Raw genomic sequence first — 72,089 nt, 5'->3', positions numbered from 1 at the left:
GTTTTCAAAATTATCCTAGCTCCTCTTAACATCATACTTACATGAATTTTCAATACATTTGATGTATGTTGAAATTATATTATGCGACGCCTGAGTGGCTCAGTCGGTTAAGCATCCAACTTCGGCTCAGGTCATGGTCTCACAGTTTGTGAGTTCGAGCTCCATGTCAGGCTCTGCGCAGACAGCTCAGAGCCTGGAGCCTGCTTCAGATTGTGTCTCCCTCTCTCTGCCCTTCCCTTGCTTGTGCTCTCTCTCTCTCTCTTAAAAATAAATAAACACTTAAAAAATTTAAAAAAAAGAAATTATATTAAATATCTGGTATAGCATCAACATTTTAAAAACACCCAGTCCTCTAACATAAGAGCAACAAAGTATCTTGTTCCATTTTCCAAGACTTCTCAAATATCTCTAAATAAATGTGAGTGTAGCTTATTCATTGTTCCCATTAATTTTTGTTAAAGTTAAATTTTATATTTTGTTACTTGGTATAAACTTTTACTTCAAAGGGATTTCACCTTTATACTTTTTCTCTAATTATTTTGATATTTTATAGAGAAACTACTGATTTTTTATATTTTCATTTAGGCAAATTACTCCACTAGCATATTTCTGTTGATTCTCTTCAGTCCTAAGCAATCATTTATACTAATGAAAATTTTGCCTCTTTCCTCTCAGTTTCCATAGCTATTATTTTTCTTTCAGGTGTTTGATTGGCTAAAAGAATGATAAACCATAAAAGCACTCCAACCAATTTTAAGGGTTAACCTGCTTCAAGCTTACTCCACTCCTTGCTTACTGACCTGAGTCCCTTGGTCTAGCAGAACTAACCTACTTTCCTTGAGATTTACAGACCACGGGCCCTGAAGAGTGAAGGACCAAACTTTTCCAGAAGATAAGGCCTAGCTACATTTGAAAACACCTACTGCTGATGCAGCAGGTCTGTTCAGGATCACAACTCCTTGGGCACCTGCATCTTCTGCAGGTAGCTGACTACCTCTCCCACGCCCCCACCCCGCCTTCCCACACCTACCCCTTTAAAACGCTCCACTTCCATCTGGACGGAGAAGATGGTCTTTGGGACATTAGTCCACCATCTTCCCAGGTTGCCTGCTTCTTGAATAAAGCGAACTTTCCAATCCCATTGTGACCTGTCTCTCAAATATGGAATTTCCAATGGCGTGCAGCTGAACATGAGTTCAGAACTGGTTCTCTGTCCAGTAACATAATCATCTTAATCATTAGAAGAGTTCTCTTTTAAACCATTTTTAATTGTCTTAAAAATAAAACTTTAAGATTTATAGATACCAGATCATTATAATATGTATTGAATAGGACCATTGTCCAAACTATGAAGAATAGTCTTTTTTTAACTTTAATCTTTTTTTAATGTTTATTTACTTTTGAGAGAGAGAGAGAAAGAGCACAAGTGGGGGAGGGGCAGAGAGTAATGGAGGCACAGAATCCGAAGTAAGCGCAAGGCTCTGAGCTGTCAGCACAGAGCCTGATGCGGGGCTTGAACCCACAAACCATAGGATCACGACCTGAGCTGATGTTGGACGCTCAACAGACTGAGCCACCCAGGCACCCCATAATCTTTTTCCTCAGAGACTTAATTATGCTATTTATTCAGGCCTCACTGATTATTTTTGCTAAATATATTAATTTTACAGTAACTTGAGCAACATTTATAAATTTAAAAAATTAAAGACAAATTAAAAGATGTTGCTAATTGCTATCCTCTTTCTTGTAAGCAGAATCCCAATTTGGGGGAATGGCAGTACACATGATTATAGACACTGACCTCCCCAGACACACTTGCAACTATGAATTTCCACTACTTTATTGACATGTATTTTGTCCTGTTGCTCATGCCTCCATTTTTCAAAATGTAAAACACGGATGTAGCGGTCAGGGCTTCAGTAGATATTTTGTTATAAGCATAACAGGTGCAGAGATGGGGAGTAAGAGAAAGGTGATCAAAAGGTACAAACTTTGTGGGGTGCCTGGGTGGCTCAATTGGTTAAATGACCTACATCAGCTCAGGTCATGACCTCCGGTTCATTAGTTCAAACCCCAGCTGGGGCTCTGTGCTGACAGCTCAGAGCCTGGAGCCTGCTTCAAATCTGTGTCTCCCTTGCTCTCTGCCCCTTCCCTGCTCATGCTCTGTCTCTTGCTCTCTCAAAAATAAGTAAGCATTAACAATTTTTTTTAAGAAAGGTACACACTTTCAGTTATAAGATAAATAAGTACTAGGGATGTAATATACAATATGTCAACTACAGTTGTCCCTGCTATATGATATACAAGAAAGATGTTAAAAGAGTAAATTCTAAGAGTTCTAGTCTCAAGGAGAATTGTTTTATTTCTTTTCTTCTTTCTTTTCATTTTATTGTCTCAATATTAGATGATGGATGTTAGCTGAACTCATTGTGGTAATCATTTCACAATATATGTAAATCAAACAATCATACAATATGCCTTAGAGTTACACACTGATATATGCCAACTATTTCTCAATAAAACTGGAAAACATAGGTCTACAGCATTAAGAATGTTAGAATACCAGAAAGATGGAAAATGTCTAGCTCTTTCAGTACCAGAAGCACAGTTTCAGCTGATTTCAGATACTTTTTATTACCATAAAATTGGTTACTTGTTCACATCAGTCCGGTTAAGTTCACGTCACATAGACTCAACTGCAATACTGAACATGTCTAAATAACTTAAAAGAATAGATTCATATAATAAAATTAGACAGCATACAAAATGTCTTTTATAGGTTTGTTTTTATATTAATTCATAATTCATACCTTTTTTTTAAGCAGCTGGATAGCTGGTTCTCGAATATTTGGCTTTTGGCATCAGGAACTCAATTATTTACCATTTAGACCAACCATATTCTTCGGTTTCAGCTATAGGCGTTATTGGTACTAGAAAAAAAGGGAGGGAAAGACTATTCTTAGAATTATCCTGCATTCCGCCTTCTGCCTCTATACAAATGAAGAGGGTTCTTTATTTTTATTAAGAGTGCAAAATGTCTTCATATTTCTTTCTTCCTTTATTTTCTAACTCATTCAGAAGGAAGTAATGAACTTCTTCTGATTAGAAAATTAAGAGAAGACTTCTATTTTATCATAAAGTTTATTATTTTATATATTGCCAAAGTATATTGCCATATTAACTCAATGTATCTGAGACACCTCAGCAACTCCAGCCACACCTTGCATTAGTAACTTCAGTGAAAACCATTTTAGATGAGAAGATCCATATCCTCTTTCACAGAATCTAGTGTTTGAAAGTGGAGTATTGCTGAATTCCTCAAATGATATCCCTTTGACTTTTTGCTCTCCAACTGAAATGAAAATAACAGAAAAATTGTCCTTTGGGTGTTTCTAGTGTCTCCAGTGAGTAAAATCTGAAATGTCTTGTGAGCCATAAGAAATAAATTCTTTTTAACTTGAAATGATGCTTGAATTTCTTTTCTTACTTGAATTAATAAATGATTTTTTAAAATCTTAAAATATGCAACATAAAGGACAAAATGTAGACAAATACCTATTTTTCCAATAAACTAAAATGAAAGATTAAAAAAATCAATTAGCTATTAAAAGGTTTAAAAATACCCTAATCAGTGTAATAAAAAGCAGAGCTCATTAATTTATATTGCTGAACATCTGTTCCTAGTTATAATAAATTTGGAGTGGTTGCAGAGTGTATTTTCACGTTTAGATTATCTAAAATCAGGTGCTTCAAAAAATTTCAAGCATATTAAACTTTATGATAGACACCAGTCTGGGAAAAAATTACATCTTGTATTATTTGTACTATCAAAATTAGATGTTACTTAAAGATGATATCATTATTTAGAAAATTTGAAATAAAATTGGCATATACTAAGACATGTGATAGTAGGGTCCATGAACTATTTTGCAATATTGTATCTACTTGTATATGAGCTTTCTAAGTTTGCAAGTTTTGTTTCCCATGTACTGTATACTAGCCGAGTTTGGCACACAGGCATTTGCATAATCCTCCAAGGTACTGTGGAATGCAAATCTAAGTATATGTTTTAATCTGTTAAGTACATGTAAAATATTTTTACATTTAAATAAATTTCTTTAAATCACATTAAAGAAGAAAGGCATCCACCCAAACAACATGGGGTTATTGAATGCCAGTGGTATGCTAGCATTGTTCTAGGTAGGTGCTCAGGATTCAGCAGTGAGCAAAACTTGACTCGTATTAGTATGCATTCTAATAACCAAATTGTATTCTAAACTAAAGAGCCAAACGACAAATTTGATTTGAGCACACTGTATCCAGCTGTACACGTCTGTTGCTTTTGCTCATCCTATTCTATTTACATTTAACTCATTTTTTCCTCATTTTTCCATCTAGTGGAACCTACTTGACCTTTAAATCTTAGCTCAAATTTCACTTCTTTGCAGCTTTCTTTTACACTACTTCCATCATATCACCTCTGTGGAAAATTAATTACTTCTGAGTTCATACATACACACACATATACACATACACACACATATAAGTGTATATATGTGTATATATATGTATACATGTATACGTATATATACACACATATATTTATACATATAGACACACATATATACATAATTAACTATATATTACATACATAATGCTTTATTGTTAATCACATACTTGAGTGTGAGATTAAAAATATTTTTTAATGTTTATTTATTTTTGAGAGAGACTGACAGAGTGAAAGTGGGGAAAAGGCAGAGAGAGAGAGGGAGACACAGAATCCGAAGCAGGCTCCAGGCTTTGAGCTGTCAGCACAGAGCCCTACACAGGGCTCGAACTCACAGACTGTGAGATCATAACCTGAGCCAAAATCAGACGCTTAACCCATTGAGCCACCCAGGTGCTCCTTGAATGGGAGATTTTTAAGAGGAGCCATACCTTATTTGTTTAAATAGCTTCTACACTTAACATATTGCTGGCTGTATACAGTTATTTTTTTAAAAATATTATATGAAAAAATAAATGAATAAACAAATGAGCGGAACAATTCTGGGACGTCTTCATAGATACCATATTAAAAGGACAAAATGATTCAATGAGAAACTAATACTTGATTAGTTTCATATTGCTGCCATGACAAATTACCACAAACTTTGTGGTTTAAAACACTGCAAATCTATAATTTTATAGCTCTGTAGGCTAGCAATCTGACATGAGTATCACTGGCCTAAAACTAAGACAAGACTGCATTCGATTGTCTATATTTTTTTTCATGTTTATTTTTTTTACTAAGGGAGAGAGAGAGACAGAGCATGAGAGGGGGAGGGGCAGAGAGAGGGAGACACAATCTGAAGCAGGCTCCAGGCTCTGAAGTGTCAGCACAGAGCCTGATGTGGATCTCAAACTCACAAACTGTAAGATCATGACCTGAGTCAAAGTTGGACACCTAACTGACTGAGCTAACCGGGCGCCCCTGCATTCCTTCTCTAAAGTCTAGAGGAAAATCTATTCCCTGGCCTTTCCCAGTGTCTAGAGGCTGCCGCATTCCTTGACTTGTGGTCCTCTTCCTCCTTCTTCAAAGCTAGCAAGGCCTAATCACTCTGATGTTTCTCTCTCTGACCATAGCCAAGAAAAATGTTCTGCTTTTAAGAATTTGTGTGATTCGATTGGACACACTGAGACAACCCAGAATAATCTTCCCATTTCAAGTTCAGCCTTAATTGTATTTATAAAATCCCTTTTGCTATGGAAGGTAAAATAATCATAGGTTCCTGGGATTAAAATGTAGATCACTTTGGTGGGGGAGGGAAAGCATTATTCTGCCTACCACAAATAAAAGCATACCAATAGTTTGGTTCATATGTTGTAGTGACTGCTCATAATATGTAAAAATAAAAATGGCCAATAATAGAGCAAGTTGTAACCATCAAGTTGAGACACTATAGGAATGCACCTAGTGAAGATATTTTCTTCATAGTCGGTGAAGAATTGAGTAAGTAAATAAATAATTGAATAAATGGAGTCAAGGAAAGTTACATTAAGGAATGTTTGAAAAGCATACAAACATTTGGAAGCCTAAATACAAGCCTACAAGACATCAAAGCCAAAACCAAGTTTTTTCCATAGAAAGTGAGCTTCAGAATTATGACTCTCTTTCAGTTGAGAAGCTGCAGTATGAAGGGGTGTTCCTACGTCTATTTTCACCATCTCAACTTCAGTTGCCAGATATCTCATAAGTTTTGAATGTTCTAAAAAAATAGATCTTTTGCAATTTCCCCAAAGAGGTCAAAGCACTGTTAGGGCATTTGTCCTGAGATGCAGGCTGTGATTTCACTGGCTCAGTTTGTCCTGTCACTTCTGCTTACATCCCATGAGTCACCCACACTAATTTCTTACCATCTTGATAAACACATCCGTCAAATACTACTACTTGTCAATGACATCAATTTAATTTTATTGGAGATAGGGTCAGAAGCACATATCTAATAGACTACCATCCTCTAAATCAGATCTAAAAATACCCACTTTTGTTGCTGTCACCACCATTTCTTTGAAGGTAAGAGAGGAGGAAAAAAAGAAAATCGACCCTTGTAAATGTCAGCAAGGAACAAAAAAATGGATAAAAGGAGAGTGATGAATGTGCAATGACTGTTTGATTTAAAAAGAAGTATTAAGCAACTTTGAATTTCTCGTCTTATTTAAGCTGATAGATGTTCTTATGGTTCTGGTTTTAGTATAGTCGTTTAAGTTTTCAACATCATATACAACTGCCATTCAGACAATATGTTTCATTTGTGTCAAATGCAGTTACAAACCTGTATTTTGTTATAGGAGCAAAGTTATGTTGCTCTTGAAATATTAGCAGACAATTTCAAGGCAAGATTGTGTTTTAGAAATTATCTCATTTAAGCACACAGTTTAAAGATGAGCAACTTGGATGGGATTTAGTGATTTGCCCAAGGTCACATAGCTAATTGGTGGCAAAATTGGAGGTTAAACTCGATTTAAATGTCACTATTCTTCCTCACAACCAAGCTTCCCTTCAGAGTTTCTCCTTTCTAGCAACATCAATGTTTGCATTCATGGTATTCTGTAATATATGTGTATTCTCCCACCTAATTATTGGAAATGGGCCAGAATGCTATTGTCAGATAACATCTCCCATGATGCTAGTTGCATTGTTAAGAGATCAGTCTGATTTGGGGGGGCAAAGGCAGGGATTCCAGGAGGGAAAAACAGTGCACATAGGATGAACCATTAAGAATATATTGCAGTTAGAGGAAAGAGATGAAATAAAATTGGTCTAGGGGAGTGTCAATGTCGAAACAAGGAAGATGATTCTAAATTCGTTAAAATTAGTAGGACATGGTGAAGGAGTAAGTACGGAGGAAGAAGGAGAAGGAGGTAACAAAGATAATTTTCAAATATCTGGATTACTCAATGAGGATGTTATTTACTGAGATAGGAAATATTAGAGAAGTACCAAAGTATTAATTAGCTTTTCGTAGGTTTTGAAGCAATAACACATAATTTCCCAATTTTAGTAAGAATAAATATTTAGCTTTTTGTTCATGATTAGTAATGCAGAAATACCTATACTGAAATGTTATATAAATAATTTCAAACTGGACCTGATGCGAAGCAAACCCCAATAAATGTTAGCTAATATCATTACTATTGCCCTTTTCCCAATAAAGAGGAAATTGAATTGTAAGAAGCTCAAATAACTTGTCCAAGATCACACAGATAGTTATAGATAGAAACAGAATTTGAGGCCAATTTTATTGAATGCAGATTCAATTTTTAACCATATATTAAAATTTCTCTGCTTTTTTTCCACCTAATCAATTCATGTGGACCAAGTGGCTCTCAAGTAATGACATTCTACAACCAGCCTATTGTTGGTGATAGGCATGGAAGTCCTGCTTATAGCATAAACATTTTATATATGACAGACCAAAATTGCTTATCAGTGGAGAAGGGAAAGAAATTTTAATGAGTACCCTGTACTATTAAATTTGTACTAGAAAAATAAAATAAATTTGGACCACTACCACTAATCAAGTACAAAAATCTATTTCAAATAATTCAATGACTTCATGAACTCAGATTAGAAAAGAACTATTTGTTTATTTATTTAATTATTCCAGTTTAATTGAGATATAATTGGCACATAACGAATTTAAGATTCAATGTGATGATTTGATACGTGCATATGTTGCAAAATGTTTACCACAATAAGATTGATTAAAACGTTCTGTTCTTCTCTCACATAATTATTACTTTGTTGTTGTTATTATGGTAAGCACATTTAAAAATCTCAGTGTAGTCACCATGTTCTTATTTATTAGATCCCTGGAACTTCTTTTTCTTACAACTGAGTTTGTACCCGTTGATAAATCCTTCTCCATTTCCTCCACTCCCTGACCCCTTACTCTCTGTTTCTATGAGTCTGACATTTTATTTTAAAAGTTTTGTTTATTTATCTATTTTGAGAGAAAGAGAGAGAGAGAACACAAGCGAGGCCTGGCCATAGAGAAGGAAAGACAGAATCCCAATCTGCACCAACGGAGCAGAGCCCAATGCAGGGATTGAACTCATGAACTGTGGGATCCTGACCTGAGCCGAGATCAAGACATAGATGCTTCACCGACTGTGCCACCCAGGTGCTCCAGAGTCTGACATTTCAGATTCTACAAGTAAGTGATAGAGTATAATATTTGTCTTCTTTTTGCTTGATGGATTTCACTTAGCATAATGCCCTCAAGTTTCATCCATATTGTCTCTAATGGCAAGGTTTCCTTCTCTTATGGTTAAATAATATTCCATTGTAAATATATACATATATACCACACACACAGGCACACCCCCCCCCCACATTTTCTTTATCCATACACCCATCAATGGACATTTAGGCTGTTTTCATATATTGGCTACTGTGAATTGTGAATAATGCCAAGATCCAGATTTCATTTCCTTTGGATATATACCCGGAAATGAGATTCCTGTATTATATGGCAATTTTATTTTTAATTTTTGGAGGAACTTCAATACTGTTCTCCATAGTAGCGGCACCAATTTATGTTGCCACCGGGCTCCCTTTTCTACATATCCTTGCTAGCACTTGTTATTTCTTCTTTTTTTGATGGGAATTCAGATCTTTCTCAAGATTGCTTTGGCTATCAAGGTCTTTTGTTTCGACAGGAACGTTAAGATTGTTTTTTCTATTTCTGTGAAGAATACTTTTGGAATTTTGGTAGGGAATGCATTGTACCTATAGGTGTCTTTGGGTAGTATGGATATTTTAATAATATTAACTTCTAGTCATGAACACTGGATACCTTTCCATTTATTGGTGCCTTCTTTGATTTATTTGATCAATGGCCTCTACTTTTCTGTGTATAGATTTTGTACAACCTTGGTTAAACTTATTCCTAAGTACTTTATTGGTTTTGATGCTATTGTGAATGAAGTTGCTTTGTTTATTTTTCAGAGATTTTATTGTTAGTGTATTGAAAAGCAATGGATTTTTGTATGTTGATTTTGAATTCTGAAATTTTGCTGAATTTTTAAATTAGTTATAATAGTTTTTATGTGGAGTCTGTAGGATTTTCTATATACAATATGAAGTCTTCAGAAAACAGAGAAATTATACTTCTTCCTTTCCACTTTTGATGCCTTTTTATCTTTCTACCTGAGTGTTCTGGCTAGGACTTCCACCATGGTGTTGAATGGTAGTTATAAGAGTGGACACCTTTGTCTTGTTCCTGATTTTAGATGATCAGCTTTCAACATTCCACCATTAAGTATGACGATAGCAGCAAATCTATCATATATGACCTTTATTATGTGGACACACATTCTTTCTCTACACAATTTATTGAAAGGTTTTAGCATGAAAGGATGTTGATATTTGTCAAATGCTTTTCTGCATCTACTGAGATGATCATGTGATTTTTGTCTTTCCTTCTATTTATGTGTATCATGTTTATAGATTTCCGTATATTGAAAGATCCTTGTATCTCAGAGATAAATCCTCTTTAATCATAGTGAATGATCCTTTTCATGTACTGCTTAATTCAGTCTGCTAGCATTCTCTTGTGAATACTTTCATTTATACTCACCAGGTGTATTGGTCTCTAGCTTTTCTTGTAGAGTCTGTATCTGGCTTGGGTCTCAGGGTAATGCTGGCCTCGTAAAATGAGTTTTGGAGTGTTCCTCTTCTGCAACTTTTTGAAAGAGTTTGAGGATTGGTATTGATTCTCTTTTAATTATTTGGTGGAATTCACCTGTGTAGCCATCTAGTCCTGGCTTTTTCTTTGTCAGGAGGTTTTGATTACAGATTCAATTTTCTTTCTAGTAATTGTTCTGTTAACATTTTCTATTTCTTCATATTTTAGTCTTGGTAGATTGTGAATTTCTAGGAATGTATCCATTTATCTGATGTTGTCTATTTTTTGGAGTAGAATTCTTCATAGTTTTGTGAAATTATGTAATATACTCTTTTTCACTTATAATTTCATGTATTTAAGTCCTCTTTATTCTTTTCTTTGGTAAGTCTAGGTAAAGGTATGTCAATTTTGTTTATCTTTTCAAACATTCTGTTCTTAATTTCATTGATCTTTCATAGCTTCTCAGTTTCTATTTCATTTATTTCTGTTCTGTTATTTTTTATCTCCTTCCTTCTAACTTTATACTTTGTTTTTATTTTCCTAGTCTCTTGGGGTATAAAGTTAGGTTGTTTAGTTGAGATCTTTCTCACTATAAAACTCCGTCTTAGCACTCCTTTTGCTTCATTCCACAAGTTCTGATCATTCTTTTTCCATTTTCCTTTATTTCAAGGTATTTAAAAATTTTTTCCTTTTGGTTTCATCTTTGATTCATTGGTTGTTCAACAACATGCTGTTTTATTTCCACATATTTGAGAATTTTCCAGTTTTCCTCCTGCTACTGATTTCTAGTTTCATACCACTGTAGTGATGAAAGACTCTTGGTATGATTTCAGTCCTTCTAAATTTTCTTTTTTTTAAAAAAAAATTTTTTTTAATGTTTTATTTATTTCTAGGAGAGAGAAACAGCGTGAGCAGGGGAGGGTCAGAGAGAGAGGGAGGCACAGAATCTGAAACAGGCTCCAGGCTCTGAGCTGGCAGTCAGCACACAGCCCGACGCGGGGCTTGAACCCACGAACCGCGAGATCATGACCTAAGCGAAAGTCGGACGCTTAACCAACTAAGCCACCCAGGCGCCCCCTTCTAAATTTTCTAAAAATTATTTTATTAGCGAACATATGCCCTATCCTGGAGAATGCTTCAAGTACATTTTAGAAGAATGTCTATTCTGCTGCTGTCAGATGGAATGTTTTGTGTATGTCTATCAGGTTCATCTAGTCTAAAGTATAGTTCGGGTTTAGTGTTACTGATTATTTTTCTGTCTGAATGATCTATACATTGTTGAAAGTGAGATAGTGAAATCCCTTACTATTATTGTGTTGTTGTCTATTACTCCCTTCAGCATGGTTAGCATTTGCTTAATAAATGTAGGTGTTCTGATGATGTATGCAGATATATTTACACTCATTATATTCTTTTTTAAAAATTAAGTAGGCTCCATGCCCAACATGGGGCTTGAACTCATGACCCTGAGCTCAAGAGACACATGGGGCGCCTGGGTGGCTTAGTCGGTTGAGCGTCCGACTTTCGCTTAGGTCATGATCTCGCGGTTCGTGGGTTCGAGCCCCGCGTCGGGCTCTGTGCTGACTGCCAGCTCAGAGCCTGGAGCCTCTTTCGGTCTGTGACTCCTTCTCTCTCTGACCCTCCCCTGCTCACGCTGTCTCTCTCTCTCCTATAAATAAATAAAACATAAAAAAAAAATTAAAAAAAAAAAAAAGAGACACATGCCTTACTGTCTGAGCCAGCCAGTTACTACAGTTGTTATATAGTTTTTGATGAATTGATTGTTTTGTCGTTATATAATGACCTTCTTTGTCACTTGTTATCATCTTTTACTTAAAGTCTATTTTGTGTGGTATAAGTATAGCTACCCTTGCTCTCTTTTGGTTTCCATCCATTCACTTTTTTTGTTGTTGTTGTTCACTTGTTTGTTTTTAGTTTCAGGTGTAGAATATTATGATTCAACAATTCTTAAATTCCACATATGAGTGAAATCATATTCCATCCCTTCATTTTTAACTTTGTGTAGTTTCTTGTTGGTAGTATATAGTTGTATCTCCTTCTTTAAATCTATTCAGTCACACTTCTCTGTCTTTTGATTGCAGAATTTCACCCATTTATATTTGTAGTAATTATTGATAAGTAAGAACTTACTATTGCTATCTTGCTAATTATTTTCTGGCTGTGTTATAGCTCCTTTTCTCCTTTCTTCCTCTTTTGCCTTCTCCCTTGTTGAAGTGATGATTTTCTGTCATGGTATCTTTTGATTCTTTTCTCTTTATCTTGCATGTAACTATTGTAAGTTTTGTTTTACGATTATCCTGAGGCTTACTTGAAACATCTTATAGATATAGTAGTCTATTTTAAACTAACAACAACTTAACTTGATTTTAATATGAAAATTTCACCCTTTACTCCTCTGTTACACATTTTGTGCTTTGATGTCACAATTTTCCACATATAATTATATATTTTTGTAGTATGTATCCATTAACAAATTATTATACCCATAGGTTACATTATGATGCATATATGGCTTTTAATATGGTTATTATTTAATCTTTATAGTACAGTTAAGTGGTTAACACATCATATCATAACATTAGAATATTATGAATATACAATATAGAACATTATAAATATGACTATTACCTGATTTGCGGTATGATGTCTTCACAACACAGACTACTGGTCCTACAACATTGACAACTCTGTGGTGGCCCAGTAGCTTCAAGGGTTGTTGGAGTCCTCAGTAGCACCTCCAGGACTATCAGCTAGGGATCAGGGCAGTCACCAGTGATGGCTGGAGGCAGTGGTAGGATTACACTCAACTCTGTGCTGACAGCTCAGAGCCTTGAGCCCAGTTTGGATTCTGTGTCTCCCTCTCTCTGTCCCTCCGCCACTTGTGCTTGGTCCCTCTCTCTCTCTCTCTCTCTCTCTCTCTCTTTCTCTCTCAAAAATAAACATTAAAATATATATTATAAAGATATATAATATAAATTAAATATACAGGGATGACTGGGTGCCTCAGTTGGGTAAGCCTCTGACTTCAGCTCAGGTCATGATCTCACGTTCGTGGGTTCAAGCCCCGCATCAAGCTCTGTGCTGACAGCTGAGAGCCTGGAACCTACTTCAGATTCAGTATTCTCCTGTCGCTCTGCCCCTCTCCCTCTCATACTCTGTCTCTCTCTGTCTCAAAAATAAATAAAACATGTTAAAAATTTAAATTAAATATATGTATACAAATAGTATAAATGTAAATGTATATTTATAAATATACACATTTTATTTATAAATATACATAGACACACACAAACACACACACACATATGTACACACACATACACATATGTGTACCCCAAACTAAATAATAAATAGATCTATAAATCTAACTGAAGTAAAACTGTTCCTTGTAAAACTGAATTGAGGGGATGGGCAAAGTGGGTAAAGAAGATTTATTGATGGTGATGGATGGTAACTAGACTTTTGATGGTAATCACTTTGCTGTGTACACAGATGTCAAATTATAATGGTGTGTACACCTGAAGCTTACATAATGTTATAAAGCAATTTTACCTCAACTAAAAAAAGAAGAAAATAGTAAAAGGAATGCATTGAATAAAAGAATATATTTTCAACACAAACTGGCATAATAATGTTTTTTTCTGGAAACTATTAAAAAATTTACAGATCAATTCAGAGGAAGCTCACTAGAAATATGGGTAAAATAATTTCACAGACTCTTCACAAATGAGGCTGACAAAATGGCCAAATAATATATGAAAAGCTGTTTAACACTCTCATTAGTAATTAGGAAAATGAAAATTATGATAAATACATATTGCTATTATAAATGGGCAAAACTAGCAAAGATGATAAAGTTTAACAATACCGAGCAATAACGTGGAGGAACTGGAAATTTTTATATTATGATAGTGCTTTATGACTTCGTAAAACACCATGTCAGTTGATAGTAAAAGGCAAGTACCCTATGACTATTTCCATTTCTAGTAGTATACATCATATAAAATTTCTAGAGCATGCGTCTTGAAATGAATGTATATGAATGTCTACAACAGTATTGCTTGTAAAGCCCAAAAGTGATTTGACCTTATCAAATGAATGAATTAATTAATGTACTGTGACGTATTCTTACAATGAGATATACATGGCATGCATATCCACAATGCTTTAAACAAAATATAATTAACTCAAAAACTTTTAGATAAACTTACAACTGAGGTAAGTAGAATAAATATGATGAAACACTGACATATCCTATATACAAATATAAAAAGTTAGGATTTCTGATCATACTTTAAAACCTTTACAGCTTATTACCAAAGAGTATTTTAGTCTGATTCCTGAATTCACACAGACTTCTTACTAAAGAAAGTAATATTTACTGAAGTATTCAAACATATTATTTCTAAGTGCCCCTTCAACTATTCCCATGATTCTCTTACTGATCATGTAAAACAGCCTATCAAAAAAGACAAAAAATGATTCTTACTGAAGCAAATGGGACTTTATGACATCACACTCTGAAGAGCCAACAAATCTGTAATCTTATCTAGTTTGACACTTATAAAAGGCATTTCAAAAATTGATTGTATCTACTATGAGTTTAAGAAGGTTAGCATACAACTAGGGAAACAAATCTTAAAACCCTTTCTCTAGGGAATGTGCTCTAAAAGATTTTATTCTTAATTCACAAATACTGTCATCCTTCCTTTAGATTTGATACAGATTATTATAAAATATTCCATTTTCTTTCATTCTAAAATGAAGTAGCTCATGTTATATGTATAGAGTTAGCTATTCTTTACTATATTATATGAAATAAACATTACTTCTAATTTCCAAAGTTTCAATACCTTTGTGTTTCCAGTGTGCTATACAAATTTAAACACTGTAAATTTTCATGTTTTTTAGTTATAAGTAATAATGTTCAGGTATAAGATTTCAATGAGAATTCAGTTTTATTGATATTTCTTGGTTAAGGGAATTGACTCCTATTTATGTAAAAAGTATATTTACTTTAGTCATATATCCTTTGTTTTGCTTACTCTGAACCTATTTATCATAGTCCAACTTTCCAACTCCCAAAAATACAGTTTATGTAATAAAAATACTTTTGAACCTGAAAATGATTTTATTTTACTGCTGGCATTTCTGTTTTTAATAGTAGAAACACTGATCTTTTGCAAATGAAATCAGGCATTGGTGACTTCAGCATCCTATAGAGAAGAAATATCACTTTTAAGTTAACTCAGTAGATTTATAACTGGTCTTAAATCTTCTGATTGTATCTTGGGGTAAAAAAAAAATTGTTTTCTGGTATTGATTTATGGAATATTGACTTTTGGTAATTACTTTCAGTAACTGATTCACTTTTGATAATTTGTTGCTTTCCCAGTTTGTGACTTGCGCTTTCAGTATCTTAACCGTGTCTTTGCATAGCAAAAGCATTGGCTTTAATAAAGTGAAACCGATCATGCTTTTGGTATTGTACATAAAATTTTATCACCATATCTGGGGCACCTGGGTGGCTCAGTCAGTTAAGCCTCCAATTTTGGCTCAAGTCATGGTCTCACAGTTTGTGAGTTTGAACCCTATATCGGGTTCTGTGCTGACAGTATAGAGCCTGAAGCCTGTTTTGGATTCTGTGTCTTCTCTCTCTGCCCCTCCCCTCCTCATGCTCTGTCTCTGTCTCTCAAAAATAAATAAACATTTTTTTAAATAAAAAAAATCTATCACTAAATCTAAGGTCACATAGATTTTTTCCTAAGTATTTGCTTCTAGAAGTTTTGTTGCTTTTCATTTTATATTAGGTCTATTTTGAGTTATGTATTTGGGGAAGCATATGAATTATGAATTGTATCTAAGTTCAATTTTTTAGCAGATAGCTGTCCAACCTTTCCAGCATCATTTGTTCAAAATAATATCCTTATTCCATTGAATTGTCTTTGAATTTCTGTCAAGGATACATTTAGAATTTTTGTTTAGGTTTATTTGGGGCTAATTTCATTGATCCACAAATGTATGCTTTCACCAATACCATGCTATCTTGATTACGATAGCTTTAAAATAAATCTGCAAATCAGTTAATGTGAGTCCTCCAATGTTGTTCTTTTTAATCAGTATTTTATTAGCTATTCTAGGTCTTTTTGCCTTTCCATATAAATTTATTTATTTATTTATTTACTTACTTATTTATTTATTTATTTACTTATTTACTTATTTATTTATTTATTTATTTAAAGTCTATTTATTTATATTTGAGACAGACAGAGACAGTGTGAGTGTTGAACGGTCAGAGAGAGAGAATCCAAAGTCGGTTCTGTGCTGTCAGCACAGAGCCCCATATGGGACTCAAACTCATGAAACCCCGAGATCATGACCTGAGCTGAAACCAAAAGTGGGACACCTAACTGACTGAGCCACCCAGGTGCTCACCATATAAATTTTAGAGTCAGGTTTTCATTACCTAGTGAATACCTCCTGGAATTTAGATTGGAATTCTGTCAAAGATAGTTCTAGTTGGGAAGAATTCACATCTTAACTATATTGTATTATACAATCTACGAATATAAAATTTGTCTTCATTTATTTAAGCCTTTGATATCCTTTTTAAAAAATGTTTATTTATTTTTGACAGAGAGACAGAGCACAAGCAGGGAAGAGGCAGATAGAGAGGGAGACACAGAACCTGAAGCAGCATCCAGTTTCTGAGATGTCCGCACAGAGCCCAACGAGGGACTGAAACTCAGAAACCGCTAGATCATAACCTGACCTGAGTCAGCTGCTTAACTCACTGAGCCACACACCCAGGCTCCCCTTAAGTCTTTGATTTCTTTCTTAAGTTCTGTATAGTATCTACCTACACATGTTGTATATATATTGCTCTACTTAATCTTATGTATTGGGAGGGAGTTATTATAAATGACATTTTTAAAAATTACAAATTCCAATTGTTCCTTTCTGATAGAGAAGAGTCATTGCCTTGTATCTATCGACCTTGTATCTTGCCACCTTGCTATGGTTACTTAATTATTCCAGAAGATTTCTGAAGATTCTTTGAGTTTCTACATAGAAAATCGTGTCAGCTGTGAATAAAGACATTTCAAATTTTTCTTCTCCAATTTTTTTGGAGGATGAGAGATCTTTTGTAAACGTTTTTTCAAAATTACCTTATTGTACTAACTAAAGTTCCTAGTATGGTGTTGATATGGATTTTTCTATATATTTCTCTATTTCATTGATTTTTTGCCATTTAAAAAATTATTTCTTTTCTCTACCCATTTGGTATTTAATTCATTTTTCTTTTAGCTTCTTAGAGTGAAAGCATAGATCTTGGATTTTAGGGGATTTTTTGTTTTTGTTTTTATTTAGAAGCACTTAATGCAACATATTTCTATCTAGGGACTATTTTAACCACAAGCTTTGATATGTTGTATTTTCCTCTTTTCATTCAGTTCAAAATGTTTTCTAATTTCTCTGTGAATTTTTTTGCTTTATTCCATTAGTTATTTTAGATATTTAAAGTTTTTTAAATATTTGATGATTCTTTATGATATCTTTTTAAAAATGATTTACAGTTAATATTGTTTGGCCAAAGAACACGCTTTGAAGATTTCAGTCTTTTTAAATTTATGAAGACCTTTCTTATGACTTAGAATATTGTTAGTAACATATTGTTAGTAAATGAGTAATGTATACTTTAAAAAATATATATATTCTGTTAGAAGAGCAGAATGGTTAATGGCAAAATTTCTGGAGGTAGGTGCTGGTACATCTGCACTTTATGGCTTTCTTTCTTTTTAATTTTTTAAAATATATATTTATTTTTGAGAGACAGAGAGAGAGACACACACAGAGTGTGAGTGGGGAGGGGCAGAGAGACAGAGACAGAATCTGAAGCAGGCTCCAGGCTCTGAGCTGTCAGCACAGAGCCCAGTGTGGGGCTTGAACCCACAAACTGTGAGATCATGACCTGAGCTGAAGTCAGAGGCCTAACCGACTGATCCACCCAGATGCCCCTGCACTTAACTGTTTTCTAATGTGTAATCATAAAAAAAAATACTTAACCTCACTGTGATGTAGTTGTTTTTGTCTGTGAAATGGAAATAAACTGAAGATACCTACCCTATTAGTGTGGTTATAAAGATTAATTTTTTTCATTCATATAAACCTTTGATCACTTTTTACATGCCATATATGTTACCTGCCATCATTTGTATTATGATTATCATGACATTTGTCTTTTTCAGTATCATCTGCAGCAGCAACAATTGTATCAAATAAATTTGAAAAACATTGATGGGGCTCCTGCGTGACTCAGTTAAGCATTTGACTTTATTTTAGCTCAGGTCCTGATATCATGGTTAATGAGATAGAGCCCCACATTGGGGGGATCTGTGCTAACAGTGTGGAGCCTGCTTGGGATTCTCTCTCTCTCTCTCTCTCTCTCTCTGTCTCTGCTCATCCCCCACTTATGTGCACTCTCTCTCTCAAAACATATAAATAAACATTTAAAAAAAAAAGAAAAACATATTGAGAGGCAATAGGTAATATGTAGACAGAAAGTGAGAAGTTTATAACAGAAGGAGTCTATCATAAACAGAAGAAGTGGATGAATGGATAGGACATATGACATCAAGACATCATTTCAAAGGTAATCTCTTTTCATGCTATACTTCCTCTATAGCCAATCTCCTCCACATAAATTTATGTAGAACTTCATGCACCATATATACATTTGCTTATGATTCCCAAATGCATAACTTTGAGCCAAATCTCGTTGAACTTCAGCTGTCTTTAGCTACTGTTTGCTAAAAACTGTTGCTTAGATCTCTAAAAGTGTCTTCAAGATCAACACATCTATGCTTAATTTCATAACTTTTGCCCTGAAATTGTTTTCCTCCAAAGTTTGTGACAGTATTGAACCATTCACCTTCTTGCAAAGGCCAAGATTTCTGATTTTAAATGTATCAGGAAGTCCCATTAACTTTCCCTTTTAAATAGTGTTAAATTTAAGTATTGTTACATTTGTACATTACTCTCTTTCCTTAGCATCATCACTTTAGATCAAGAAAGCATTTATCGTGTGGCCAATTATGGACTCTTAACCAATCTGTCATTCATCTCCTTACTTCCAATTCCATACCTATATTTTAGCCAAAGTGGTCATTACAAAATGCAAATGTGATCATATTACCCCAACACAACCATCTCCATTATTTAAAAAGTATTTGGCTTTCAATTTCTTTTAAAGATCTTGGTCCATTTCCCATTCATATTTGTTATCACGCTTTCTCCTTTTCTCCACATCTCAGTCACACCAGCTTTCTGGCACTCAGTCAATGTTTTCCACTCCTTCTAGCCAAAGTACCTTCGCATACTATATCCTGTGCCTAGGCTCTGTCTTACTTTTCTTCAAATCAGACTTCAGCTCAAATGGTCCACCGTCAGGGAGACTTTCCTGACCATGATTCGATGTCTGTGTTCCCATTGTTTCTATTAGATAGGTATATTTATGCATGTGATTTGTGATTAATGCCCTATACTTTAAGTGCAAATGAGTAGGGACAATGTTATTGTTTACTACCATATCACCAGTAACCTGCAAATGGCTGATTGCCATAATAGCCATAAAATCATATTTTTAATGTCTAAAAAGAATATAAAGGAATAAGATTCCAGTTGAGAGTAGCATAACTGAGAAGAATCAAGCATTACTTAAAAAGAAAATTAGCAAACTATTAGCATTGCAAGACTACTTGTAAGAAGAGCAAGGTTCTTATCATATAATTTTATCTTTGAATTAACATTTTTTATTATGAACACAAATCTCTTTTCCTTAAAAAAAAAACACTACATTATAGTGAAAAGAAGTCTAGACAAGAAAAGAGAATAGAAAAATCAGGCTCTGGTCCTGACTTTTGACAAAGGAATCATACAGTAGAGTTGCACACAACTCTCATAAACTGAAAAGAGGCACTTCTGGAATGTATCTCCTATCTCAGTACCAGTTTCCTATTAACCTGTAACAAATTACTTCAAATAATTAAGTATATTTTTTTGTTTGTGTTCCACTTGTAGAAAATCCAGAAATAAAATTTTAATAATAAAATCATTTGGGAGATGGAACCACAGAACATCTGAGAGAAAATGTGGAGGTAAGGTAGAGGGAATCTGCAAGTCAGTGCTGATTGTGTACTTCAAAATGATGTTTCCCACAGATTAAGGCACCCGGGGTATTTGTACAAGTTCTGTCAGTCATTGGTGGACTGTTATTCCTGGGGTGGATGTTAATTCCTAGTAATTCTTTTCTGCCTGGCAAGTGGACACTGTGGAGTCCAATCATAAGGAATCTTGAGTAATTAATTGGAAGATAAACCAGAGTGTATTGCCCTGGAAGCTCAAAAGGATATAGATAGAGTATAAAAACTATCAGCTATTGTGTACTCCTTGCACTGTAAAGGCTCACTCGTGTCCCATGAAAATACATTCTTATAGCTCCCAGACCACCCATTCAACATGCACTTCATCCATGGCCAACACGTCCCTTGCCCTAAGTTTATTGCCCAGTGGAGTAACTCAGACCTTAATTTCTAAGAGGAACAACCACTGGTTATGATGTCCTTTCAAGCCACTGTTGCTAAAATTGCCCATTATGGGGCATGGACAAAGAAGCCACAGTGAATTCTCTGATTTCCAGATATACTCTTACTGGTCCTCACTATGTAACATCAACTCTATCTCTTATGATAATACAATTTTCCCTATCAGTATAGTATTCCAGGAGAGTACTATATTCTTTGTCTCCCTGTCTCCTATGAAACACTTGCTGTATCTCTTGATAGATGCTCATGTGTGTGTCTCTGTAAGGGCCCAGCTGTATGCCAGAAGCTGGGCTCTGAATGATAAGTAGATCCTGGCTTCAGAGAACATGGTTTTGAAGCAGTAACCTAAGTGTCTTTGCTGCTAGATTCTTAAACTTTTCTGTGGGACTTGTCAGAAATGAAACTTGGTATTCTCATTATATCGCATGTCATTCATTCCAAAGCCTGAATCTGTGCAGAGCTCTCTCTTGCTCTCTTTTCTACTCTCTACTAGTGGTCTTCTGAGTCATTAAATGTGTTACTGATGTCCCCAATATCCCAAGAGGCCCACCTAGCACTGTGTATCTTCCTTAGAGATGGGAATTACAAGACGCCATGATTTGCTCTTTATCTTCAGTGGGATATGCTAGATCATTGTATTCCTACAATATTCACTAATAAGGTAGTCCCCTGTATCTCTGCAGGCTTTATTTTATAACCTCTGGTACTCATGTCTCCTACTTTCCCATAGTTCTTTCCATTCCTTGCTTCCCGAATATGATTAAAATAAACTCCTCAATATAAGAGAACAAAGTGAGGTTTACTAGAATATCCAGATGATCAAGTTTACATTGGACTATATAGTGACAAAGGGCAAGAACACAATTCAAGTTAAGGCATAACACAATGAAGATGTATTGTTGTCCATTTCAAGAGAATACAAATTGTTCTCTCCCTCTTCCTTTATAGGGATGAAAACAACACATTCACCAAATCAATAGCTACATAAAAGTGCCAGAGGCTTGTTGATTTGTCCTAGTACCAAATCCATATTCAGCATATCAGCTGGGAGTGGGGCTATCACTTGTTTACCTTAATACAGTCTTCTATTATTTGCACATCTTAAGGATTTTTGGTGAAATAAACAGTAGTATGATAAGACTACCACACCTAAGTCTTCTTCGAGAGTAGCACTAATCGCTACCATTCAACTTGAGATACTGTATTGCTTCTGATTTACTATGTGGGTCAAGGATGTATGTAGTTTCAAAGAATTCCACCTGGCCTCCCTACAGTAAAATCTTGGTTCTTACTCCACAGCTACCTAATGTGAAGGTTCTGTAAGTTGCTAAATGTGTTCATCATAATTACAAACCCATGACTAGAAAAATGACCAGTGTTTGGTACTCATACCCTTTGGATTCACTATGAAGCAAACTTAGGGAAAGAATGCATTTATCATCTGACCTGTGTGTTCCCTGCCTCTAATGGAGGGCCATAATGGTGTTTTATGTTCCTCAGTAGTGCTTAACTTCCTAATATATCTATTAGCCCTTGGAAGATATATTGCAAGTCAGGGAACTGGATTATGATTTTCTACTGTGGTAACTGACATCAGCATTCTGCTCACCAACTGTTTATTCTTTCTGATATTTAGTCAAATAATAACCTCATTGGCTAACCATCTTCTTATCCTTAATAACATACTGGTTTATTCACCCTCATCACATATTCCTGTGTGTCGATAGCCTCCTGCTGGCCATTCGAATCATGCTACTCATTACAGTAATTGCATACACCTTGCTCTTGACAATTATGTGCTGCTATCTGGCTTCTGCTATTCTTGAATCCAGTCATCTCCATTGATGCTATAGTTCAAATTGCTGTATCTGCCTGGAATGACCTCTTTTGAACCCTGTTCTTTTCTTCCCACAAAGCCATCCTAAGCACATAACCTTCTATGTCCACATTAAAATCTCATCTTTGTCATAAAGGTTCCTCAGATTCCCCCAGCCAGAATTTGTTACTTCTATATTTTTCTCATTTTTAGTTTATGTATTAGAGGACTGTGTATTTCACTCGAGTATAGGATCCTTTAGAACAGAAACTTTGTCTAGTTTATCATTATGTACCTTGAAGTACTCTTCCCTGATTTGAGAAAATATGAAATGTATATATAGTATAAAGATTATGATTGTTTATATATTTCAATAATTAATCTTTAAAAATTTGTTAACACTAGAAATGGAGCATTAAGAACAATTCAGGGTTGTGATTTTTTAATCACCTATGGAAGGCAGGTGAATAAGATATATTCTATAAAAATGTATTTATTATATATGAGAATCTCATCCCTAAAGAATGACAGGTAAGATAGGAATTTATTCATTTTAATGAGAATTGATATGTATTACACCAAAACCATTCTACATCTAGTATATTATATTTTCCAGTGACTGATTTAAATAAAGTAACATGGATGAAGTATTTGTAATGATACATGTGTATATATATAGATCTATGAATCTACCTATATTTCTTGAAATGATTAGGGGAAGAAACATAACAATAGTGATTTCTTTATGTTAGCAATTCTGTGCTAGTTTACTTTATCTAAAGATCTCAAAGGCTTTACAAAGATTAACATCTCCCTCTTATCCAGTGAGATAAGTATCATTATCCAAGTTTTATAGTGAAGTGATGGAGGCACAAAGAGATTAAGTGATTTCCTCAAGGTTACTGCCAGTTATGACAAAGAAAAGGATAGAAGTTAGATTTATGAATCTCAGTTTTCTGCTTTAACTATCTTTGGGCTCTGTGTATTTGTCACCAAAGACATCCAGATTAAAAAAAAAAATTGAGAACACAGTAAACAAAGACCATATAGGTACAAAATAAATATTTGGATATTCGACAACAAATTGATTAAATAGTTAAAAGCATTAAATACAAATCTGGAAAGGTAACTTTATTAAAAAGAAGGAGGTCATAGTTTATAATTAAATGAGACTGGAAGAGATTGTATTGCTTTACATGTCAGTCAATTGGTATATAAAATTATACCATTGTGTTTTGAGAAAAGTCTAAAAATATATGTTTCTAGTTTACGTCATCTGAAACTTATTAACATGGCCAGTGGCAACTTATAGACCTAATAACTACATTTGGGTAACATGTTTTCTTTGCTCTTTGTTTTTAACAATGTGTCCTGTCAGATTATAAAGGTTAAATTATTTTTCTAAGTGACCTCTATGTGAAATAAGAACTGCATTGTGAAAGCAAAACAGAATTTGTTCTTTTATTCTGGTAAGTCAGGCAAAAGAATTATCATTGTACAGTTTGTTTAAGTATTCATAAATCTACACCTGCAGTATGTATTTATTTATCTACTGATTGTTTAAGAGAAATCACAGTGATGTCAGGTAACTACTACAAAATTCTGGGCATTCTTTTTTGTTGAAACTGTGTTTCTGAGTCTTTTGAAGACCATCTGGTGGTATTAGTAGAAAATGAAGTCAAGTCATCTGACATTACTTCACTCTGAGCCAAAGTCCACTTTTGTTAATGGAGGGTGTCTGCAGGTTCCTTGATATTTAAAGTTAGGAATTCCATATCTTCAAATTGATTTTCTTTTCACTCATATGCCAATAACCTCATCTATTCATAGTCAAGTGTGAAAGGATAATAAAAGGAAGAAAGGTCATTTGCACCATGGATCATGGATTACCCAATTTCTCACAGACTGTTTTCCTTCAATCCCTTTGACCCATATCCCTCTGCCAGTGACATATAATGAACTGCACATATTTGAGGTGTATATTTTGATAAATTTTGGCATATGTAAACACCCTTGAAATCACTGCCACTGTCAAAATAGTGAAACTGTCCACTGTGCCCAAAGCTGCTCTGCTGTGATTCTCCCATTCTCCCCTCCGACTCTGCCCTAGCCCCACCTTCTACCCCCACCCCCAAGCAATCACAGATCTGCCTTCTCTCACTGCAGCCTAGTTTTCATTTTCTGGAATTTTGCATAAATGGGACCATACAACATGTACTCTTTTTCATGATTTATTTTAGTCCACATAATTATTTTGTTATTCACCTATGAAGTATATATAAAAGGATCTTTTTTTTTGTATTACTGGATAATAGTTCATTGCATAAGTATACTACATTTTAAAAAATTCATTCAACTTTTGATAACCATTTGAGTTAATTTCAGTTACAAATAAACCTCCCTTGAACATTTGAAGTATTTGCATGTACATACATTGTCATTTCTCTAGGTAAATACCTGGCGATGAAAAGTCCACATCATATACTAGGTGTATGTTTAAGGTTTTCTTTTTTCTTAATTTTTTAAAGATATTTTTCATTTATTTTGAGAGAGAGAAAGACAGAGTGCAAGCAGGCGGTGGGGAAGGCAGAGAGAGAGGGAGACAGAATCTGAAGAGGCTCCAGGCTCTGAGTTGTTAGCACAGAGCTCGATGCAGGGCTCATACCCATGAACCATGAAATCATGACCTAAGCCAAAGTTGGACACTCGACCGACTGAGCCACCCAAGTGCCCCAAGTGTAAGTTTAACATTTTAAAAGACTATCAAATTGTTTTCAAAAGTAGTTGCACTTGGGGACCTTCCATCGACCATGTTCAAGAGTTCCAGTTTCTCTACATGTTTGCCAATTTTTCATATGACAATTATTAATTTTGGGCATTATAATACATGTGTAGTGATATCTCATTGTGACTATAATTTGCACTCTCTTAATAACTGATGACATTCAGCATCTTTTCATGTGCTTATTGCTATCCATCTATCTTTAGTGAAATGTCTGGTCAAAATTTTTGCCCATTAATTTGATTTAATTAACATCTACTCTAAGCAAATCTGAAAGATACTATAACTAAAATCTGCCTGAATGGTGTCAGTCCAGATTTTTGAAACATGATGTGCTTACACAATACTTTTACACTATCTAATGACTTTGCAATCATGAGAACAAACAGTTGTTTGGGAATCGTATAAACAAATGAATGGCTCTCCATATTTTTATTGAAGCCATTAGCTGGTTAACTTGGTCTTATAGAAAAACATACTACAATCTCTATAGTATTGTTTGCTTCTTTAATGCAATAACCATCAGCTCTGTATATTTGTTATTCCAGCAATGAATAGAAAAGCTGGCATTATTTTTTTAAATAAGAAAATAGCTTATTTTCATGTAATTAAAAAAGTAATTGACTAAATAAATTTTAAGACATCTTTTATGATTGTCTAGTATTCCTAAGGTATTTTTTATGTTATGATAAAAACTGGAAATAAATGCTTGTTATCTGGATATAGATGCAAATCACAAAAGCCAGATAACCAAAATATGTATGCATCAAAAGTAGTTCTTCTAACTTTTCTTATGTTTTCAAAATGTTGCATTTGTGCCAATTCATGCCCAAAGCTTTAGTGCATTATTTTTGGAAAGCCATTATTTAAAGTTATTTATTTATTTAATTTTAGAGAGAGAGCATGCAGAGGAGGGGCAAGACAGAGGGAGAAAGAGAATCCCAAACAAGCTCTGCTGTACCAGCACAGAGCCAGACTTGGGGCTTGAACCCACAAAACTATGAGATCATGACCTGAGCCAATACCAACAGTCGGATGCTCAACTGTCTGAGCCACCCAGGTGCACCAAGTTTTGTTTTAATATGCAAGAATCTGAGTGTGTATGTGTTTCTCTGTGCACACATGCTTGTGATATGTGTATATATACAATTATACATATACGTGTATAATTTCTTTCCCTCTCTATGTATACATATATATACACACACATATATATACATCATACATATATACTATATATAGTATACATACATATATATACGTCATACATATATATACACATAGTATATATAATATAATAATATAATATTATAATATAATATAATATAATAATATAATATAATATATAGTGTATGTATATGTATATATGTATGTATACTATATATAGTGTATGTATATATAGTATGTATAGTATATGTAGTGTAGTATATATATATACACACATATATATAATTTCCCTCTCTATATACACATATATATACATCATACATACATATATACTATGTATACTATACATACATATATATACATCAGACATGTATAAATATATATACTATGTATACATATATACATAGTATATATAATATAATATATATTATATATGGTGTATGTATAATATATAGTATCTATAATATATAGCATATAATATAAAATAATATATGTGTATATTACATATATAAAGTTGTATCTATTCCCTGAAACTCTTCTCTTTGAACTCTCAAGAAAGGAAATGTAGTATATTTGAAATTCACAAGTTCCAATTCAAAATTCACAAGTTTTTGTGAATTGATAATTTCTCTTTTTCAAATTTTGACAAATTGTTTTTTAAACAAATTTCTCTAGGGAGCAGGGATGATATTATTATTCAATAATCTTCAGAAACTTGACAGAGAATAATACCTACGTAGCATAACCTCATTGATGACCAGGGTTGAATCTGATGATTTGATCAAGTAAATGGAGTTTGTCTTTATCTCTTCACTAGAGGACACACACATTGATGCCTTCTTCTACTTATTCTACCTATCAAACTCCTACTCCACTTCAAGATAAGGTCCAGATTCCACCCATTTTCTTAAACCTTCCTTAACTTCTTAGAATGTACTCTCCATTAATACATACTGCATTATTATCTATCTTCTTCTCCAACAGACTTCTATAAATTTCCTTACTTCAAGTATGGTGCCTTTTTCATATCTATACAGGCATACCTCAAAGCTATCACAGTTTGGTTCCACATTACTGCAATAAAGTGAATATCACAATAAAGTGAGTCAAGTGATGTTTTTGTTTCCCTTTGTATATATGTTTATGCTAAACTGTACTATAATCTATTAAGGGTTTAATAACATTATGTCTAAAAATATATGTATTTTAATTAAAAATAGTTTATTGCTTAAAAATACTAAGCATCATCTGAGCTTTCAGCAAGTCATAATTTTTCTACGGGTGAAGGCTCTCACCTCTGTGCTGATGGCTGCTGATCAGGGTGGTAGCTACTGAAGGCTGGGGTGGCTATGGCAATTTCTTAAAATAAGACAAAGAAGTTTCCCACATCAGTTGAATCTTCTTTTAATGAGTGATGACTCTGTACATATGATGCTATCTGACAGCATTTCATCCACAGTAGAACTCTCTCCAAATTGGAGGCAATCCTCTCAAACTCTATCCACTGCTTTATGACTAAATTTATAGAATATTCTAAATCCTTTCAACATTTTCACAGATTCTTCACCAGGAGTAGATTCCAACTCAAGAAACCACTTTGGGACACCTGGGTGGCTCAGTCAATTACACATTGACTCTTGATTTCTGCTCAGAACATTATCTCACAATTTGTGAGACTGAGCCCCATGTCTGGCTCTGCGTTGACAGCATGGAGCCTGCCTGGGATTCTCTCTCTCCCTCTGCCTCTGCCCCTCCCCTGAGCGCTCTCTTTCTCTCTCTCTTTTTCTCTCTCTCAAAATAAATAAATAAAAATTTTTAAAAAATCACTTTGTTTGCTCATCCATAAGAAGTAATTCCTCATCTGTTAAAGTTTTATCATGAGATTGCACCCACTCAAATATAATAATGATGAAATATTCAAAATATTACAAGAATTGACAAAATGTGACACAGAGACTCAAAGTGAGAAAGTGCTATTGGAAAAGTGGTGCAGATAAATTTGCTTGACCCAGGGTTACCACAAACCTTCAATCCATAGACAACACAATATATGAGAAGCACAACAGAACAAAGTACAGTAAAAGAAGATACACCTGCAGAATATCCATAAATATTATGACTACTGAGTTGTTGCTCTAAGTCTGCAGAAGTAGAAAGTCTCTTCCCTTAGGGAGATGGAGATCTCAAAGTTTAGCAGAAAAGATGGACAGGAAAAATAATTAAATAGTCATATAACAGGCACAAATATGTGATATTATTTGAGACTATACCCTGAGGGAATCAAGGAAAGCTTCCTAGAGTAGATGACACCTAACTTCAGTTTTAAAGAGCAATTAGGCATTAATCAAGTAAAGGATGAGTGAAGGGAAATAGTCCAAGGAAAGACAACTTTGAGACCCAGGATAGTAAAGGAAGATGCAGAACTTAAATTGTGAGATTAGGATCAGAAAAGTTGAGACTGGAAAAGAAACCAGACACCAGGCCATAGAAGGCATCTTAACCTGGGCAACCACATATTTCCATTTACTAGGTTTCTGTTCATTTGTGCTGATGCAAACCAGAAATTTCATTCCCCTTCACTCATATGATTCCCACTTTGAACAATCAATTCTAAGGTCACTGTAATTTAAGATTGCCTCCTGATTTTTTATTTTCTTTCTCTCTCTCTCTCTTTTTGCAAATAGAAAGGAGCTTTTGAAAGATGTTAAATAAATATTGACACGGTCAGATAAACCATTTAGAAAAGACTAATAGAGCAGCTGGTTGGAAGATGACATTTCAAAGGAGTAAGATTGAAGCCATAAAAACTAGTAAGAAACCCCTGGAACCATCCAAGTGGGAAAGGATAAGGTCCTGAATGGCAGCAATGGTAAAAAGGGTTAGAGAGAAGAAATAATTTCAAGAAGTATTTAGGAAGTAAAATAACCATCAGTTTTGAACACTGGAGACAAACAAGGAGAAAACAACTAGATACTAAATGTGATGCAGAAGAATAAATGCCAGTAAGTGAAGGCATAGAAACGGGGAAAACTGTTAGATGTGTTCTTCGATGATGGAGAAACATATTTTACAGATGATGGATAGCATGTTTTATGCTATCTATTTTAGATAAATCATAACATGTGTGTGGACATAATAGTAAGGTAACTCTGGAAGAGTTTCTTAGACACAAACAGCAGACATCATTAATGTCAGCACTGTGAAGTGTGAGCCTAGAGAGAAGCATGGAATATTCTGGAGCCTGTCTGGACTTGGATGCATGCAGGGTCATGGTGGCAGGCTGCCAAGTTTTGCAATAATGTCCTGGTATGAGCTGCCAAGTAAGTCAGCTGTCAGAGCCAGCAAATCAGAGCTGGAATCTGGTAAGCAATTCATCACTGAGGCTAAAGGTTGAAAACGAGATAAATAAACTGAGGATACAATAGGTAATCGGACTAAAGCACAAGTAGGAACAAAATCAAAGACTCCCTGCTGGGGCAGGGAACACTGAAGACAGCATTTGCGATGAAAAGTGACAAACATACAGTTGAAAAGCCTCTCCTGACCACAGAAGCTGAAGAGCGACAAGGCAAGAAGCAGGCAGAGGTAAGACAAAAGAACTGAGTATTCATTCACCGAGGTTAAGTTTTACCCCAAAAAGTAAACTGTCAAATGCTAAACTTAACAGATTAGTTTGTGGATTCAGAAGCAACTACATCCAAAAGAAGTCTATTTTGCTCAGGCCAGGGTCATTTAATTTTTTCGCATGCAGTGAGAGCAATAGAAAAAAAAAAAGCATTAAAAATGAGATGACTTGGGGCACCTGGGTGGCTCTGTCGATTAAGTGACCAACTTCAGCTGAGGTAATGATCTTACAGTTCATGAGTTTGAGCCCTGCATTGGGCTCTCTGCTATAAGTCCAGAGCTCACGTCAGATTCTCTCTCCTCCTTTCTCTGCCCCTCCCCCACTAGCACGCTCTCTTTCAGTCTCTCAAAAATAAAAAATTACTAAAAATTAAAAATTAAAAAATTAAAATGAGATGACATAATAAGTGTTGGTAGCTATACGATGAGGTCTATAGGCTTTCTAAGATATCCAGAGTATTCTCTTTTATTTTTATTTATTTCTAGGAGAGAGAGAGAGAGAGAGAGAGAGAGAGACAGAGAAGGGAGGGTCAGAGAGAGAGGGAGACACAGACTCTGAAATAGGCTCCAGGCTCTGAGCTGGCAGTCAGCACAGAGCCCGACGCGGGGCTCGAACCCACGAACCGCGAGATCATGACCTAAGCGAAAGTCGGACGCTTAACCGACTAAGCCACCCAGGCGCCCCCAGAATATTCTCTTTTATATAGGCATATGTAAAACGTTAAGCAGTTTGACCTATGGTCACATGTAACTAAATTTTGTTAGTGAAATAAATTATGTCAATAAATGTTTACCTTCTGAAAGAATATCTTATAGCTTTATTATTTTTTTTCCATCAACAACCCTCATATTTTTCAGAAACTTGGTAATTTTCTCCTCCCCTAAAAACCCTCACTTTAAAATGATATGTTCTATTGTGTTGCAGTCACAGTTAATAGTCAACAGGAACAAAATCAAGAACTGAAAGCTATCATGACAGTAAGGTTCAGGAAATTACTGAATAGTAGTTTGAAACTTAAAATAAGAACAACTTTCAAAGCGGCATCTGGATGTTAGATTCAAGCTTATATGTCTAATCTTAGATATTTGCTTATAGGATATTCATCACTCTATTTATGGACTTTAAAAATTTTTTGTGCATTATACGTCACATTCAAATAAATGCTGGCACAGTGAAATCTACCCACTTGCGAACAGATACTACACTGAAACAAAGCAAAAAGCAAAATGACCCTTTGTATCATATTTGGAGTAGACCATCTATTTCAAAAATAACTATGGATCTATGGTCAGGAAAGATTATATACAATGAATTGATACTTTAAGGATCAATAAAGACAATAATATTACTATAATCTATAACAAGTCAATATAATTAAGGTTTGCAGAAGTACTTATTTTAAAATTTGGTTAATAAGATTTAAGCAAATTAAGTTACTAAGTCTGAGTTTTTATAAGTAACATAATTAATATGTCATTAAGACCTATTGTTAGTTTCCCTGGGAAATTATCTTTTCATTGCATCTGTCTAGGCTGAATACAATTCATTTTATTGTCTCCCATAACTCACTTCTTATGGTTTTATGAAAGCGTATGTAGTAGTTTCACCTCTGGCTCTACCCTGTGTTATACTACATCACAAACTCATTTAATGGTGATATTAATGATTTTAGAAATCACTACAAATGCTTGGCAGCATCGTCGTCGTTAATGTCTCAAGGGAACCATACAAGTGAGTTTTATCAGCTTGACACTGAGGTATTTGATGAAGTAATAACAAACTGGCTCTGAATTGTCTTTCATTACCCTTTATCTCTCCTAGAGAGAATATAACTTATTCAAATTATAATGGCCTCTGTTATCAATGAGCTTTACTATTTATTTACCTGCATCCAGACATGCAAATGCACATGCATTCTGGTTTTTCAACCTACCTGTAATGAAATTTCCTCACTATCAGAATCATGCACAATCACAAATTACAAACTAGTTTCTAGTATAATTTGCTTAGCATAAAAAAGCCCTACTCATTCTTTTAATATACTATCTTGATTAAAGGAGTAAAATCCAATCATTAGAGTTGAAATACAGTATATGGTAAACAACTTTTAAAATAAGATCACTATTTCAATTAGGAGGTAGTTTTGTTTTTCTCTTAAGCAACGTATGAAGTTGAATGGTGCTGAGCCTAACTTAGGTTGTAGAGAATTGTTACAGACTGGTACTCCTTGGCACAGTTATCTAGGTATCTATTTTTTACTCAGCTTGGTTATCTTTATGACAATATCCTTTATATTTGTATAAGCTGGATACTTTCAAAGAGCTTTCATACGCCACATCAATTGCACCCCCTTAACCAATTGTAAATGTAGGGTAAGAAGGTATAATGATGTATATGGTTGACAGAGGAGATCCAGAAAAGTGCTTTGATGCCATGTAAAGAGAATAAAGAGAAGAGTGTTACTTGGGTCATTCTTCTTTCCTCTCTGCCTTGTCTGCTTTTGACCCTGAGAATGACTCTGTCTTCCTTGTCTCTCTAAACATATGTTAACTAAAAACGCAGAAAAACCAAATTCTTACAAAGAAGTTAATGGCAATCTCTAAACTAAACCCTTTTGCCATTGATTCACTCATACAACAGATATTTATTGACTACTGCTTTCATGCCAGATACTGTTCTAGATACCGAGGATAATGCAGTGATCGTACAAGGCAGGAATTTCTACCTTCACTGTATTATATTGAAGGTGATAAGTGTCTAAATGCTATGGAAATAATATAAAATCATGTAAGGTGGGAGGAGTTGACTAGAGATTGCTTTTAATTTTAAAAGGAATAATGGAATAGACATCAATAGCATAGTAATAGACTGGAAAGAGATGAGGTAGTAAACCACCTTATGGCAAAAAAAAATCGGGCATTTGTAACAATAACTTCCAATGGCTTACCATTTTCTATTTTGCAAAATATTCTTGATATATCATTAGATTTAATCCTCCGAATAACCCTATGAAGCAGGCAGGACAACTTGGACCATCCCCATCTGAAAGAGAAAACACATTTGAAGAAATTAAATATGGTAAGCAACACCTGCATTAATTTTCCTCTACCAGACCATATTTTAACCCTCTAATTTAATATTCCACATGCCAATGCATTAGCTTCATTGGGTTTTTTTTTTTCAACCCAATGAACCTTCTTAAAATTAAAATGTTAGCATGACATCCACAAAGGTAGAATCATGTCTGTTTTATTCACTGATGACTTCAATTCATTAAGTTAATTAGTGCCTAGCTACATGGGATTTCTTCCTGATTTTAATACACCCTTCATTTTTTATTTTTATTTTTATTTTTTAAGTTTATTTATTTTTGAGAGAGAGAGCGAGGGTGGGAAGGGCAGAGAGAGGAAGAGAGAGAGAATCCCAAGCAGGCTCTGCACTGTCAGCCTGGAGCCCAACGCAGGGCTTAAACTCACACACGGTGAGATCATGAGCTGAGCATAAATCAAGAGTCAGATGCTCTTTTTTTTTTTTTTTACAAATAGTTTATTGTCAAATTAGTTTCCACATAACACCCAGTGCTCTTCCCCAAGAGTCAGATGCTTAACCACCTGAACCACTCAGGTTCCCCGAACCCTTAAATTATTTCTGCTTTCTCTGACTAGAAGTAAATACTTGCTCACACTCTCTTTTTCTGTCTTTCCATTATGACATCAAATATTTCTTTATACTTGCTGTTTTCTCAGATGGCAGACAACTTCTTATCATTTGGTTCTTATCACATTCAAATTATTTATTATCTACCTACTTTTTAAAAATAATCTTAGTGTTCATTTAGTTTTGAGAGAGACAGAGTATGAGCAGAGATGCTGGCAACATGATCATAGCAATATTTTAAATTCTCAGAACTTTACAAAATACATTGTAACCACTTTGTATTTGATGTTCTAATGAATAAATAATGGCTCTCAAGTCATCTTACAGCTCCAAATATGTTCTTAAGCATCAGTAACTACAGAAAGTACTTGGACCTAATAAAAGTAATAGTCATTATATCAGGTTCTTTTCTTAGCATTAAATGTTTTAAATACCATTACCATTATCATTTTTCATATCAGAGAATTGAGTCAGAGAAAGTGCCTCTACCAGCCAATAACTCTCAGAACCAGGATTTGAGTACACAATCTTAACAACCTCACTCTATGAAATTCTTTGGCACTACCCCAAAAGATTATGAATATTTCCTTTGAATTAATATAATTATAGTTATTATATTTCCTTTGAAAGATTATGTATACTTCAACACATTGACAGGTCTAGGGAGTGCCATTTGCATTATTGTTATAGAAAATAATGTGAATAAACTCCCTTGGTTCGGCAGCATGAAGGTCATTGTTTTATGCGGAATACCTTGAACAGCATATAATTTTCTCCTATTGTCTTCTGCCCTGTCTGATTGGTAAGTGGGTAAATACTTGTCCACATACTCTCAACATTTTTCTACTCACCACTAGAAGAACTGTTAGGAAAAGTGTAAATGTTTTTTAAAACAGATTATCTTAACTCTACAATGTTTATACTTAAATATACATTGGAAAGCTTGGGTTTGTATCTAGAGGAAGAGGAATTTCCCATCAAAATTGTAACACTAATAGTGGTGGAAGAGAAACCTAAGGAAACTAGAAAATTTTTCTGAGGTATACATTTGTCTACTTTTTTAAATTTTTTTTTTTATGTTTAGTTATATTTGAGAGAGAGAGAGAGGCAGAGTGCAAGCGGGGAGGGGCAAAGAGAGAGGGAGACACAGAATCAGAAGCAGGCTCCAGGCTCTGAACTTTCAGCACTGACCCTGTCACGGGGCTCAAACCCATGAATCCTGAGATCATGACCTGAGCTGAAGTCAGACACTTAACCTACTGAGCCACCCAGGCCCCCTACATTTGTCTATGTTTTAAAATTAATAATTATAAACTCTTATTTCAACATCATAAATATTAGTTATCAAAGAAATTGGATACTAATGTGTAAAGGAAAGATATGCAAGACTTTTCCACAGACTATAAAAGGTGAGCTACTGTTCTCCTCCTTAAAGTGAAAGAAAAAGCGTAAGATCAAAAAAGTCACGTGAGGATATGTGCAATGGCACCTAGCTTGGAAACTTGAACCCATGTAAAGTGTTTGGGAAATAGCAGAAATGAGTAATGATCCTTCAGTGATCTATATTAGTTATTCAAAGTGTATTCTGCAGAGCCCATAAGTAGAATCTTAAGTGTTATACAAAATAAGATTTCTATGGCAGATATATTTTTAAAATGCTTAATGAAAGTTAAGTGGTATTTCTGAAAAACTTCTTGGAACTTTCAGCACACCGATGTGTACTTGAGCTAAGAATACTCATGATTCAGTTACATGTTGCAGGGTTTCCCAAGTTAACTTGAATTCAAAATCACATTTTCATAAAAAGGGATCATGTGCCTTGGAGTTTACTTGGGACTATTAATTATTCTGATTAGCAATGCTAGGAAAAGCAAATTAGCTTATGTCACTCACCAGTTGGTAATATAAAAAGAGTAACTAGTATGGTTGCAATGGGTAGAGAATAAATGGAGAGCACTTATTTAACAGAATTTAGGTATAATTATATTGAGAGTTCCTAGAGACAAGATTCTCTGTATTCAAATGTAGTTTCAATTAAATTGCAATCATTTAGTAAAAAAAAAACAAAACACAAAACAACAATAACAAAAAAAATGGTAGATTAAGCTGTAGTTGAAGATTTTATGATTGTTTCTAAATATGTATTTAAAAGGGGTCTTATTGGGGGCACCTGGGTGTCTCAGTCAGTTATGCATCCAACTCAGGTCATGATCTCATGGCTCCACTCCTAGGTTCAAGCCCTGCCTTGAGCTCTGAGCTGACAGCTCAGAACCTGGAGCCTGCTTCTGACGCTCTGTCTCTGCCGCTCTCTGCTACTCCCCTGCTTACACTCCGTCTCTCTCTCTTTTTCTCTCTCAAAAATAAACATTAAAAAAATTTTAAAGGGGGTCTTATTGTACCTAAATATGTGTATTTCTTTCAGTTCTGTTTTGAACTAATAGTTGTTTATACATATTATTAAATTTAAAAGATTTGTAAAAGTCATCATTGATTGCAAAAAGGATATGTACTCTAAGTACTATTTTTCACCTACAGGAATTTAGCTTTTTAGATCTGATATCATTCTAAGAATATATACCATTTTATCAAGTAGCACCCTTTCTCAAATGTAGCTATGGATTTCCAGAAAGAAGAAGCATCTGAAATTCTAACTTTGCATATTTATTCTAAAAGTAGGACATGTCAGACTAAAATTTACTAGGTAGGTCTCTTCCTGTCTCTGGGATATGTGACAATAAAATACTAAGGAGATGAGTATAAAATCTACTTCATAGAATTTTTTTGAGTCTTGGAAATGAAGAGGATGATACTGAATAAATGAAAGATCAAATGACACATACAGTAAATAAAAGATCAAATAAATGAAAGATCAAATGAGAACATTGATACCTTCCTCTTCCCACCTGGTTCACAAGCAAGCCCACAGGCTTCCTTAAACTAATGTCCAGAGGAAATATATTATGGGACCACTTCTCTTAGAATACAGGATGTGACCTCAAAAATGATTAAAGATCAATGATGATGCCTGGCAGAATATTAGAGGGGTTTAAGGAAGGAGGTAAAAAAAACATGGTTAAAGAAAGAGGAAACCATAGAACTTGACCAGGTAGTTAATATACAGGTAGTACGTGGTGCAATTTTCAGAGCATCTAAATAAGAAATGAATTTCTTATTTAGGAATATATAAAATGTATTGGAGTATAACACAAAGAGTGGACATAGCATTAGTTTGCAGTGAAGTTAATCATCATAAAAAGAACACAGCCATACCATATAATCAGAACCAGGTAAAGATATAGAACATTACTGATGCCAGGGAACCCCCCTGAAATCCCTTGAACAGCTCTCTTCATTCCAAAAGAAATATCATAGCTCTTTTTTTTTTTGTCTCCTTTTGAACCTCAAAAAAAGGAATCACATACTAGGTACTCTGCTTTCACTCAACATAATGAGATTCATGTATGCTATGCTACCATGTAGTGACTATATTGATTTGAACTTTTAATAAAACAATAATTACAATTATTACAAATCATAGAAAATAATTCTATAAGCTGCCAAAATTTTAAGACAAATTTCCATTTGAGTGAACCAATTACTTTTTATTTCTTTATTTCAAGTATGGTGTTGATGAATCAAAGAATTATCCTGAATGATTTATACAAAATTATGATAAAAATTAAATACAATATCTATGAACATAGGTATTTTTTCATGCATATAGGAGTATAATTATAATGTGAAAAGAATGATTTTCATGTATGGTCTATAGGATTCCTTTTGGATGATGGAACTTTCTGAAAATCTGGAGGTCACCTACATAGATCACTCACTTGAAAACTTTCCATGTTTACACACATAACATTTTGCATTTAATTTTAGAGTATCAGACCATCTGAAAGAATTCACAAATCTATTATACTGAGATGAAGAACATTAACTTTAAAGTCATATTTTGCCAACTTAAAAAAAAAAAGACTGTTTAGAACAATACTGTCCTTTTGTAGAGAAGAAAGTCATAGAGGTTTTTGTCATAATACGTTTTAAAATATAATAAGTAGGCAGAGAGCTTACCTTTCTGGGTAGTTGAAATTAGGCCACCATGGCTTAAATAGTCTTGCCTATGAATAGACTCAGATTTATTCTCTTGCTCTCCTCTAGTCCAGATACAGTATATAAGATAATTCTCTCTCTCTCTCTCTCATACTCTTCTAACGTGTAATTTTTTAAAGTCTTTGGAAATTCTTAGATTTTTCTCATTTTATCACTGAATCATTTAGTGAAAACAAGATTAGTCAGGTCCAGCTGTAGCTAACAAAAACTGCTCTAGCAGTACCTCTACCAAAGAGGTACATAAAAGGAATTAGTGCCAGCAAATCAGTATTTGGGCATCCTTGAATAATTACAGAATCACATCACAGAACTGACCTGCCTGTGACACTAATCTGCCTGTGACAAAATCAGGAAACTAAAGAAAGGCACTGATCCCCCAAATTAGATCATAAAATGTTAGCTGGAATCTGGAGATCAGAGAACAACTTTGGTTTGGGGAAAGCACCCCCTGCTGTGGTCCAGGCATGAAAAGGCTGGCGGCAGGCTTGGCTACACCAACCGTATTAAGGGCAGGGCCCTTCTCTCCGCTTAGATTAGCTCTGAATTCAAGATTTACATGAGTGCACATGATCAGTAGAACCTCCATTATATCCGGAACTCCGGCCACAAGGAAGTCCGGGAAATATAGTGTTTAGATTTTGCCGCTGCGGTACAGAAGGAAGACCCCAAAGAGGAATTTAGGCTGAGCGACATTATTTACCTTACCTGCCGCAGACATCTCACAGTATTGGAACAGGGCTTCAGAACAGGGCTTCACAATTATTAGCATGTGATTATCACATGAACAGCAATAAAGCTTCAAAAGAAACATGACTTAAAGGCTATTCTTTTTTTTGTTTGCTTGTTTAAGGAATACGTGGTTTTTACGTGTCAAAGCTATTATATAATAGCAAATAGAGAATATACCACTGAGGCCATGACTTCTGAATTCTACACAGCGAGTAATAGAGATTGCTCACAATGTCTTACTATATTGAAATTATTTTTGCATTAAATATTGTTTTAAATAAAAGAGCCTGAAATTGGCTTGGGCTGACCCCCTCTTCTTTTCTTTGTAATGTGTGCGTGTGAGCCTGTGTTCTCCTTAGAGTGGAATTTTTCACTAAATTAACATTTTTTGTAATAGAAGCTGCTATGCATATTCCAGATATCTAGAGAGACAAGAAAATAGCAAAGCATTCTTTACTTTTTCTGTATTTAAACTTTTAACTTACTCAGCTTAAGACAAGTATTGTACTGCAAATGCTAAATTTTTTTTAAACTTCACCTCTATAATGCTCTATAATAGTGATGTCACATATGTATTCTCTGAAAACACGTTTTGTTTTTAATATATAAAAACAAGAGATCAGAATTATTAAAAAAAAAAAAAAGAAGAAAGAAAGAAACCTTTCAGGGTGCCTGGGTGGCTCAGCCGTTAAGCCTCAGACTTCAATTCGGGCTCATGACCTCACAGCTCATGAGTTTGAGCCCTGGAGTCATGCTGACAGGCGGAGCCTGGAGCCTGCTTTGGATTCTCTCTCTCTCTCTCTCTCTCTCTCTGCCCTTTCCCTGCTAGCTCTCTGTTTCTGTCCCTCAAAAATAAAAAATAAAACGTTAAAAAAATTTTAAAAAAACCCTTTCCTTAAACTTCCAAATAGGTGAGCTAAGTGTCAGTTTGCTTTTGAACTCTAAGGAATGGCACTCATATTAGGGGATTTTTTTGGTAATTTATGCATAAAAAATAATTCTGGTTGAAATCTCTAGCTAGAAAAGTCTTTGCAGTCCAGCATGGTACAATATAGGGAAAAATAAGTTAGCTACTGAGGCAGGCATCATATGTCAACTATAAAGTGTCAGATACATCCTTATATCCTCTGTTCGTTAAAACTAAAAAAAATCAAAAATTAAACAAACAAACAAACAAAAACCTCTTTGGTATGCTAATATAAAACATTTTAGGACATATTCCTGTTAAATTGACCTCTATCCATTTAAGCCTCCTTAATAGGTGATAATACTCTGACAGTATCACTTAAAATGAAATTCCACCCAGAAAAGCTAGGAAAAGATGCCATCTTTTCTCCAAACTACACATATATAACCTTTTTAAAGCAAGATTATAATCAATAATATAACAAATATAAAAAAATGTGGATGTGTAAATTAAGCTACATATGCCCAGATCCTCAAATATATATATATATTTGTGCATGAAATTATTTATATATATATAAAGGTCTCTGCATTTCTCACGATTGTGTCTTCCTCTCCACCTCTGCTCCCCTCCAGTTTCAACTTTCAGTGATCACTCAGCCTCGGGCAGGAGATACCACAGTAGAAGAGCACTAGCCACTCAGGCTGACAGCTCGGTCCCTTCTGCCCTTCTGGCCAGGCTCACCCTGAGCATCTCTGTGGTGTGTGTGTGTGTGTGTGTGTGTGTGTGTGTGTATGTGTGGATGTGTGGATGTGTGGATGTGTGGATGTGTTGTGGGAGAGTCGGAAAGCAGCGGGGACGTAACAGAACACTCTTTCTTCCCAGTGTCATTGTAATTCTCAATTGCTCCCTGCTATCACATCAGCAAGGTCTCTAGGGAGTCATGATAGAAGCCTAGCTGAAATGGCTGGCTTTCTAGCTCTATCACCTGGAGCCAATCACAGCCTTTCTCACCATCGGAAAGGCTATTTATCCTTAAATAAAGAAACTCGACCTTCAGAGCTTTTGTAAGAATTGCATAATTGCATGTAACATATGTAAAAACAGTAAGCCTCAAGGTCCACAGCAAGTGGCTTCTGGATACATGTTAGTTCCTTTCTGCCTTCTCCAACTGTCACCGAGCTGTGTTTGCTCTCCTCTAGTGGCAGACGCCCCACACTCACATTTGCATAAATTACTCCTATCAAACACTTTCTTCTGCACAATCCGCCCAGAAGGTCAAAAGAGAAGACAACATTACATCCACATTAAATACTGTGGAAAAACAAAACTCAGACTTATAGAAATAAAAAGAGTCCAAGTACTAAATGGGATACTTCCCTCAGAAAAGACTATTAAAATGAGAAAATAAACAGCATAATTACAGAGAAGGAAGAGCACGTGCTGCTTGCCCAGCCTGGATATAATTTTTGGTTCTGCTTGTCACAATTACAAGTTAAGTAGCATTATGTTGTTCATGCTTAATTTACTTCTGAGCTACTTTAAAGGACCAACTCTTAGTGTGTTTGTTTTGTGAACACACATCTGTTGATGCTGCCTCCATCTTACAGTCAAAGCACAGAAGTTGATTACAGAGTCAATCCTCTGCTTAGAAATAAGACTGCCTTCAAAGAGACATTTGTTTCTATATTGCAAAATTCCCCTAAAATTTCAAATATTGCAAACTGTGTTGTTTTTTTTATAGCCAGATTTATATTTCTTTTAGTGTGCTTTTTCGGACAATGTTAAGCGTTAGCCACAAGGCGACTTCTTTGTTCTTATTGCATATAAGGTTAACAGTGTGTTACCTATCCGTTCACATATGCTCTTATTTTTCTTTCCAAACGCACTAAAACTAACATTTAACATTTTTCTAGTGGGTGCAAATGGATTAAACTTTCTATTTACTTGTGACTTGAAAGTTGGAGTCTCTTAGGGAGAGTAAAGTGTAACCTCATATATTTTTGAGAGATGAAGAGACTTTGGTACCACCTTTTGTATCTATATTCAAATATCTCTTAGACACCATGAAAAATGTATATTGATTAATTGATCTAATGCTTATTCAATAAAAGTTTCCTGAAAAGAATTTCTAGGACATAATTAATGTTGAAGTTGTAGTTTAGCTATTTAGTGGTGACTTTATTCCCATTTTCCACCTTTTTACCTTTGCTTATCTTCATTTGTTGTCTTTCACAGATAAGAAACATTCAGGTCAGCAACATCAATAGGTTTTATTACCAAAAAACCCCAGATGTTATCATCACCTATTCTGTCAGTTTAATTAGAAATATTGAAATACGCTCCTTCCCTGTTGAGCTTAAGACTGGGGAAAATAGCTTGTTTTCCAAGTTCATCACATGCTTATACAGCTACTACTTTAAAAAACGAATCACTTTTCACATTTTGATGAAGACCATTAAAACCATTAAAACCAAAAACTTTGGGCATTTTTATTTTCAAACAAATAACCTAGGATGTTTTAGTAGAGACTGACCACATTTAACATTGGTTTTAATGGTACGGTACGGATCATGGTACTATATTAGAGGCATAAGCTCTATTTTTTCTGCAGCAAAATAGGACAGTTAGGTCTCAGTATGTTACAGTAATAAATGAACTGAAAATATTACAGGTGGTGTATCTAAAGACCAAATTTATCATTTAAAGACCAAGTGGTTTATTTTCTTTCATAGGTAATACTTCAGGGCAGTAATCTTGGCATAGTCCTTTAGAAACTCGAGCTAATACCTTCTTTTCCTCTTCAGTGAGTAACTTCCAAGATCCTCTGGGCATCATCATCTCAGTCCATCAGAAAAGGGAGGGAACATCAGACCTATGAGGGATACAGCATTTCCACTAGAAATGAGCCAGAGCTCAGTCCCATGGCCACAACCACCTGTGGAAGGAAAACTGGGAACAGGCTAGTTACATGCCTGTGAAGGAATAAGCATATATGATGAATAGCTACTAGCATTCTCTGCAATAGCCTGACCACCAGTAATGAAATATCCATTTGTATATTCCTTCCCATACAGGGAACAAGCTGACTCTCCTTTTTAAGGAGAAAACCTGAAGTCCTATTTGGTTCAAAGTCTGAAATCACTTGGTGACGCGTAGATTTCCCCATCACATTCAGAAGCGAATCCTATAGCCAATACCTTGGAAAGACAAGTTATGTCTCCTATTCTAGCATGGATCGTTGGGATCACTGGAGAAGGTTGCCTGACATCAATCACGCTCTGGCAGAAATTTGCAGAACCTCCAGCAATTCTGACTAATGAGCTCTTTGTTGTCATTTTTCTTCTTAGCTACGTCTGAACAGGGTGTTTAGAAGCACCCCTGCTTTTGTAGTTGCTCACATTTTGCAGCCTGCAAAAGTTCCTCCCAATTCTTCCCTTCTGGAAATTGGGAAGCCTGGATTGGTTTTAAAACTTGAACAATCTGAAGTGTGTGAGAACACAGAGGCGGTTTCCTTGGCGTGAGTGGTGGTTTTTCTAAAATTAATTAATCATTCTATTTGTGTCAGTGACTTTCATGTGCACAAATCACAGAAACAGTTCTTCCCAGATAGTTTCCAGCTCTTACAGTTTTGGTCTGTCTTCAATATACCTGCTCAAATTAATGGCAGCCACCCAGCAACATTGACTTCATCTAAACGGGCTTAGATAGGAAGGCACATTTTTCTATGAATGACTTGGTGATATATATAAATGATTTATTCATTGTACTTCTAATTCTAAGCTATATTTTGAATTAGTAAAGTTGAAAAACAAGAAAATTTGAAGAATTTCAGTGCTATAGAAAAGTTCAGCTCAAATAGGCAAAGAATCATTCATACACATGCATATACAGAATAAGTGTTTTATAGGTATTTAAGTATGTGCATTTACACAATGCTTGCAGAAGATGTGATTAATATTCTCTTTAATTAAAGTTATATCTTGCTCAGAGGGCATATTTCAGAGGGCAAATACACATGTATTTCAACTGTGTGTACTGGTATGCACATGTGTAAGTCTAGATCAAGCTGGAGAAGACCAGCACATTTCATTTCAAATATCCTCTAATTCCCTATTGCTGTTAAGTAGGAAAACAAGTAATTTAATGGAACGAAGTCACTGAAGCTACAAGACTGATACAGAATTAATTAGTAAATAAGAAAAAGACTATCAAATAAGGGAAGAATTTGTTTGATAGTCTTGGATCCTAGGTGTAATAAACGGTAAGTTAGGATTTGAGATGATCAAAATTACATATTTAGGGTACAATATTTAAGATACAATAAAGCCCTGGAATAAGTACAAAAATGGAGATTCACACACACACACACATACACACACACGCACACACACAGGTGTACACATACTACACACACACATAATTATGCAAAAACAAAAAGCATCATATGCAAAATTGGCTCAAACAAAAATATGTAAAATCTATTTCATCCCATAGACAATATTTCCAAAATGTCTCCTAACTTACCAACAAGAAAATTAGTCTTTCTTATGGATTGTAATGAGACCATGCCCAAGGAGAGCACTTTAAGTTCAGAGAATGCCATTTTCATATGTGTTCCCTCATGAAAGTCGGCATTGCATTAAAATGTCAGAGTTGAGAACTGTGACTTGAAACCAGGAATTCATTTCTCTAGCTTCAAATGCTGGTTAGAAAAATTACCTTAAAGTTCTTATTAACTTAAAATCCTTTAATTAATTGTTTTCTAGTGATTGATGCTTATCATATAATTTAACTCATTGAAGGATGTCAATAGCTAGTTAAGACATCTTCTCTACAATATTTAAAAAACTAGTTTATGGATGTTGTGTTGTCTTACTAAAGACAGATGTGCAANTAGAACAACATATGACTATAAATAAAATTATACTGTGGAATTATACTGTGGAACATGATACAAGGAGACACCCAAGAGTGAAACTCCTCTGAAACATGCAACAAGAGAATTTAGATATCGGAAAGACTTAAGTTCTAACTGCTGCTTCACTTACTGCAACCTAAGTGATTTTTTATCTCTTAAAGCAGCAGTTCTAACTCCAGGCCTCAGTATCTTGATCTACAAAATGAGAATAATAACACTAAAACATAATTAGTAATTATTATTTAGCTCAAAGTAGTGTGGGTGAAAACAGATGTGAATATAATCCAGAGCAATATTACAGTTTAATTTTCACACCCAAGTATATTCATTTTTCTGAAATATATATATGCAAACCTCATGTGTTCTCTTCCTGGATAGGTGAGGACTAATTGTGTCCCTGAGTTGGGATCCCAGGAGAGAAAGAAGATCCTCACTTTCCTATAAAGATGTTCTTGGGAAGTATCATGATGAAATGCCCAAGGTCGAGGCAGTGTTAGTCTATGAATTGCCCCAATACTGATATCAAGACTGGAGTATGCTCTTTTATATGTGCACGCAAGGTGTTTCTTTCCTGAGTAATATCAGAACATTCTGAATACATAGTTCCTGAAGCACTGTGACCTGAAATAAAAGCATGATGTTCTGGGGCTACTAAAGGACTCAGAAAGGACAGCTGCATTTTTGTAACAAGATGACAGCAGTAGGACATTAGCGGTGATTCTTGGAAGAGAAAAATCCCAAGCAGAGAGGCTGTTCTTGGTTGCTTCTCCAATACCCAGTTCCCCTTTCTCTCTTCTTAATAAGCCCTGAATTTCCAGAGGGTGCCTGCTGACTAGACTAACTCATTAGTTATATGCCAAAACCCTTAGCTGCAGTGACTGATAGAAGGGTGGTCACTTTAGCCACAAACGGTTGTCCAGCTTCAAATCAGGCAAAAGAAGATTTAAGATTTGTTGTTGATCAAGGGATGAAGTCACCTCTTTCTCTGTGAAGGAGAAAGCCTTTAATCCTTGGATTAGCAGGAGTCATCTTCTTACCTTAAAGACAAAGCCAGTTCAAATTGGAGGGCAAGACTGTGATTCATAGAAAAGCTTCATTCATGAGCCTCTGCTCTATGATCTTTGGTCATGTGAACAAATCCCAGTTTTAATTGCATTTTTCTATATCTTGCTACTGAAAGAATCATAACTGATACACAAGGGTAATAAATCAGCCACAAAAATGTTATACTTCATAATGTCATATAATGAAATCAGACTTATGATGATTAATTTAAAAATAGTTGTCTGTGAAGTAGAGAAAGATATTAAAAATTGAAAAAAAAAACAATATGCAAGTGTTAGTAGGAGAAGAGCAATGAAAATTTGCAGACAAAGTCAAGTCAACCACATTCATAGTAACATTATTCATGACACCTATGAGATGGAGGCGCCCTAGAGGTCCATTGGTAGATGAATGAATAAGAAAATGTAGTATAGATATGCAACAGAATACTATTCAGCCTTAGGAAAATCAGAAAATCCTGGCAGAGGCTCCTACATGGATGCACATGAAGGATATTAGGCTAAGAGGAAATGGGAAGAGCTGTTGCTCAATGGATACGGAGGTTCAGTTTTACAAGATGAAAAAGTCCTAAAATTGTGTTTGCACAACCATGTGAACACAGTGAATACTACTGAACTATACACTTAAAAATAGTTAAGATGGTAAATTTTATGTTGTGTGCTTTTACCACAATTTTTTAAAAAATGGCTCTGGATGCAGGGGAGAATGGACATAGCTTACTTAATGGGTATGGGGTTTTCTTTTGGGGAGAAGAACGTTTTAGAACTAGATGGAGGTGGTGGTTGCACAACATGAAGAATGTACTTTTTTAAGTTTATTTATTCATTTGGATAGAGAGTATGAGAGCAGGGGAGGGGCAGAGAGAGAGAAAGAGAGAGAATCCCAAGCAGGTTCTGCACTATCAGCGCAGAGCTTGACGTGGGGCTCGAATTCACAGAACTGTGAGACCACGACTTGAGCGGATGATGAGTTGAACTCTTAACCAACTCAACCATCCAAGTGCCTGGGGAAATGTACATTTTTAATGGTTAATTTTATAATAAGTGAATTTCACCTCCATAAAAAAATAAAGGAAAAAAAAGGTGTCTGTGAAGTTTATGCAAAATAGGAACAAAGTTCACACATACTTCAGGTGTACTGAGGTCCAGCCAAAATATAAAGGATTCACATGTACTTTAATCATTTAGTTATCACAAGCCAATGGTGTGGGGGCTATTATCATCTGTATATTACAGAAGAGGAAAAGGAAACTATCTTCCAAGAACACAGAGATCATAGGTCACTCCACTGAGGATTCAAGTGAAGCCATCTTCACTGATACCACACATCTTCACTTCTTGAGAAAGAGACAGAGTGAAGCTAGTTTCCAGAGGTATTTCGTTTACTGAAGAAATTCTTCCAGATTCAGCCCACGGGATTCTTAATTATAAACCACATACTGATTTAAGCAGCTTGAATGAGTTCTATTCTTTGCAACCAAATGACACTACCTAGATCTCAACTTGCTGATATGGAGAGGGGACGACAGAACCAGACAGGGCCCTTGTGCTCAGAACAGAAGCCAGGAATCAGGCTTAGACTACCAGTGAAAGAAAAGTGATACTGAGTAAAAACAGGAAAGAAATGAGACCTGGGAAGAACCACTGGGCAGAATGTTTGTTTCAGCTTGATGAGGAGAAAGTTGTAGGAAATTGAAATGAAGGGTAGCCTGATGGTCAAACTTAAATCTCAGATACTGCAGATGCAACTCTCACTGATAGTCCTTGGAAACTAGACTAGATTAATTTTGCCTTCGGCTGCACGTGCAAAAGTGATCATAAAGTTCAGGTATGAAACTATGGTTTTGGCCATGCTATTTTCTTTCAGTTTTATTAGTTACAGGTTCATGATCTGTCATCCTGTTTAAAAATGTGAGGGCTTGGAGTTAGAATACTTTGAGTCTTAATTTGCCACTTTCTAGTCAAACCAGTTAGCTATGTCACAGAGCAGCAATTTCCTCACATGTGGAATGGAGATAAAAATACCTTCCTTGACATATGTGGAGAAGGATAAAATGGAAAACATGTAAATCAACCACCCCAGTGCCTCATTGGTGATTCCAAGTGGTTCACTATTATGTTACCATAATAACCATGATGACTATTGCATATGTAAAATATTTAACCACATAGAACAAATTCCTAAAATAACACAGCCTCAGTGAAAGCAAGTTCCATTTTTTCCTCACATATACTTATTTTAAATAAGTTTCTCCTCATGCAAAATGTTCACAGTGATTGATTTTTCAGGAACTCTGAATTTTCACATTAAAGTGCTTCAGGACAATCATAAATTTAATTTAAATATTTGAAGTTTAGTGAGACTTAGAGTCTCCTTCTCATTAATATCACAAACATAATCCTGCTGTTTATACTTTTACTTCAGACTGTTTCCTTTTACTTACTTATTTTTAATTTTTTTAATATTTATTTATTTTTGAGAGAGAGAGAGAGACAGAGCGCCAGTTGGTGGTGGGAGGTGGGTGGAAGAAGAATGGGAGCCACAGAATCCAAAGCAGGCTCCAGCCTCTGAACGGTCAGCACAGAGCTGACCCGGGACTTGAACTCATGGGCTATGAGATCATGACCTGAGCTGAAGTCAGACCCTTAACCAACTGAGCCACCCAGGCACCTCTCCTTTTGTTTAGTTATTATGCACTTAGGATTTCTTTCATCACTTTAAACTTTTAATTGTAGCACTCAGGAGGGCATCTCCATCTGCTCACAGCTTTGCAGTTAGCTTTCAGCTCTCCCTAATTACTGTGCCCACACACTTTCTATCTCCTCCAACACCCCAGCTCTTTTCTCTGTGATGTGTTTCCTCACCACAAGCTAAATGTATCATTATCTCCCTTTCTACTGGTGGGAAAACTGTCAGCACACATTCTTACTTTTTTCTCTGCCTCGTGACTGATGTTATAGACTCTGGGATTTGGGTTCTCCAAACCTTGGTTCTTCATAACTAAAGCCAAGGTTTTGGAATCCCAGAAGAACTTTTCTGGCTCAGGAAAACCAAACACATACAAACATTGTTTTCAAAACTCTTGCCACTGTTAAAAGATATAAAATCTGTGCAGCATGAAGGGTATGTGTGTTTTATATGCATATGAATGTGTTCTAAATGACATTTTTCTGCCATTAATATAATAAGCTAACTCTCCTTTAATTTAAACTGCAAGTTTCCTTTAATTTAATATTTAATTTAATAGTACACTGCAAGTATCCTATGTCTTTTTCCACATTTTACTTATAAGCTATGTGGGTCTTTTTTTTTTTTTAATATGAGATTCTTCTTTCCAATATACAGCAGGGTCTTGCTTTAGTTTTTATTTTCTATTTGTCTCATCCATTCTTTCTCTTTTTCTATCTTTAGATTAACCAGTTATTTTTTATGATTTTATTTTATCTGTTTCTTTTGTTATTTTCTTGATTGGCCTAGGGTTTATAATGTACACTTCTAACTTATTGTAGTCTGTCTTCATGTGCTATTATACCACTAAAAGTGCTATATAAGGATTTCATATAAGTGTACCCCCATTTTTCTTTTCCTGGCCTTTGTGATACTGTTGTCATATATTTTAATGTTGCATATGTTATAAAACAGACAACACATTACTATTATTTTCATTTAAGCAATTACCTTTTAAAGAGATTTAAATAATAAAAAAGTCACATATTTAGCCATGTAGTTATTTTCAGTGTTTCTTACTCCTTTGTGTAGATTGAGATTTCTACATGCTATCATTTTTTTCTGATTGACAGGTGTGCTGGTGATGTGTTCTTTTAGTTGTTTTGTGTCTGAAACAGACTAGTTTTTGGTCTTCCTCTGCCAAATCTATTTTTGCTGGATATTGAATTCTATGTCGCCAGTATATATTTTTTCTTTCAGCATTTTAAAGATGTTGCTTCAATTTCTTCTTGCTTATACTGTTCCCAGTAAGAAATCTTCTGTCATTTTTAGCTCTGTTTTCTGTAAGTAATATGATTTTTTTTTCCTTCAGACTGCTTTTAAAATTCTCTATCACTCATCCTGAACAATTTGATTATGTACGTTGTTTAATTTTTTTCTTTATGTCTCTGTGCTTAGGATTTATTGAGCTTCTTGGAAAACATGAGTTTATATATTTTAACAAATTTGGAAAATTTGTAGCTATTATTTCTCAAATATTTTTTCTGCCTTCTTGTTCTCTCCTTTCTTTTGGGATTCACCTTTATACATATATAGGTTTCTTGAAGTTGTCCAAAGTCCATTTTTACAATTTTACTTTTTGTTTTTCTCTGAGTATTTCATTTTGGAAGATTTCTGTAGTTATGTCTTCAAGTTCTCTAATTCTTTTCTCCTTCAATGTCAGATCTGCTCTCAATGACACACAGTGGATTTGTAATCTCAGAAGGTCTTTTTATTATCTCATCTATATCTCTACTTAAGTATTTTAACATAACTGTTTTCTACTAAATCTAACATGCATGTCAGTTCTCAGTCTTAATTGCTTGGTATTTCCTCCTCTTTTAAGGCTTATGCTTTCCTGAAATTTTTTAAAATGTCTATTTCTTTATATTTAGAGAGAGAGCGATAGTGGGAGAGGGGGAGAGAGAGAGGGAGGGAGAGAAACCCAAGCAGAATCTGTGCTGTCAGCACACAGGTCATGACCTGAAACAAAATCAAGAATTAGACGCTTAACCAACTGAGCCACCTCCATTTTCTTGTATCTTTGCATACCTGATCATTTTTAATTAGATGCCAGACATTGTGGATTTTACTTTGTTAGGTGCTAGATTCTTTTTTTTTTTGTTTCTAAAAATATTCCTTTTATGTTTATTTTATTTATTTTGAGAGAGAGAGAGAGAGAAGGGAGGGAGAGACATAGTGGCAGAGGAAAAAGAAAGAGAGAATCCCAATCAGGCTCCGTGCTGAGTGTGGAATCAGCAGGGCTCTCATTCCATCACTGTGAGATCATGACCTGAGCCGAAATCAAGAATTGGAGGTTTCACCGACTGAGCCACCTAGGTGCCCCATATTACTACCAATATTCTTAAGTTCCATGCTGGGATTAGCTCTGAATAGTTTTCCCACACATATGAATCAATCAGTGCTCTGCTGACTGCCTCTAAACACTTTTTTTTAAACTTTTTTTAAAAGTGTGTATTTATTTTGAGAGAGAGCGATAGAGAGTAATCAGGGAAGAGAGAGAGACAGAAAATCCCAAGCAATCTATACAGCTGTCAGTACAGAGCCTGAAGCAGAGCTTGAACCCACGAACCCATGACCTGAACTGAAACCAAGAGTTGGACGCTTAACCAACTGAGCCACCCGGGTACTCCTTTTTCTAAAGACCTTTTAAGAGTTCTCTTGTGTATTGTGTAGCTCTCTTCTATTCTCTATTTTGTAAATGCTAAATGATTTCATTTTGCCTTTTTCTAATCTCCAATGATGAGCATATTTTTAAATGTGTGTTTTCCATCTGTATATATTCTCTGGGAAATGTCTGTGTGTATCTTTTACCCATTTTCTAATTAGAATATTTGGTTTTCTAATGTTGACATTTGAGAATTCTTTATATAGTATAGAATAAAGGATTTTTTTGTCAGATATGTGACTTGAAAATATATTCTTCTGTCTTTTCTTGTAACAGAGCAGAGCTTTTTAATTTTGCTGAGATCCAATTTATCAGATTTTCCTTTTATGGATTGTACATTTGGTAACAAGTCTAAAACTGTTTGCTTAGCCATAGATCCCAAAGATTTTTCCTATTTTTTTTTTTTTTAGAAAATGTACTGTTTTTTTGTTTTACCTTTACGTTCATGATCCATTTTGAGTTCATTTTTGTATAAGGTGTGAGGCTTGTGTTGAGGTTCTGTTCTTTTTTTCTTATGGACCCCCATTTGGTGTAACATTATTTGTTGAAAAGGCTCTTTGCCACTTTGAACTGCTTTTTCATCTTTGTCGAAAATCAATGGAACGTATTTTATGGTTCTATTCTGCGCTCTCCGTTAGGTTGTATTGGCCCCTTGTCTCTCTCTGCCAAGATGCCACATTGTCGTCATCCTTCTAGCTATTTGGTAAGCCCCAGCTTCATGGAGAGTCACTCTTCTCACTTTATTCCTCTTTTTGAAAATTGTTCTACCTATTCTAGAGCCTCTCTTGCAATATAAATTTGCCAAAAGCTTGCCTATAACTACAAAAAAACTTGCATAAATTTTGATAGAAACTTTTTTAGTCTATGGATCAATAAGAATGTCCGTCTTCACTATGTTCCGCCCTCTAGTGCATAAACCTATCATTGACCTTTTAATACTTTTTCCACAAACATAAATTTAATTTAATCTATAAAATTAATATTATCATTGAAATACATTTTTAGTTCAGTCATATAGATCGTTAAAATACTTGTCACTTTGCAAGGGGAAAAACCCCCATAAATACCAGCTTATCATTTTAGCATATTGTTTAAAATCCGTAAGTGTCTCTATGTGTCTCCATGAAAGAGGTCTAAAATCCTGAAAAATCTGTGAACCCCTACCAGTATAAATAAATATACTTATTTTTTTCACTCTGTGGCATTATAATTTTTATGAGTATTTTCTTCTCATATACAAATAGTGTTGAATACTGGAGTTTTCTCTGACAGCTATTTCTACCCTATTTTATCAATAAGCATTTTTAATGAGCAAAGTGGCCTGGGAAAAATATGAAGGATATCCCCTCACAATATGTCATCATATTATTCTACCTATCCCTATTCAGAATACTCTACAAATATTCAGAATAATATATCTTTAGTATAATTAATTACACATAACATAAATAGAAGTGCTAATCATAATTTATTGTGGAAGACATAATGAACTTCTGGATTTTTTCATAATCATTTTTAAACATTATTATAAAAACATAATAGTACTTTTAAAAATATGAAATATCTGTGAATATAACTTTTAATTTGCTTATTTGAAAATGTGTTAATAACTATTGTATATATTCATGATATATACAGAGAAAATTAATGAAATATGAATAAAGGCAAGAAATAGAATAGGATTGGTAAAATAGATTTACTACATGGTTAGTTCTTATTGTTAAGGAGAACTTTTGAAGGAAAACATTTCATTGTTATTAAGCTTTTTTACACATGCTTTGAATATTTTATTAGATTAAGATTTAGTATGGTAGGTTAACGACTGTCAAAATACGTATTTTGATTAAAGTGTATAACATCTTATTTTTTGAAAGTCCAGTATATTTCAGGTTATTCTAAAAAGACAAAGAAATACATTAATGGCTGCCATTATTGCTTTTATATATAAATTATTTTTCAATTAGAATACAGAAGAAAATAACTTTCTACTGCTGAACATACATATACACACATGTGTGTCTATTTTTTAAGTTTTCTTTCTAGTATATACTATGTTAAGACATTACATTGAGAAGGAATAAAGAACAGGATGGTTTGAGATGAAATTTCTTTAAAAATTTTCTACTTAAATTTTGCATAGTCTGTTGTGAGTACTGGCAAAAGAAAACATTGCTTCATGTTCCAAGGCCAGCTACTGAGAAATGCATTGAGGCTAATATTAAATAGTTTGAAATTCACAAGCAGCAGCATCCATCTTGCTGGAGTAAATAGATTTCAGATATAAACTTGAATTATGATTTGATTACAGTAAATGGGTTGCCCTCATCTTAAAATGGCATTTTTTTCCCACAGAAATGAGGTATGATCTGTACACCAGAAAGAGATATACATATACATTTACATATTCATATACATATGCATTCATATATACATATACGTTTACATATTCTTATACATACATAAGAGACAGGATCAAAAGAAGCAGTTTCTTCTTATGTAGAATAATTACACCAAATAAGTGTGCTGATTATCTTTTCTCTTTCGCTTTTACAAAACAAAATTAGCCTATAAATCTGATGCATTTGGGATTTAACACTATTCCTTCAGAATCCCTATTTTCTGTTATTTTTAATAAATTTAATTTAAATAAACAGTCACACGGAAAATATATAGTGTAATAGCATACAGCTTGATGAATTTTCAGAAATGAAGCCATAATGTAACCACCCAGATAAAAAAGTTTATTTTTTATTGAACGGATGAATTTATTACCCAATCCCCCCAAATCCCTTTTATTGTCTTCCAGCTATATCACCCAAGTTTATGCATTCTCCTCACTTACAACAGCATATAATGTGTATAATATGTGTGTACACTTTGTGTTACGTTCCACTCACTCAAATTATATTTGTGAGATTCCTCCATGTCATCGCTGTATGTTATTATGGGTAATCACCCTTTCATGTCATTGTGGGTAAATGTGGTTTATTCATTGTTATTATGGTACCCTATTCTATTGAATGAATAGACCATGATTTATACATTCCAGTATATTTGAACATTGGAAGTGATTTCAGGTTTGTGGCTATTGAGAATATTGCTGTTATAAGTATTCTTGTTCATGACTTTTTGTGTATAGACATGGTTCAAATCAATATTCAGTAATAGCAAGAGCAGTTTCCTTTATTTTCAATAAGTCTTCACCAAATATATATTTCTGTTTTGTACAAGTTATTTGTAGAAATTTTCTTTCATATCAAGGAAGTATCCTTCTACTCCTGATTGTTAGAAGTTTTTTTTGTGTGGATTTTTTTTGGACAATACACTGTAGAAAGTATATTGGATTTTGTCAATTATTTTTTCCTTTCTTTAATGTTTATTTATTTTTGAGAGAAAGACAAAGTGTGATTGGGAAGGGGCAGAAAGAGATGGAGACACAGAATCTAAAGCAGACTTCAGGCTATGTCAGCACAGAGACCAACATGGGGCTTGAACTCATGAACCATGAGATCATGACCTGAGCTGAAGTCAGATGCTTAACCCACTGGCCACCCAGGTGCCTCTCAACTATCTTTTCTGTAACTATCAAGTTGATTGATCAAGTTTGGTCCTTTTTAAAAATGTGATAAACTGTGTGGACTATTTTTTCTAATGATAAACCAACCTTTCAATCCTACAATAAACCTTAGTTTGTTAGTGCTTCATGTATTTGTGTGTGTGTATAAACATATATAGTAGATTTTAAGGAAGTGTTCATACATTATATATATATAAAGCATTATATATACATTATATGTATACACATTCATACATTATATATATATACTTTAAATATACACGCATATTTTTCTAAATTTTATTACTATTCTTTTGTTGAGATTTATTTGCATTTACTTTGCTCAGCAACATTTGTTAGTAATTGTCTTCTTTTAAATTCCTTTGTCAGGCTTAATTGACCCCAGAAACTTAGGAAGTGCTCCTTAGTGCACTTAGACTGTGACATTAGAATTATTTTAAGAGTCATATCATCATTCCATTTGCTTTAACTTTTTTCCAACTTCTATTACAGTTCCTTCAATGACCCCTCAGTTATTTACTGGTATTTTGTTTCATTTCTGAGCAATTGATAATTTTTTTATTATTTCTTTGGTCAATTTCATTATAGTCAGAGACCATGCTCTCAATAATTTAAATTAGGTTTTTAAATAAATTAACTTGGGGAAGTACAATATATGTTCTTGAAAAGAATCCACACACTATCTGTACATGTAATAGTTTGAATTCCTTCATTTTAATAAAGTCTTCCACATATTTCCTCATTTTTCGTTTGTTTATTACCATCTTCCAGTATGATTGTGCATTTGTCTGTCTCTTTTTGTTTGTTTCCTGTCATTTTATCCTTCAAAGTTTGAACTGTGTTATACATATATAACAGTTTAAAGCCTTCTTTTCTTAAGTCCTCTTTGTCTGGTGTTTAGCTTTCTTCTAATTAGTGTTTTCATGATTTGTTGTTTTCTGTCTTATTACTTCAATCACTCTGTGATCTTATATTCAATAGATACCTTTGATTGAATTCCAAACAGTGTGTTTCTAAAAAACAATCGTAGTTTGTATAATATTTTTCATAAGTTATTTTCTGTATCTAGAAAAACTCTCATTTCACAGTTCAGAGAGAGAAGTGTCTAATCATCTTAATCTTACAAGACAAGATGATAAATCAAAACTGGGTTGAAGTTCTTGTAAGGCTCAATCCATCTCTGATTTATAGTGCTTCTGGGTTTTTGCTCTTAACTAAGAATAGTATGTATCCTGTGCATCTTTCTTCTATCAGTAAAAACCTCCACTCTCTATCCCCATGAAAATGGTGAACACTATCTTATGTTCTTCAAACTTTTTCTGCTAAACTTTTAGCCCTGCCCTCCATGCGGCCTCAGCATTTAGCAAAGATACTGCAGGAAAATTAGCTATGTACTTGAATCTCTAAATTTCCATCCATAATTCTTCTGCTGTCCCTGTCCTTTCTCATCCAGCTGCTTCAAAGGCCTGAGTCTAGCAGATGCCCCAGGCTTTAAGTGTGAAGAAGCCATCCCTTATCTCTGAGTTTTCCTCCCTTCAGAATTCTCTCTTGTTCTTTTTACTCCAGCAACTATCTACTTCCTTCAAACAGATTTTTTTTCTGTATTTTACTTTGTGTGTGTTTCATTCATTTTTATTTTATTTTATGTTTGTTTTTATCTATACTAGATGGGAATGCTGATCCACTGATAGCTACTCTCTCATCATAGGAGCTAAAAGTCTCTACCATAGAATTATACATGTATATGTAACGATATATGAAGTTAATAGTTTTCTTTCATTTTCTGCTGGAAAGGCATGCTCTTTTCTAGAATTTTTAGCTGTGTTTTGAACTTTCATCTAGTCCATTTATATAATATCATTATTGTTTTACATTCTCCTTATTTGTCTAGACTCAACCACATTTACAGCGTATCTGATGCATCACTGTTACACCTTGGGCTTTCCTTTTGGGAAGCTTTTTCCTCTCTGGATGATAAATATGAATTATAACTAACTGATTTTTCTGCTGTGTAACTGCATGAGTTTTTAGGTATCACTTTGTTCCAATTTGATATCTAAATGAGAAATAGACAACTGTAAAAAATATTAATGGGTGCAAGCCCTCAAAGTTGGTTTCAGAACAAAAGAAGAGCCATACTCAAAATTAAACACAGTATTGTCTGTCTGTGTCTTTGGTCCGAGAGCTTTGGTGTTAGTTTGCAACTCTGAGACTCTGTGAACTTAAAAGTCAACTTATTTCTCATCTTTTTGTGAAACCAGAGCTAATGACGCTGCTCTTTAAAGTGCAGCTGAATCCATGTTAATAGAGTGCAGATTATTATGGAAGCTATAATCATCACAGAGAAATTGATAATGACTTGAATCAGTGTCTGGCTTGTTAATTGTAAAAGCTTTTACTATAAAAAGAAATTATTTAACAACTGCACTTAACTAGTTATGAAGTTTTATTAGAAATGGAGATTAATGGTTCCTATGATATCTAGTGCAGGATATAAAACATCATTGTGTGTAAAATAAAACTGATATTAAGATGTTGGTCATCTCTAACCAGGTAAAGATTTGGAAACCATAATGTTTCACTTTTCTTTCATGTTTCATATATTTAAATGATTTTATTGACACGAATACAGTGAAAGAAGCTTTGTGACTAATAGAACCAAATACTCAAGTATTATCATCCTCTCCAACACATAAGAGTCACTGAAAGAAATTATATCTCAATTCTACCAGCTCAAACATTTTAGAATCCCCTTTAATATAGAATAAATTGGTTACTTTTCTATTACTTAGAAAGCTTAAAATTTGAAGTCTCTCAGGACAAGCAATTCACTGACAAAACTTCTCCCTTGAGTGTAGCTTCCTGATATTAGACCCTTTCAGAAAAATATATTCTAATAAGGAAAAGTAAGTGAGGAGGTAAGAAACATGTATTGACTGGTTTTTGTTCGCTCTACAGTACATGAAGTACTTTACATACACTCTCTGACTTAATGCCTCCAAGCCTATGAAACAGACATTGTTATTTTTATTTTCGATATGTGACAACGGCAACAAAGAAAGGCAATTTATGGCTGGTAAGTGTGAGGCTCTAATTTGAAAGGAGGTGTGTCTAAATTCTTCCACCCAGTAAGCATTACATGTAAAAGTAACACAGACAAGTAGAAGGTGGAAAGTTTCAAAGAACACAGGGAAAATGAGTGCCAAAAAACAGCCTCATTATCTTCACGGCCCTCCTGTGAAGCAGCTTTCTAGATCCCAGAAATCCAAGGATCGTTTGTGTATTTTTTTCACATTTTTTTCTTTCGGTTTTATATATGGTCCATTTACTCTTAAGAAGCATCCATCAGGAATGAATGATGGATGAACTAAGAGAAGTGGAGCGGAGACAGAAAGAGAAAGACACACACAGAGAAGAGGGAGTGTGCGTGTGCTTTGGGTTTATTTGGTGGAATTCTATGACAACAGTATTTACTACCACCCGCAATTAACACCAAGAATTGACTGCAGTTCCTTCTCAGGGGCTTTGCATCCTGTAACTAGATGAGGTCCAGTAAGTCGGCCCGGGGAAGGTAATGTAGAGAGCATTTCAGGCTATGGTAAGGATTATTGGCGTTATTTTAAGTGATGGCTAATTTACAATTTCACTCCTGTGAAATCTTCTGTGATCTACACAAGGACAAAACAATAAAGAAAAGAAGACATAAAGAAAATGAGCAAAGGAAAGGGGGGAAAGAATAGAAAATTAAAGGGAAGAAAGGAAAGGAAACCAAAAGAAGAGAAAACTTACAGTCCCAAGACATTTTTATACCGCTATTATGTCATGGCTAAAGTGCAAACTTTTTCCTCCCTCGCTTTGTTGATTTTTTTTTAAGTTTATTTATTTTGAGAGAGAGAGAGAGAGAGAGAGAATCCCAAACAGGCTCCACACTGTCAGTGCAGAGCCCAACTTGGATCTTGAACTCAGGAACCATGAGATTATGACCTGGGCCAAAATCTAGTATCTGCCGCTTAACCAACTGAGACCCCCCAGTGCCCTACCCCTCACTTTGTTTCATAAGGAAATTTCTAGCTGAAACTATTGAGTCATTTGTGATAATGGATAATGATGAGTTTGCCTTATCAGAGAGTGATTAAATCAATCTACAAAATAATATAAAAGAAAGAAGGAATAATATTATAAAGTTGGAATTAGTGTTTTGAGAGAGAAGAAAGAAAAAAAAAAGAAAAATCCGAAAGGTTAGTCAGTACTGGGGACTTCTGTAATATTTAGGGCTTCAAGGAGGTTAGCAAAAATATGTGAATTTTTAACATATTTGGCTCTGTGCCAGGTCGTATACCTGAGAATTTCTTTTATCTGAGAATTTGTTTGCCAACTTATTTAAGAAATTTTAGAAAAAAAATATTGCTTTTCAGTACTTTATAGACTCTAAACTGATGACTCTTTTGAACGTAGGTGCTAAATTGAGTCTCAAGATGGCGTTATCACCTATACCAACAGTAGACCTAATGTATCAGCTGTGTGTGTTTCCACTGGCAGTGAATTTTTTGAGAATAGGTCAGATGCCATGGTGCCTATTTTCTCAATCGTTCCTCTTCTATACTAGAGGTGACATGATTCCTTCTTGCAGGCTCATGTATACCCATGAGTAGCCCCAACTATGACCTCAGTTGGTAGGAATTTAAGAGACTGTCAAGGGTTTCTTATTACTATGCGAGAGAACCACACATGCATGTAATCTGTTCTTTATCTAAAATTTGCAGTTGCTTCTGTAACTCACTATGTCTCCCTCCTTGTGAGGCTAATGACCTTTATGTCAAGGTATTTCTCTAAGGAACTAGTGACGCTGTGAGGCCCTCCTATGAGTGAAACCATAAACTAGCAAACATACATGCAATAGCTACCACAAAAATACTTTTTGCAAGGGATATGTACATAAGATTTTAATTAAAACCTGGTGAGTGTATAGATTACATAAGAGCTAGGGTATCTGCTCTTTTTTTAATTCCAAGCTCTCAATTCTTAAAGAAATATATGTTCCATTAATAATAAAACCACTCTTATTTCAAGACTGCAGTTAAATTATTGGTTGATATAGTTCATTTTGTGGCAACCACAGTAGGTGTTTATCTCTTTTATGGTTGTGATCAGTGAGTACTTTTATAAAAGATTTCCCCTTGATCCAAGGGTCTTGTAATCTTAATTCTACTACATAAGTATGTGGTCCCTATCTCAGTTTGAAAGGATGAAAGAACACTGAGGCCTAGGAAGAGAAAAGAGTTTCATTCTAAATAACAGAGAATTATTCTTCCCAAGCTGAGACAGCCATCCATTACCCATAGCTTCTCACCCTCACTTGTCAAAGCAGTGGGTACACTCTCCTATGTGCTTCTTAATCCCTGTATCAAATACATATGCCATGAGATTCTTCTAGGAGTAGCAGCTAACACATTTTGCATGCTTTCTGATAATTCAATAGTAACAAAGAAGGCCTCTAGCATGGTTTATTCTGTCTTATGTATGGATATATCCAAAATGAAACTTCCTTGCAAACACTGTCACCTTTAACTACACATAATGCAATCATCCATTCACTACTATAGCAGTCATACCACTGCAGAGTGAGGATGAAGTGTTTTATCAATCTTCAAAACTGCTATTAAGCAGCTGACTCTGGTACACCAACAGAAAGTCAAGAATATGATGACTAAAATACTCAAATTCCGTACTCTTCTATAGTGCGTTCTGCCATTCAAAACATACTCTCATTACTGGTATTCTTAATGCCCAGAACTGCCATGAGATATAGGAAAAAATCTTATAAAAATAATGACTTTTCCAAGATGAGCAAGTTCTAAAAATCACCTGTACAATATTGTGCTTTCAATTTTTTAAACATTTTTTCATTTTGAGAGAGAGAGAAAGAGAGAGAGAGAGAGAAAGAGAGAGAGAGAGAGAGGAAGGGCAGAGAGAGAGGGAGACACAGAATCCAAAGCAGAATCCAGGCTCTGAGTTGTCAGCACAGAGCCCGATGTGGGGCTTGATCTCACAAGCAGTGAGATCATGACCTGAGCCAAAGTCTGATGCTTAACCAACTGAGTCACCCAGGCGCCCCAATATTGTGCTTTTAGTTACCGACACTGTACTCTACACTTAAAAGTTTGTTAAAATATAGATTTATGCTATATATTTCTTAACCGAATAAAAAAGTGAGTGACTTGTCCAAAATTATATATTAGTGATAACATTAGGATCTAGTACCCTGCCTGCTAAAAATATAGTTCCTTCCTTCCTTCCTTCCTTCCTTCCTCCCTTTTGCCTTCCTTCTTTTCTTTTTTCCTTCTTCTTTCCTTAATTCCTTTCCTTCAACTACACCTGCCAAATTCAAGCTACAATTATATTTTGTCTTTACGCCACCGTTTTTTTATTTCTACATTAAAGTTTATCAAGGGAAGAGACATTACAATGTCATATTTCTCTGAGGAATATAAAATGTAATTATATCATATTACATTCTATAAAATAACAATATTATTATTATTAGATGTTTGTCAGGTGTCAATCACTTCTTAACTTTTTTTCTGAGCTAACAATTCTATGGAATTAAGTACCATTTTTATTGACATTTTCCATGAGAGATTTTGAGTAACCAGCCCAAAGTCATGAAACTAAACAATTAGGGGCATCTTAACTCCAGACTCTGGTCTTATAACTACTACTTTACACATTAAATCTATTATTCTTATCACCATTTTAATAGTACATGCAGTCCATAAGAAAACAAACAGTAGACAAAAAAATATAAAATACTGATCTTCATTTCCATTTCAGACTTTCACTTCATTTACATAGGTATATGGGCCTTCTTGTGTGTTTTTCCGAAAAATTTTAGGCATTAGTACATACACACACACAAATACACAAACATATAAGATTTTATAAAAGTGTGTGTTGAGTAAAGCTGTGTCTTCTTTCTCTACATTTAGGATCATGCTATGCACACTTTTATACCTTCTATTTTAAATGCCATATATTTTCTGAGATCTCTTTAATGGCTTCAGAGTTTTCTTTTACCTCTTAATAGATATTTACATTAAAAAAGTTTTGCTATTACTTTACACAAAAAGTTTTGCTATTACTTTGTACATTTGCAAACATTGCAGAATAATTACTAATTATTACTGGATGAAAGATCACTTGTGTACATTTACACAGCCATTAGTACATTTATTCCCAAATCTCTGTCTATTGGTTAACACTGTATGTTATTAAAATTCTGCACACAAAACACCTAATAAAGCTTAAAATGCATTTAAGAGTATTTAAATGTATTGGTGGAAAGGTAAAAAAGTGTCATGTGAGAAATTACCTTCATACAAAGGTAACCTCCAAGTACTAGTATGCCATCAGACAAGCTACCCCGGAGATGAGGGAACGGAAAGGCTCACGGAACAAATGGAATGACTTAAGTTAATTTAGAGAGCACAGCACAAAGAAGAGTGAAATAGATGGGTGCTTAACTGGCTTAGGATATAATGCAATTAAATTGAATGGGCACTACCTGAATCTTGGGTTTGCAGTGTTCATGCTATGACGATGGGATGGAGACAAGGACAAAAACTGAGGTTGGAATGTTCCTTGCAAGGGCAGAGGACTCATGGGGCCATGATGGCAGTCGTCAAAGGTTGGCTGAATTCAGACTGCAAGAATATTGAATATCTCATGTATATTTAGTATGTCATGAATATTTAGTGTCCCAGGTGCCTCATGTATATTTAGTGCCTTGTGAATATTAGTTAGGTATTTCTGCTTTCTCCCATCCCCTTCTATATTCACAGATATATGACCTACTCTATCTTTCTAACCCGCACCACAGTTTAGCATGTAAGTTATTCTATTCATTTTCCTTTCTTCCGTAGCAGAATGAATATTCTCAAATATAGAAGCTGAATTTTGTGGTCAGAAAAGGTCCCTTAAGGACCAAATGCAGAAGATGTTGTAAAACCAAAGAAATAATGGACAAGCAAAGGTACTATTAATACCTTCGATAGTACTAGAAATGGTATAAGTTGGAAGACTTTCCTGGAAAGTAATTTGGCAATAGGTATCAAAAATCTTAAAACATTGCAATCATTTGACATTTCTTCTATTCTAGAATGTTATCTTATTTATATAATAATGCTATGAAAAATATGTGTATAATAACACAGATAATAGCAGTATATAACAACATTGAGAAAACATAAATATATGACTACAGAACATTCATTAAATAAGTGTTAATACCTGCAAAATAAAATGACCAATTTAAAATGATTATGTCAAAAAAGTATTACCACATCGATGGTTAAAATCATGAGATATAATTTTATAATTCACTTTGTGGAACTTTTTATTGTATAAAACTGAAATAAGAAATAACATTTATGCTAAATACATGCATCTAAAAATTAGTAATACAAATTAATTGGATAATTAGTTGAAGACCTTAAAATTTCCTACTAGTCCCATTAGATAAAAGCAATTTGTAAAATGAATCCTGAAATACTAAGTATATGATGGCAAAAAGAATTCTCTAAATTTAATAATAATTAAGCAATTATGTCAGAAAAAATAAATAATGTGGCATTATCTAAAGCATTATTGCCTTTTTAATGTGATTTTATTTTTTAATAAAATGTACTAAGTCTACACAGTGCCGTGCACACAGAGAAAACGAGATTTTTCATGCATAGCTGTTGACACCTACTGACAAATTAATTTCCGGTAGAGTTTACTAAATGTGCATGCTACCATCAAGGTGCAGGAAATGCAAACCTCACTATCCTGGTTTTTGCACTACTGTTCTCATCTTCACATTTACCCCATGTGACAGACCAGACTGAATCTTTTCAGTATTTTTATCTTAATATTTTTGATTACTAGAAACTTGAGTTATTTTTGATCTGTTCCTTGGTTATTTACATTTTCTTCTTTGTGAAACTACTCAGTTTATATGAAATAGCTGCTGTTTTTATTTTCCTTTGATTAATGAGACATTAAGCATTGAAGACATCACATTTGTTACATCAAAAGAAATATGTCCTGGGAGTTCACAAATTTCGTCTATTTTATATCACATATCAAATATTTAAATTTTAATTATATTCCTACTCATCTTTAACTGTATTTCTTTTGCAGCTCTAGATTTTTACATTGGTTTTAATACATATGTGAGATAGAATACTTTCTGATCAGTTTCTGTTAAAAGCTAAACCTATACAATGTCTTTTGTTACATTTTTCAATATTTCTAAGGATATAATAAACTTTAAATTAGAAGAAGTTGCTATAATTACTTTGTGAGATGTTTTGATAATTAAAGTAAGTTTACATGGTACTTCTAATACTTTCGTAAATAGTATCACTTCATCTATCTCTTGATAAGATTCATTCAATTGCCCAAGATGGTACAGTCCATTTTGGAAATCCCCTGAAATAATAATAACAAATGCAGAAAAAAAGAGCAGGGCATTTTAATATCAAGCGTTGTTTTATGACCTACCATGGTAGGTTATGAGGCCAGCTTAAAATTTCTGTATCTTCTTTATACAAGGTATTATTCTATACTTGAATAATTCTGAAATTTAATCCCTTCAATAAATGTTTTTTGAATGTTTATTACGTTCTTAAGCTCTGCATGTTAATGTCCTGCACCATTATGGACCTCACAATATATTATGGACAAAATACACATACCAAAGGTTAATATTTCCATGTATATATTTATAAAAACCTGAGTATATTCATAATAGAATAAAGCAAGCATGACGAACAAAGAATATTTAATGTGTTAAGAGAGCATTATAAAATAGTCCAAGTGATGAGGCACCTGGGTGGCTTAGTCGGTTGAGCGTCCACCTCTTGATTTTGGCTCAGGCTGTGACCTCACGGTCGTGGGATTGAGTCCTGTGTGGGGCTCTGTGCTAGGTGTGGAGCTGCTTAAGATTCTTTCTCTCCCTCTCTCTCTGCCCCTCTCCCCCATTTGTCCTCTCTCTCTCTCTCTTAAAAAAAAAAAAAAAAGCCCAAGTGCTATGTGGGAAAGAATAACCACGAATACTATAGGGAATGAGAAGGGAGAAACAATAGCCTATTTGGCTAGAGTGTGCTGGAAATGTTTACTAAGGAGTTACTAAGTTACTAAGTTACTAAGTGATGTTACTAAGTGATGATGTTCCTCTTCTAATAAGAGACATAACTGATCCTGACAATATTAAGTCTCCATTAATTCTAAGAAAATCATATCAGGAAGTTCATACCAGGATACCAAAATGAAATAAGGCTTAACCCACAATTTGAAATCAGGATTGTAAAAATGTTGCTCTCTGAAATAAATGCAAAAATAAATAACGATAGATGATATCAGTCATCTGTAGAACTCTTCCAGGGGATGTATACATGAGATCATTTCCAGATCGCAGATGACAAATGGGGCAGCCTAATCTTCATCACGGTTCCTTAAGTGGGTCTCCAAAAATGAAGATATTGTAACACCTTTCAAAAAATAATATGTGTTATTGTAAGTCTTCACAACAAATGAAGAACACTAAAGAAAAGAGATGAAACTTTCAATGAGATAATCATTTAAATCCAGGTAAATTTTTATCTTTACGTAGAATATTATACGTCGGAAAGCCAGAGAAGACAACTCTCTGTAAGTGATTTTTCCCTCTCACAGCGCACACACTGGGAAGACGGAGATCATGACTGAAATCATGGGCTTCCTGAGAGCAAATATGTTTATGCACACATAAGCCTTACAGCGATGTTGTAAATGCTCCTGAATTCAGTGCTAACACTGATGGCAGGTTTTCTGCCTGCCTTTTAAAATGCCCAGCCCTTTGTCTCTTTAGAGAAGGGAGGCTTTATGTCCTGGCTGGCCTGGGCAAGAACTCATTTATGCCCATCACCTCACAGTAATTATTACCAGTGTCTCCATTCACTCTCAGAGAGACCCAGTTTGGAAAGATTTTGTGGTAACACTCTTCAGTACTTCCTCCTCTCTGCCTGTTAGTGCTCTTAAGGTGTGCTGGAAGCCTTCTTTTCTTCTCACTGTATTCAAGGCTTAGGATATTATCATCCCTCCTTAAGACCTTGAGTTTCTTCTGTGTGCCTCTGACTCTTCAGAGATTTGTATCTCTGAATGCAGAGTCTTAGAGAGTTTTGTATCACAGACTCCAAAATGTTGTATTCATCTACCTATTGGATGTGCCTACGTGGATGTTCCTGAGGCATCATAAACTCATAATCCAAAACTGAATATAGTCTCTTTCTTTCTACTGTATTCGCTTATGTCAGGGAAGAACATCACAATCCACCTCAAGTTCCAGGCCTCATCTCAGGCCTCCTTTCTCTTTTGTCATATAAGCAACCATTGATCCTGCTGATTTTGTCTTCTCTGTGGCTCCCTAATCCGCGGCTTCACTTTTTACACAGTAACACAGCAGATAAAATACGGGCAGCTCCGGGGCACCTGGGTGGCTCAGTCAGGTAAGCATCCAACTTTGGCTCAGGTTATGATCTCCTGGTCCCTGAGTGTAAGCCCTGCGTGGGCCACTGAGTCTGACAGATGAGGATCTGTGTCAGGCTCTGCACTGACAGTGCGGAGCCTGCTTGGGATTCTCTCTCCCTCCTCCTCTCTCTGTCCCTCCCCTGTTCTCTCTCTTTCTCTCTCAAAATAAGTAAACAAACTGTCTTTAAAAAATTAAATTGTACTTTTTGATCTGTGTGTTCATTTTCCCTCAGGTCACAAGTAATTTGTTTGCCAAGTGTGTGTCTGTGTGTGTGCCTGTGTGTGCATTAGAGAGAGAGTAAGAGAATTTGTATGTGTGTGATTTACTTTTTAAAGGCGTCCCTGTAAAATCTCAGATTTTGCTTTTTTTCTCCACACATTTGACAGATATAACATGAAGATAAGAATCATGATAGGCTGCTGAATAGTTTATCTGTTTGTAGTTTAGCTTCAAATATATGACTCTAAAATTCAGAATAGATACATCACTTGGTGTAGTTCAGATAATTGATTCATAAGTCAGCTACATCAGGCAGTTTTTGATGGTATCTTTATAAATAGGCTGGAGCTTTCAAATGCCTGATGGTATCTCTCATGCTGACATGAAAGGCATTTAGAGGTTGGAATATGCTACCCATACAACTTGTATTCTGGATACAGTTCATGAGGCCTGTTAACTTCCTATTGTACAAGGAACAAAATATCACTGAAACATAATAAATTTAATGGTGATACAAGCAATGCTTTTATAATTGTGTTTTAAAAGGAGCAATGTAAGACTTTTATAATAGATGTTTAGAAATAAAAGCACAAGCAGTTTTCATGTTTAAGACAAAAACAAAAACAATAATAAAGTAAACAGATTAAAAAATCCAGAGACCCAGCCAATATGCACAATGCTAAGAGTCTTCTCATCTGTTCGTGAGTTAGATTGAGCCTGCTTTTGCAAAGTGCATTCACTCAGTCTGTCTTCATAATTCCAGATGTGTGCATACCTCTTTTATCCTAAAATCGGGTAAAGAATTAAGAGTTTTGTAGCAAGATATTTATCAAGCAACTGTAAACAGAAAAGATTCTGGGCTAGAAGCAGTATATTAAGGATTCGGTAATTCTAAGCAGGTCTCCTGTATATGTTGTGAATTTCGTTATATATATAGTTAATGATGCTGATATTTTTAATGTTTTATTTCTTTTTGAGAAAGAGAGAGAGAGACATAGGCAGGGGCGGAGGGAGAGGGGGTCAGAGTATTTGCAGTGGGCTCCTTGCTGACTGCAGAGAGGCCAAGGTGGGGCTCGAACTCTCCAACTACGAGATCATGACCTGAGTCAAAGTCAGAGGCTCAACCAATTGAGCCACTAAGGTGTCCTTCTTTATATGTTTCAACTAGGGAGGCCAAGCATTCTATAGCACACATTATGCCATCATCTTCCTCTGACTGCGATTCTATCCTGATTTCCCCGTCAGCTCTCTCTCTCACACACACACACACACACACACACGATTTTTTTCACTAGGCTTGAAATCCTTTTTCTAGGTGCTGCCCCCCTCACTCCACTCTGTACCATAAAAACAGACACCCAGCCCCTATAATCCTAGAAAGTATCTATATTCCTTTGAAAGAAATCGTAATTTGTCACCTCAAAATCTGACACGTTGGCATATTAATTATTTTGAATTGAAGGCAGGTAAGAAACAGATGAAAGAAGGCCACTCAGAGCTTCCTTTTCCTGCCAAAAAGTTCCTTAGCAAACTATCATCTAAAATTTGACAGCAAGAAACACACTGAGGAGAAATTCTTCCAATGTCCCAAATGTGTGCATGGGTTTTTGGAACAGGAGAAACTCTCGGAGCATGAAGCCGGAAAGTATATGAGCAGCTGGAAGCAGGTCTTCCTGGGCTCGGTGTGTTGGGAGATCTTCCATCAGAGCCTGGAGCGGCAGCTGCATCTGGCGTCCCCCCACTGGGGAGATGTGCTCATGGGTTCTTCCTGCACCCAGCAGTTCACTAGGGAGGAGTGGAAGAGCTATGTGATCAAGCTGCACCAAGCTGCCAAGCTCCATGCCTGTCCCGTGTGAGCCAAATGCTTCTTGTCCCAGGAGAATTGCAGCTGCATGAGGCTTTTAAGCATGTGGGGAGAAGCTGTTGGTGTGCAAGGAGTGGGGGCTCCAGCAGAAATTGCCCTCAGATGCACATGAAGGCCAAGCACAGGAAGGAGAGGTCGTGTGTCTGTGAATTCTGCAGCCACGCCTTTATCCAGAAGGGCACTCTCAACTGGCACCTGAGCAAGCACACAGGCGAGAAGCCCTTCCAGTGCCACCTCTATGGCAAGACATTCTGTCCCCAAGCCAGACCAGACAAGCACAACCGTACCCATATGGGCGAGAGGCCCTTCGGGTGTGAGTTTGGTAAGCAACGCTTCACCTAAAAGGGATCCTGCTGAGGCATATGGCCAGCGGCCACCAGGAGGGTCGGTCCCACTTCTGCCACACCTGGGGGAAGACCTTCCAAGTAGTGGAGCAGCTGCGCGTGCGTATCAGAAGGCCCAAAGCGACGAGGAAGTTCACGTGCGCGGAGCAGGTCCATCTGCAGAGGCACATGGAATCCACACCCGGGTGGAGAAGTACAGCCCATGGCAGCGCAAGCCCTCCCTGAAGACCAGGTGAGGATGGTGGTGGCGGCGCTTCAGCCTGCAGAGCTGGAGCAGGGCTCGGTGGAGGGCATCGCTTAGTGTCTGCCCAGGCCTGCCTGGCCTTACAGCTCGCCCAGCAGAGACTGCGGTGGAGAGCTTGCCAGATCAGCACAGGCATCCTTCGCTCATCACTGCTGAGGACTGGGGCACGGGGCCCCTCCTACCCATCAGAGCCCGCATGGTCCCCACCCCCAATAAACCACATGGCTTTGGACTGGAGGAAAAATGCTGTTTTACTTTTTCTATGAATGCCTCTCTCCTGATGTTCGCTCAAAGGATCTGCCCAAGAACTCCATACCCAACTTTCCTTTAAAATGGCCACCGCTTTTGGGGGCTCAGTGGGCTAAGCCTCTGACTCTCGATTTTAGCTCAGGTCACGATCTCACGGTTTGCTACGCTGTAGTGGACAGCACACTTGGGATGTTCTGGTTTTCTCTTTGCCCCTCCCCTTCGCTCATGCACTCTCATAAATAAATAAATAAATAGATGAATGAATGAATGAATGAATGAAATAGCTACCAGTCTTTCTCTCACTGCCCCTCCTGCAGCATGCCTGTCCTTTCAGGCTGACTTACTTCTCATTACAGTTTTCATGCACTCATCATTATCGAACACCCTGTATGACGTACATATTTCGTTTATCATTGTGTCTTCCCAATAAAATATAAACTTTAGGAAGGTACAGGCTTTTATACATCTCATTTGCTGCTCTATCTCCAAAGCTTAGAGCAAAACTAGGCCCATAACACATTGTCGACCAACATTATTTTATTTGTTTTTAAAATGTGTATGGTTTCACACATACTAGGCCCTACAAGTTTCACTAGTTTCTTAGAAAAATACTTTGACATAAAGGTCATTAGCTGCACAAAAAAGAAGACATGTTGAGTTACATAAACAACTGCAAATTTTAGATAAAGAACAGGTTACCTGTGTGTGTGTGGGTCTCTTCTATAATAGAAAACCATTGAGGTCCCATAGCTAATAAGCATTTGGTATATTTCTTTGTGACGCTTTTTTGGGGGTGTTTGTCTTTAAGTGAAATCATACTTACCTGTACTTTCGTATTTTACTTTTATATTTTTTATAAAAACATAGGGAGCACCTGGGTGGCTCAATGGGTTAAGCGACTGACCCGCTCAGGTCATGATCGAGAGGTTCATGAGTTCATGCCCTGTTCAGAGCCTGGAGCCGACTTCTGAATCTGTGTCTCCCTCTCTCCCTCTGCCCCTCCCCTGTTCATGCTCTGTCTCTCTGAAAAATGAATAAACATTAAAAAAAATTATCAAAACATAGGCATCTCCCGGTATAATCCAAACCATTTGTAGAAATGATTTAAAATGTGTATATATTTTTCAGTAGTATTGAAGGAAGGTATTGTGGTGGGTAGAGCAGTTTAGAGCCAGCTACATTTATTTGTGAATTCTAACTTAGGCAATAACTGGCCTTTATGTCAATTAAACTTTTTATTTATATTGAGGTGTATAAAAGATTTAACTATCTAAGCCATGTAAAATAAGATAACATTTTCTTTGCAGGGCACTTTATATATTTATATAAAATATATTTAAGCTATCTGGCACTGTGTTACATACCTAGCATGTACTCAATAAATGTTTATATGGTCTACAGATCATAACTATTTTTATATCAAAATTATTTTAAACATATTGTTAGACAAGAATATTGTTAAATGTTTTCTCTGGTCTAACAAAGTCTACATGAGATACTTTGTTTTTCTGATTAATCATATGATTAATCATATCCTAGGTTTCTACACATATCAGTGTAGTCTTTGATAATAAATAATATCACATACATCATTCTATGCATATAATTAGACTTACCACAATTTCTTTAATAGCTTTCTATTTCCTAAATCCTTAATTTTGATTATTCTTTATATTTTGGAATTGAAACTTTGATAATTTTTAAGTAACATTGAGTATATTTTTTCAGAGCACCTGCATATCTGAAAATATCTTTCGTCTTCATATTTTAACCAGAATTTAGCTGTCTTTATAATTAGAATTTTGCGAAATTGTTCCTCAAGACTTTTTACTTTTCTTAACTAACTTCTGTTCATATAATTGCAAAGATTTTAGGTCATGCTGAATTTTTTCGATTGATTTTTACCTCTTTTTCTTTCTGGGAGACAAGAACTTTTTTTTTAAGTTTATTTATCTAACTTGAGACAGGGAGTGAGAGCAGAGTAGGGGCAGAGAGAGAGGAAGAGAAAGAGGATCCCAAGCAGGCTGGACACTATCAGCAGAGACCCTGACAAGGGGCTCGAACTCATAAACCCGGAGATCATGACCTGAGCAAAAATCAAAAGTCAGACATTTAGCTGGCTGAGCCACCCAGGTGCCCCTGGAATATGTTTCTTTTTTTTTCTTTCTGAAACACACTGAATCATATTTGAGATGTAGAATTTTATCTCCTTACACTACCAGGATGGAGATGATTGCTTCTATATTCTAAGAATATGTATTATTATTATTATTATCGATTCTAATCTTTATACCTATAATAGTTATAGTAAATGCTTCTTAATATATCCATTTATGTGTCCTTCTTCATGTTCTTAAAAAATCTTCTGTTTCATATCAATGCCATTTAACTGATTTTCTGTAATGCCAATTTGACTCATCATTACCAAAAATGCAGATTTTAAAGTCTGCTCTAGACTTTCTATTTTAATTTTTACTTTTAAAATTATTTTCAGATATATACTTTCCCCTTTCATATTACTATTGCTGTGTTTTTGTCTTAAGGAATATTTTCAAGAATCCATTATTTTTAATGTATGTGTACGCTGGGGGAATTTAACTGTTTGTTTTATGTGTCTTGATCCCTCTAAAAAAGAAAGATGTTCTATGGTCTGGATTGCCAATACATGATGCACTTTCCTTCCTTTCTTTCTTTCTTTCTTTACGTTATTTCAGAGAGAGAGAGAGAGAGAGAGAGACAGCATGAGCAGAGGAGGGTCAGAGAGAGAGGGAGATACAGAATCTGAAGCAGGCTCCAAGCTCTGAGCTAGCTGTCAGCACAGAGCCCGACGCGGGGCCCAAGCCCACAAACTGCAAGATCATGACCTGAGCCAAAGTCAGATGCTTAACCGACTGAGCCACCCAGGCATCCCATGGTGCACCTTTCTTATCCTTGTCTTCGTCAACCTCTCAATCATTATTTTGGGACGGGAGCGGTGTGGTTCTCTCTAGGCTTAACTCCAGCAGTCTGGCTATTGTGTTAATCTCAGCATAATTTCTATGCATAAACAGGATTGATGTAGTTGCCT

General features: G+C 35.1%; 1 pseudogene; it reads left to right on the top strand.

The window, feature by feature from the left end:
• The first annotated feature begins 30,066 nt into the window (after positions 1-30,066).
• On the top strand, positions 30,067-68,830 carry LOC144225240 (uncharacterized; annotated as a pseudogene).
• Positions 68,831-72,089: the final 3,259 nt, after the last annotated feature.

The sequence above is a fragment of the Crocuta crocuta genome, unplaced genomic scaffold (genome assembly GCF_008692635.1).
Source record: "Crocuta crocuta isolate KB4526 unplaced genomic scaffold, BGI_CrCroc_1.0 scaffold262, whole genome shotgun sequence".
In the NCBI taxonomy this organism is placed as follows: domain Eukaryota; kingdom Metazoa; phylum Chordata; class Mammalia; order Carnivora; family Hyaenidae; genus Crocuta; species Crocuta crocuta.
This window is presented reverse-complemented; position numbering and strand designations above follow the sequence as displayed.